At 36.1% G+C, this 72,089-nt stretch overlaps 2 protein-coding genes across 3 annotated transcripts; both read right to left on the reverse strand.

Moving 5' to 3' along the window:
• Positions 1-13,462: 13,462 nt before the first annotated feature.
• Positions 13,463-35,688, reverse strand: LOC127804778 (uncharacterized). The gene is made up of 6 exons (XM_052341783.1): positions 35,384-35,688; positions 34,395-34,443; positions 30,732-31,525; positions 30,489-30,542; positions 30,199-30,383; positions 13,463-13,735 (listed from the first exon to the last, which is right to left on the reverse strand). Exons 3-6 carry the CDS (start codon positions 31,513-31,515, stop codon positions 13,646-13,648), a joined length of 1,113 nt encoding a protein of 370 aa, XP_052197743.1. The 5' UTR covers positions 31,516-31,525; positions 34,395-34,443; positions 35,384-35,688; the 3' UTR covers positions 13,463-13,645.
• An 8,192-nt stretch (positions 35,689-43,880) lies between these two features.
• On the reverse strand, positions 43,881-46,589 carry LOC127805002 (uncharacterized). Of its 2 annotated transcripts, XM_052342157.1 has the most exons (3): positions 46,316-46,589; positions 44,268-45,852; positions 43,881-44,146 (listed from the first exon to the last, which is right to left on the reverse strand). In XM_052342157.1, exon 2 carries the CDS (start codon positions 45,840-45,842, stop codon positions 44,307-44,309), a length of 1,536 nt encoding a protein of 511 aa, XP_052198117.1. In that variant the 5' UTR covers positions 45,843-45,852; positions 46,316-46,589; the 3' UTR covers positions 43,881-44,146; positions 44,268-44,306. The 2 variants fall into 2 exon arrangements, with proteins under 2 accessions (XP_052198117.1, XP_052198116.1); XM_052342156.1 differs by having other exon boundaries at positions 43,881-45,852.
• Between the last annotated feature and the right edge of the window lie 25,500 nt (positions 46,590-72,089).

Below are 72,089 nucleotides of genomic sequence, written 5' to 3' on the forward strand. Positions count from 1 at the left end.
GGCAAAGGTCAATTTATAAAATCCTACTCTTAATAAAATTCTTTGATTATGATCCTTAATTTATTTCATCTCATGACAAAAATTATTATCTTGCCCTTAAAACAAGATTGACGTCTAGCAACATATTATGACCCCCATATCATAATAAAATGCAAATGGCACTTCTAATGAACATTTCTATTGCGAGTTTCAGTGTTATTCGATCCCTCTATCATAATGCCTCGTATACTCTAGAAGTATGGTAAAATGTCAAACTTCTAATAACTAACACTATGTGTACGAATGTTAAGTCCGCAACTCTTAGTCGAATTAATAACTCTTATTAATTCTCAACTATCCATGTTGGTCAACGACTCCTCGAGTTGTGACTTCATCATTCATATAGGGCATATACTTTTTAAATCTTACTAAGGTCGATAGATTCAGTTTTACATACTCATCTACCTTCGTATAATTCGGATCATACTCAATAACCACCCTATTAAGGACTCATCTTACTGGACCTCGTACAGTGGCATCAAAGTATGACACTCCTCATACAAGATAACTGTGGTACCTCAGGAAAAGAGATTACTAGCACCTGTCTCCACATAGAACTCCCAATTGACATTTAGTAAGAATTATCATTTGGGTGTTCTCAAGTTAGGTCATTCAGTGAACTCATTCACCAATAAGCACCTACACACTTGTATTAGTGTCACCACATATAGTCAATGAGATCAACTACCTCTCCTTATGAGCATGCATAGTGTGTACTAGTCTTGACGGTACTATAAAGGCCCTACTCTATAGTTCTATGACTAGGAATAGCTTAAGAATGAAGCATCTGTCATTCGATCTCATTAATATGATCTCATCATAACTCGATTAACATTGCTACTGTAATACCCGAGAAATTATAAAGGACTCAAGGGTAATTTATCTTGGGGCAAAAATGGAATTTAAGGATAAATTAAGGATATAACGGTAATTTATTACCGTATGGATGACTAAATCGACTGCCGGGAGTGCCCTGGAGCTGAGATGCCAAAAGAAAATAATGTGGCATTAACGAGCACCCCGAGATAGGATTTATGGTGCCAAAAGAAATCGGATTGGGAACAATTTTCGGTATAGCTAAAATACAGCTGTCAATTAGGCTGCAATACCGAATTGTTATAGACGACTTCCTAAAAGTCAACGGAAGCTTGAGGGGGCTTCGGTTTTTCATGAGGAACAACCCTTTAGAGGTTTCAGGAAGAAACAAATGGGTTTAGGACCCAAACGAAGATTTGGGTCTAAGTGCAGTTTTTTGAAATTGCTAGAAGGAGGCTGAAACGATATTTTTTCGAAATCTTCAGGGATCAAATGGATGTTTTAGGACTTGAGGGACTTAAAGGCAATTATCAAAAGTCGAGGGGCTTGGTGAGATGGGCCAAAGTGAGAAAGCCAAAGTTTGAGGGGCCAAAGTGCAATTTTAAGAAAACCTCCAAACAACCATAACCGACCAACCCATCAAATCGCTAAAATCGACCACAAGGATGGCACGAGGGTTTCTCAGGGAGCATCTTTTGTAAAGGGCTTGGCCAACAACGGCCAATGGGTTGGCCAGAAAAGCAAAAGAAAGCGGCCGAAAGTTGGCCGGATTTTTCGTGCACCTGCAACTCTTTTTTTGTGGTCGGGTGTTGGTGATTTTGCTCGAGCTGAGGAAGGGTTATTCTCTAAGGCTCTTGGTCTAACCGATCTGAGGCATTTTAGGCATTGAGGATGCCTATAAATAGGGATTTCGTGATGACTGAAAGTTAGGGTTTTTGAGCTTCAAATCGACCCACTTATTGAACGAATTGGCATTCCATTTTAAGAGGCTTTTGTTTCCCATAGTGAGAGGAGAATTTATGGTAAGCTTGGAGAATTTTAGAGCAAGTTTCAGAGGGTTTCGAGGCCTCACCGGAGTCGGGAGGCGGTCCGCCTGGCCGAACATTCGAGGCCCCGATGGGACGTTTTCCGGTGGGCTTTTCAAGCCTCAAGAGGGCCCATTTGGATCGACTGGAGAAGGGGGAGAAGATGGCATCGAAAACCAGTTTTTCCGACACGGCCATTGCCGGAAAAGATGACCAGAGCATGCCGGTCACGCGCGATCATCCACGCCCCGCCACTTGCCCTAGCACGTGCAGGCGCGTGGTCAGTCCAAAAAGTCTGCAAAAAAATGTTAGAAAATCCAGAAAATTATTTTATGGAGGTTTGTGCAAAAAGATTGGGGTTTTGGGATTCCCAATGTCTCGGTTTCTGCACCAAAGAACCTCATGTTGATGAAAACGCACCATCCAGATAAGTCCAATATTTTTCCTTTGAAGTTAATAGCCTATAATGAATTGTTGTGAAATTAGATTTGAGAAAATAGTCCCGAGGTATTAATTAGAATTTTCGAAAAGGAAAAATGAAATAAAATGAAATAAATGGAATATTGAGGATATTTAGTGATTAAATATTATTTTATGATTAAGGTGATCGAGATAATGTGATTGGTGCAACTTTTGAGAGTTGGCACGAGAATCGAGGTCGAGCACGCATATCGAGGTGACGCATGCTTTTCAAGATGTCTTGATCTTTAGGGCAAATGTGAGTTATCCTATCCTATATGATATCTTTGAGATGATTGTTTATATGCATGCTATTTATGAATGCAATATTAATTTTGTCATATTGCATGGAAAGTCGTGATATTTGCATGGCACGATATTATTGTCATATTGATATTTGTGCATGGGAATGGGATGTCGCCCCCAGAGTGTACCCGTAATTCCCCCAAGGGCGTTGAGGGAATAACGTTAGGCTTATCCTGCAGAGGTTCGGGATTTGCCTAGGATTCCTAGCCGGGCTTACGGGCCAGGGAAGTTACATTAAGGGCAAATGTTGTTCATGTTATTGCATTATGCATTCGTATATATGTTTTGGACCCTCACTAGAAGTTTCATCTTCTAATGGGTTATGCCCCTAGAATATTCAACGTTCGAGTTTAGACTTACAACTTAGGCAAGAAACAAGTTGAGATATGACGGCACGTGATGGCACGGTCAATGGATTCAGCGAGCTGACTCGGATATATTTTAGCTGATGCTTTATTGATGATTAGTCTTGTTAGAATATTATGGAATCTCCATGTATTTACGTATTTCAATATTGAGGATATGATGTTAACTATGATACGGATTCTTATGTTATAAATAAAGTGAATTGATTATGTACCATATCAGGTTTTGATTATCGCTTCCGCATTTTTAATGATTTGCTGGGGGTTTTGTTTGTAATTCGGTACTTAAGATTAAGTTATGTATCGAGAAAGAAAAAAAAATAATTTATGTATATTTTGGGCCCCAGCATAGTGACACGCTCGGTAAGAGAAAAACGAAGTGTTACAGCTACACTATTTGGGATTCATCTAAATAGTAAAATACAAAGATTAACATATTGCCACATATTAAAAGAGAATACTAATATTAATCAAAATATGTCCAAGATTAATTAGAAATGCAGCCAACTCACAACTCTTATGATTGGCTCGAAGGTTACAACTCTATCATATTCAACATTCCAAGTATGTCAGACGTGCCAGGTACTCCGAGAGCAAGCAAAGGAAAGGAAAAAGAAGAGGAAGTGGTCGGAGTTAGATTACTTCTTTATCTTATACATGCAAGAAATTGTACTACAAATAGGGGGATTTTTTGCAATCTTTGAGTTTAACTGAAATTTGTATTACTTGTTGCTTCTATTGCTGGTTGCCATGCTATAATTGTACTACAAATAAAGGATATATTTATATAGTGGAAATCCCAAGTGTATTGCAGGTTTCAATCCTTAGTTTAGTTGGTAGGGATTTCCTTAACGCCTATGGATTGTATTTGTAATCATTTCATACCATTTGATTTATTTTGGGACAGGGAGTTACACCCATCCTTTTCAGAGTCAAGAGATACAGCAAGTTGACTGAGCTTCCTTGGTCGATGAGAACCTTTTTTACTAGGAAATTGGCGGTGACGACCGAGACTACCATGGGGTCGTCAAGGTTCTGATCAATCACCTCGAAGTCCTTGTCAATGAATGAGACTACTAGATGTCAGGCCATCATTTTTGGCTTTCCTTCAGCATTACTTATTGACATTATTGCTCGGAGGTGTTGATTTCTCGTAGAGCTCTAGTCTTCCCTGCCTACGAACCTTCCAGAAATGGTGTCGATGACCCCGACTATCTGATCATTCGGGGGCGGTCTAGCATTCCTTATTTCATCCACCCGCGGTCACTTCTAAGGGTTACGGCTAATTCGCCTCTCCAGATTACCTTGCGGGGACCGTCTTCAATTTGCCTTATAAGTGTACTGGCGAAGATGGCCTTCCCTGACCTAGCGCTTGATCTGGTCTTTCAAGGAAGCACATTCTTATGTTGTGTGTTCAAACATACAATGATAATCACACCATTTGCTGGTATCAGTGTTGCCACGAGGAGATCGTTGCTCCATAGTGTTTGGGAGTGGGATAACCTTTGAGTTGTAGACCTCATGGAGAATCCGATCTTAGCTGGTTGTGAGGGGAGTGTATGTATCGTAATGCAACTAGGGTGGCTCAAGGATGTGGGCTGGTTCCCTTCGTCCTCTATTGCGATCTCTGTTTTTCTACCTTCGACTGGAGTCTCTTTCAAGATTGCGCTAGTGTCCGATAGAAGGCCCTAGTTGTGGCCGAGCTTGTGGCTGGGCGTTATTGTGTCGGGCAACTGAAGCATCTTCGATGTTTATGTAACATGTATCCTGAGATCGTCTAGACTAGCGGGGGGCTTCCGAGCTAGCAAGTCGGCAAAGGAGCCTGGTTTCAGCTCAGCCATAATAACATGCAAAGAAACCACCGTGTTGAGATCTCTGATTTGAATGGCCTCCTGATTGAATCTGTTCAGGAACCCCCGAAGTGGCTCGTGCTCTCCTTGCTTCAAGTTGATGAGTGATTAGTGGTTAATTTTATAAAAAATTTTGTTATAATTATACCCTTCTTTTGATCTTAAAAATAGTTTAAATTATATATTAATATATATTTTATGGTTATATGCAAGTTTAAATTGAAAAATGAATGAAATGAAATTTTAAAGTAAAATTTAATAATAATAATAATAATAATATATAAAATTATATATAATACATATACATCATTATGTGCATGCATGTAATATATATATAATATAATATAATATATATGTGCCATGTGTAATACATATATATAATATATAATTTATTAATAACATTAAATTATTTTTATTTTTATTTTTTAGGCATGAAGAATTAAATCCCATGAAGACTTAAAGTCCATGAAGAATTCAAGTCCATGAAGAAATCAAGCACATGAAAAATTAAAGTCCATGAAGAATTTAAGCCCATGAAGAATTAAGGCCCAATTTGAGCAACCCATGGAAGATATTATTTGGAGAAGGCCCAAGGATTATTTTTAATCCTAATGAAGATTAAAAATCAATTTATAGAAATCTATTTTTATTTTTTATGTGAGAGCTTTATTAGGTGTGTTTTTTAGCTAAAATCCACTTAACTATTAGGTGGATATTATAGCTAAAATCCATTTAACTTTATGAATGCTTTATTAGATATGTATTTTAGCTAAAATCCATTTAATATTAGGTGTGTATTATAGCTAAAATCCATTTAACTTTAAGTGTGTGAGTGCCCATTAGATATAATTATGTCTAATTGAATAATTGAAATTGTGTGGTTTGTATTGCATCTTGTGGCCTATAAATAGCTCACTTGATTGCATTTGTAAGTGTGATTATTATTCTTGAATCAAAGTTTAGTTGTTTCCTTATAATTCTCTCTTTGAGAATTGTTCTTGTTCTTTCCCCTTTTCTTTAGTATTCTCTCTTGTGATCTTACTTCCTTCCTTTCTTCTTTTAAATTCTTATGTCATTTATTATTACTTTATTATTCACCGCCTAAATGGCCGGTTAATTTGTGCCTTTAAATTTCTGCAATTTTCATTCTTGTCATTTAATTGTTCACCGCCTAAATGGACGGTTAGTTTCTTGCCTTTAAATTCTTGCAATTTTAATTCTTGTATTTTAATTATCTACCGCCTAAATGGCCGGTTAGTTTCTTCTATTTTAATTCCTGTCATTTAAATTCTGTTATTTAAATTATGTCATTTAAATTGATGTCAATTAATTTAATAGAGATGAGTAGCTAAATCTAATCTTGGGTTAAGGCAAGGATAGTGTCTAACGCCAATGATTCCCAAAGAAAGCTACGCTTTAAATGAGTAACATTGGTTTAAACTTCAATATGAGTGTGTTTTGATTATTGAAAAATCACTAGGTTTGGATTGGAGCGTAAGCCTAACTTAGAGCTTTCATGTCACGCATGAGAGTTACTAGAACTGGAAACGCTATCATACCCAAACCCGGATGATTAATTTAGTTGTTTTGTGTATTAATTGTAATTGAATTTATGGTAGTTTCTTAAATTAGAATCCCGCATATCATGTATGGGGATTGCTTAAACTAGAGCTATCATTATCTTTAATTGCATTTAATAACAAATCTTCATATCTGAAATTAAATTAATGTTGCTAATCTTTTATGCTAATATTTGGGAATCAACGGGTTGGCACTGAAATTGTCTTAACTCAAGTACTTTCCAATCTCATATTCTCACGTTTAGTATTTATTTCAACTTCTGTCTTGCTTTATTTTCTAGTATTTGTTATCTAAAAAAATCATAAAAAATCATGTTATCAATCCATCTAAATGCGTGTGCGTGTGTGTGACATTCTTTTTTTTCTTTTGCCATAAATAAATCTCTCAGTGGACGACCTGGACTTATCCAGAAAGTATAAATTTAAATTTGAACTACAACTGCACTCGTACACTGACGAGTATAAACCTCTCGCCTAAATAAATAAATAAAATATAAAATTTTTATTGTGTTTTGTTTTGTGTTTTAATTGCAGGGTGAGAGTGCAGCCAATGAGGCTGGCCAACATCTTGTGGTGAGCTCAGCTTGTAGAAAAACGAGTGAGGAAGCGGATGGCCAGCTCAAATAAGTCATGGATGGAGTTTGGCTCCAGGAAGGAAAACCACAACATGGTTGACTTCTTCAATGTGCTGGGAAATGATCGGCACATGATCAAGTCCGTACTTCCACTCAGTAGCACCGCGACATTAAACATGGTGAGATACTTCTAAGGGTTGGTGGTGCCATCATATTTCTCCAAGGTGTTAGGAAGGCGGAAACCATCTGGAAAGGGACAACCATAATGAACTTTGAGAAGGGATGGCTCGAAGAGTACAAGGATGTAGAAGGTGAGGGAACAGGGGTATGAATAGCTTGATGGTGTTGGTGGCAACTACCATCTGCATTGTTGTCAACCCGTTCGCTGTGTTGGTCACGCTGCTAATTTTGGATTAACTTAACAACTTGATTTTGAAGTTGTTGGATGATCTAGAGAGGACCTCCATGGTTGTTGGGCTTTCTAGAGGTAGTTAGTGTTTGGGTTTTCTATGTTAGGGACATTTCTAGTTTTGGCCATAGGAAAGTAGTTGAGATGTATATGGAACGTTTTGGTGAGACTTATGGGGTAGGTAAGTTTTACCGGGCCCCAAGGTAGGTGCCAAATGTTCTTTCCTGGCCAAAGGGATGGTCGGACGCGAGTTTGCAACTACAAAAAGTGGACTTCGACAATCAATCCTTCAAGAGGTGGCTAACACCTGCAAGCACTTCGATGCTCAAGTAAGTAAAGGAGTAAACTGGCAGAGTATCGGTAGGTTAGAAAAGAGCATACATTTACTCTAGAGAGAGCTGGTGTAACATCCCGCATCGAGCGATAGGAAGGACCGGATCAACTTACCCTGATGGGCCTATGCGAACTTCGCAGGGGTCACCCATCCTTGAGCTACCCTAGTTCAAACACGCTTAACCCGAGAGTTCTTTATCCATATTCAACTAAAAAGATATCCAACCGGTATTATTTCCATCCTTACTATCCTCGATATATATATATATATACTAGCTTCTCCAAAGTCCTTTCTTGGACCTGACCTTAGGCCTCGAGGTATTACATTCCCTCCTTGAGCAAATAACGTCCTTGTCATGTGATCTTATAACTGGTCCTAGATCTTCTCCCTTTTGGGGACTGTCATCCTAGAAACCTATCAGGAACCACTCCTTGTTTAAGACCTCGAACCTTGGCACCACTCCCCGCCCTTATCGGACTGCCTTCTCTAACAGTCAGCTCTGATACCACCTGTAACATCCTCAATCGAGCAATAAGGAGTACCAAATCAACTTACCCTGATGGGTCCACGCAAACTTCATAGGGGTCACTCATCTTTTAGCTACTCTAGCTCAAGCACGCTTAACCCGAGAATTCGTTATCCACATTCAACCCAAAAGGTATCCAACCAATGTTGTTTTCTTCCTTACTATCATTGATATATATACTAGTTTCTTTAGAATCTATTCTTGGACCTGACCTTAGGCTCTCGGGGTATTATAATTGGTCTATATAGAATGAGGAGAGGTCCTCTTGTATGCATGAATGTATCGTGCGTTGCAAGGTGATAAAACTGGATATCCAGTGCCGATGGGACTCCTTCACTGTGGTATGGTGCCGATGGGACCTTCATTAAATGCTGACGGAATCTATCATTAATGAGGATAGGATCTGGAGCGAGTTCGAGAATACCTAGCATGCAACGGTAATGATGTTGTTGCAGACTAGCATAAAGCCAAGATTGGGTCAAGGCCGAGGGTTGAGATTGGGCTGGGGGTCAAGGATCAAGATTGGGGCGTTGGCCGAGGATCGAGATTGGGCCGATACAGTCCAGGTTCATAGAAAAAAAAGATAGGAATTTCATCATCGACTAGAAAGAAAAAAGATAGAGAAACAAAGAGCAAAAGACAGAGAAATCTACCTTTAATATCGCCATAAATGAAAATCAATACTACTACTAAAGTTTATTTTTCTCTCGCTTCTAATAAGAGGGGTTACCCCATTTGATGGGATTCTACAACCCTACGGAGAAAGAAGAAAGAGGGAAAGGGGTTAAAAATAGGACAAAATGATTAATTTGAACTATAAGCTAATGATAATGGAGGTTCTTGTCATTTTCTAATAAGTTGGTTATGTTTGTGCCATTTAGTAAACTTGAAGGATATGTAGTGTAACTCCTCAATATAGAAATAGATTTTGGTAACTCATATTACTATTAATTGATTAATCTTTGAATTATACAATTTTTTAAGTTAAAAATTTAATTTTTAACAGATCGTACTTATGGACAACCTTTTTGAGAAAAAAAAAAAAACAATATTCAATCAATAGTCGTCGTCTTGTGAGTTGTGACCCCACATGGTTCATATCCATCCTAGTTCCACCATTGCTGTCTTGCTTAATCAATCTTCATCATTATTATGATTTAAGTCTGCAATCGCACAGAAATATATACCTCAAACTTAAAATAATTCTGATGATGATGCAAGGATGATCACTGATATTCGCATTGTATTGATCACTTGAAATTAAGAATGGTGGCACTATCTTGTAAAAGGTAAGTCTAAAAAGATTCTCTTTAAGACTTTAAGTCGTCAACAATATAAAATGATGAGAGAAAATCACCAAAGAAAATGAGAGAAAATAATGTTATATTGGATGATTTGAGTTACTAATACCTTCCCAATGTAACCCTTTTTGTGTGAATGCGTGTCTTCAACAATATTAGGTTCTTCAGATTTACCTTGAGCCAAGTTAATTTGGTTACACACAATGGCAGATGTGGTGGGCTTTGATGCACGAAAACAGTTCGGAGATATCGTTTCGATGTTTTTAAGACGTTTCCCATTTTAAGAATGTCAAAGAGGCTTGAAATATTTTTTTGGGTCATTTCTGTAATTTGCGAAACGTTTTAGGAATATTTCGCAAATTATAGAACGTTTTGAAAACGTTTTGGTGACCGATTATTAGAGACAGAATTGCTTTCGTCTCTAACCATAGACTCTATATATTACATTCTCTTCTTCATTCTTCTTCACGTCTCTTATTTTTTAGTTCTAAATCTTATTTTCATTTCCGAATCTTAAAGATCGTTGTTTTTCCCTCATCGATTACTTCTTGCTCGTTCAATGTTCGTGTCGCCGTCAATCAAGCCTTGGTCTTGCAATCGTCGTTCCCTCTCTCTGTCAGTCGCGCCCTCTCGTCGTCTTTCCCTCTCGCACTCGTCATTGATTGCTTCTTCCTAGTATGTGTTTGTGTCGTCGATTGCTTCTTACTTCTTATTTATATTAGGTTTGAACTGTTTTTTATAATTAAAAATAATATTTATAAAAAAAATCTATATATATTTTTTAATTTACACTCTATCTCGTATTCTCATTTTTTATTTTTAAAAAAAATTATCATTTCTCTATTTTCACTTTCCGTTTCTGTACAAGGTAAGTGGTGGGGTTGAGATTAATTTTATTATTATGGGTTTTTAGTAAGGAGAAATGAGTCTTCGTTTAGATGCATGCATCCAACTGTTGTGAAAAGACTGGACTTGGTTTGTCATGGCCAACTGACGTGGTGCTATAATGGGACTGATGGGGCATTAGCGGTGGTTATGTGGCGAGTTGTCACATTAGAACTCCCCAACTATCCTTTAAATTAAGCAAGCAAATTTTGGCTTTCCATATCGAATGCACCATTCATGTTGACATTTAATTGCCCACTTAGTGAAGACGAAAGGACGCTGCCGTGTGTTGTCTCTTCGTATTTTGCACCATGCATGGTTGGCTGGCGGCCGACGCCATTAGTAATGATATGTTCAATCTGCCAAAGGTTGTGTCAAAGCTTCAAGCGCTTGGGCTGAGTGTCCTTGTTTGGGTTGAGATGGGAAGAAGAGTTGAGCTAATGGCTAAGGTGTTGTCTGTCATGGTCCGAGCAAGCTAGGCGACCACCCCCTATTCCTATTCCCACAAGGGTTCTTGTCAAGCCAAGACTATGAGGTCGACATTGTTTACTGTTAAGCATCTGTTGAACCAAAACAAATCAAATGATACGTCGTGAATAATGCACCCTCACGAGACCTAAATGAAGCTGTGATGCAGTGATAAAACACTTAAAAAACTTAAAAATTTTAAAGTTTTGGATTAAGTTCAATCCCACAAAAGACAAGATAAGATTAAAAAAGAAAGGGACTGAAGATTGAACCCACCTTCCAAAGTCATTATCCGAAAGCACCTTGTGCCCACTTAATATTCCCTTGGCATGCAGTTGAGGGAACTTAAATTATTAATTATTATGCATCAAAAGATGGTTGTGATGATCCATACATATACAACGACCTTCCTCATGATCGTCCATCGGGATTACAATATTTTTGGTCTAAGTCTACGCATAAATTTATATGTTTATAGTTTAAAAAGGGTGTTAGCATATAAGGAGCTTTACTGTTTAACTATAATCAGGATTAAAATTTATATACTTAATTCCTTGTGAGTACTGTAAGTCTTGTACACAATCATGCATGTCGATAAATTAAATATATATATATATATATACATGGTATCTTTGAATTTTAAGATAATTGTAATAATTATTTTTTATATTTAAAAAAATACGATTGTCCATAATATTTAATATTATGTTATAATTTTTTCTTATCAATTAATCCTAGTTAAACGTTATAAAATGATTAAGATATCTTTATATTTAAAAATTTTATCCTTATTTTTCACTTTTTTTCATCTCTTTTTAAACCTTTTTTTTTTTTTTCTGATCTACCCTCTGTTTCTCTCTCTTTCTCTTGGTACACCATGGATCTTCACTGTTGTATTGCTGCCGACTTCATAGCGACAATAAGGATTGTTCACAATGACAACATACGCTCCTTCTTTCTCTTTTTCTTTTAACTTTTTCTAAAATGATCATAATAGTAGTAAATTAAATTAAATTAAATAGAATTAGAGATAACTTTAACATAAATTAGTTTAATTAATATTATTTCTTTCGGAATGAGTGTTTTGACCATTTGGAGAAAATTGATACGCTGATTTGACAAAAAGCAAAATTCAAGAGGTGTTTGATCCAAAAAAACACTCAAAAGTTTGGTGTCGTGGCTAATTTAGAAAAATTAAATGATCTATTTATTTGATGAAATATAAACTTTTTAAGAGATGTACGTGTATGAGTCAAAAGCTTAAAAAGTAAAAGATGTATTATTAATTTATCTAAAGAATTAAAACTATTAACTGCTTATACGTGTCAACAAGGCTGCCTGCAGCAATGCATAGGATGGGAGTTGAAGATAAGACCATCCCCACCATATATATATATATATATATATATATATTATTATTAACAATTATTGACTAATTCATGTCAACTGCCAATTCTTTTTTATTTATTTATTTCTAAAACCCTATCACTAGCCTCCGATCATTATTATTATTTAAATCTTCATTCATAGATGTAAATCCTCAGCCATCCGATCCAATCCGTTGACATTGGCAATCCACAAGTGGTAATGTGCTACGTTCATAGGTATAGGGATAGGATAGGATAGGATAGGATGATATAATAATTCCATGTTTCCTCTGGTAATGCGCAGGAAGGACGGTCTCATCTTCCTGTTTATAATAATATGGTTTGAGCTTTAATCAATGCTAAATACAGTATTAATATGTGTGTGTCTGTGGCTTCAGTTCAAACACATGAGTGCAATCTAACATGGAAGCTATATTAGGTCAAGTCAATAGGCCTCCAATTAAAACCACTAAACCAAAGATTGAAAAGCCAATTAATTTTAAAAAAAATACTATTGGTAAATTCATTTTGTACATCTTGGACTAGATAAGAGGGTATTATGACAAAAAAACCTCTCATGAGATGCATAAAGGTGCGTGAGGCGCAGGATATTTTAGTCATAATATCCCCTTATATAGCCTAAGATGTACAAAATAAGTATACATCTAACATGGTTCTAATTTCAAAACCCATTTTAGTTTTAGAAAATCATCAAGTCTTTTAAAAGGTAACAAAATAAAAAAAAAGACTTGTTTAGTTGTACATAACATTTTTTATTTTTATTTTTAATCTCAATTTTAATTAAAAGAAAAAATTTAATTTTCTAGTTTTGGTATTTTCTGAAAAAATAAATACTATTAATTTTTAAAATATAAAATATTGAGATCTGTCTAGTTGTAAAATTAAAATTGAAAAAATTAGAAACTACCCAGAAAAACGAACTAAATCTGAATCCAACAACAAACATTACTTGATTGACAATTTTAAACAATTAAACAATAAGCCAACGAGAAGAATTTGAGAAATTTCAGCCAGAGCGAGCGACCTGTAAGTCATTTCAAAACATCAAAAAATTATGCATGACTTGGACTGGACACAAATGGAAAGAGGAAGGAAGGAAGCTCCTTAAGAACATCATCCACAAACAAATTACTGGGTGAGAGAAACAATCTTATTTCAAAGCAAACGAATTTTTCAATCATCAGCAACAACAGCAGCATTCAATACTAGGGAACAATTATAAACTTCTTGATATTTCATACTAACATGCTGCAACATTTGTACTGAGGAGGAGACTTGACTTTTTAACAATCTTAAAAAGGTACAAGCATTGGAAGCAACTATTGTTTCTCCAGAGGTATTCCGTTCATCTTCTCCAGTTCTATCTTGCGTCTCTCTCTCAAATCTTTAAGTGCGAGCAAACTCGCTTCCTGCCACATAAAATTTTGGAATTATTTATTAGATCTGACAATAAAAAAGTGTCACAATCCGTAATCAAGAAAAAAAATTATAATAATATTGTTTATCACAAGGGATTATTAAGCCAACAAGGCAATTTTTATAACACTAGCTTGAACAAAATGGCAGATGCATGTGACGTCTCTAAACCTTGTCCATACCATGTACCAAGTTAAGCCTGCTCTGTATTTCAATTTTCAAAGCAAGTTTTACATTGCATCCAGCATTCTTCAACATATAAATTAAGAGAATAAATTGAAATGTTAAAAACAGATTAGAACATATGTGAAAATTAAATACAAAATTTTCCGATGTTCCCATCATAAAAAATCCTTGACTATTAGATCAATTACAAGATTGTGTCTAATGTGTAATTGGACAAGCCCCCAAGGACCCCAACAAATGCCAAAATAGAAGTTGAATTATTAATCATGAATTCTAAGTCTCCAATCCTTTTTATCTATGGTCATATCTTTTGTAAAAACATTATATCCCAAATCATGTTTAAAAGTGTCCCACAAAATTTACTTTGGTATCTTCATCTACCTCTTGTTATATACTTCCATTCTATCTACTTAACTCACAGGTGTTTCTGTTGTTTTTTTCTCACATCTTCAAACTATCTTAATTGCATCTCAAGTATCTTATATCACTCCAACCTTATTTAATTATAATTATCACAACATCCCCATCCCAATTAATGCTGAATACTTTGCAAATATTGGCAAAGAATCTAACATTTTAATCCATACAATAAAGTCTTCGAACAATATAATAACACTTTTATTTTATCTTTAAATGGATTATGGTCCCATTAATGTTAAGACATACTTCTCCATTTTACCCATCCTTCCTCAATGTAGTAGGGTAACATTCTCAATAATCTCTTCTTTTTAACAATTGATCCAATATATCTCAACTATTCTTTTCTAAGATTAACTTTATCTTCAAACCTCACCACTACCATCATCCCTACTTCTATTTTTATAACTTACATCATATATTTGATTTTTTATTTGTTCAACCTGAAAATTTTAGATTCTAAAATTTTCTTTCATAATTTATGTTTAATATTTACATCTTCTATCTCATCTACTAAGATTCATTCAAAGGCTCATCTTGTTGGATGTGCTTAATGAGTTCATTCATTATAAGGGCAACGAAAGTAAGGGCTCACTATAGATCATTGGAGTAATCCAGTTGTAATTAAAAAAGCTTCAATATATCCTCCACAAATCTTGACACACATTTCTAATTAATGATACATGTCCTTGATAATCTATATACAAGTAATCCCAGACTATATTCTTCTCTAAAACCCTCCACAAAACTTCTTTCGAGACTATCATGAGCTCTCTCTTTTCTTCTTCTTCTTCTTCTTATGTCATAGGCTTTTTTCAGGTCTATAAATTCCATGTACACATCCTTCTATTTATCTTTGGACCTTGTTGTTAGATAACTCAATAAGTAGACAAGTTTCAGTGTTTACCACTTGACCTACCAAGCATAAAACCAAATTGGTTTTCAAAGACCTTGACTATTCTCCTTAACCTTCCCCTCAGTTACCTATTCCAAAATTTTATAGTATTACTAAATCTGAATATTTCCTCTATTCTTGTAAATAAACACTAAATTGTTCTTTCACACACTCATCAACATTCAAACATCCCCTTTAATGCAAAGTATCATGTTAAATAATTTTGTTAACCACAATATTGTCAGAACTCAATTATGACAAGGGAATTTTCTCGCAATTAATAGAATTGAGCAGGAATTGATGAACCGAGAGAGAAGGGAGGTTAGGAAGACATAGAGAAAATTGAGAGAGAGAGAGAGAGAGTAAGAGAATGAGAAGGAATGTGAATTCAATCATATTCGAGGCTACCCGCTATGGCCGCGGATGCTGGCTTATATACCCATCCTCTGTGGGTTGGCGCCAACATTTGAATTTCAAGTTGCCTAAGTGCCTTTTCTTCTACAATCTTCTACCCATAACTACCCATCTTTTATTACTAGAATACCCCTTGTCACATGACAATTTCCCCTCCCCTTAAAATTCTTCTTGTCCTCAAGAAGGATCAAAGTAGTCCCACCACCTTAGGGAACTGTTTAAGTAAGTCGAGCAAGTACTCTCATGTGTTGTTTTCAGAAGGGAGAGTAGACCAACGCACGAGCACCTGCATAATGGGTAGCTTTTGCTTGTAGATAACTCCTTTGCCCACAATGGCTATAGGCTCAGCCACCTATTGAACTTCTTGGGCTGCTGGGGATAGGGTAGTATTCACAAGGTTGCTGCTTGGGGATGGATTGAGAAGCGACATATGAAACATAGGGTGGATGTAGGAGCCTTTAGGTAACTGTAGTTTATACACAGCTTTGCCCACCCGAGCTAACACCTTATAAGGGCAATAAAACTTTGGATTGAGCTTGGTGACTGCCTAGGGAGATAGAGTCTTCAATTGAGCTTTTCCTCAGCTTCAAATACACCATGTCCTCTACTGAGAATGACCATTCACTCCTCTTATTATCCGCATACTATTTTTTCTGATTTTGGGCACTAGCCAACTCATTCTTTAAAGTCTACACTTCGTGCTATCTCTAAACCAAGTAGTTGTCAACGGTGGCCACCAAATTAGGACTCCCACTGATGGGTATCAATGGTGGCTTATACTTGAAAAGTACCTCAAAAGGGGTCATTTTTAAAGTAGAATGGTGGTTGGTGTTGTACCACCATTGTGCCAAGAGCAGCTATTTGTGCCACCCAGTTAAATGTATTAAGCACACACACCTAAAGTAAGTTTCTAAACATTGGTTGATATGTTCTGTTTGCCCATCTGTTTCTGGGTGGTAGGCAGAAGACGTGTAGTTGAGTTCCCAATGACTTCATTAGCTTCTTCCAAAGTAAGCTTGTAAATATTTTGTCTCGATCAAATACAATGACCTGAGGCAACCCATGTAGTTTCCCCACTTGGTCCAAAAACACCCTCGCTACCTCTTGGGCAATGAAGGGATGTGCTAGACTCAGAAAATGGGCATATTTTGTTAATTTGTCCACTATTACCAGTATGCAATCTTTGTCCTCTGATTTGGGCAATCCTTCCACAAAGTCCATGCTTATGCTAAACCATGCCTTCTACGGGATGGGCAATGGTTGTAGCATCCCTGGGGGATGAATGTTTTCATGCTTACACTGGCTGCAAATGTCACAACTCTTCACATACTCTTGCACTGCTTTCTTTAATCGAGGACAATAAAACAATTGTTGGATCCTACTATATGTATTATGGACCCCTGAATGTCCCCCAACAGGGGAATCATGGAGGACTGTCAATACCTTCTTCCTTAGTGACTCATCATCTCCAATCACTAATCTCTCCTTGTACCTTAGTAGTCCATTCCTCAATGAATAGCCTGGCATGCTAGCTGAATCTAGGGTCAATTGCTCCATGAGCTCTTTAGTCCATTCCCCTTTCACATAACTAGATGCCACTTCTAGGTACCACTCAGGTGTAATGGAAGTCATAGTAGCTGAGGTTCCTTCTTCCATACATCTAGAGAGGGCATCGGCTACTTTGTTCTCGTATCCCTTCCTGTATTGGATAATATAGTCAAGACTTATTAGCTTGGACATACCTTTCCTCTGGAGGTGTGTATGGAGTTTCTGCTACAATATGAACTTGAGGTTTTCATGGCCAGTTCTAATAATGAATTTACCCCCCCTCCTAAGAGTGTCTCCACTTCTCTACTGCTACCAGGACAGCTAGTAGTTCCTTCTCATACACTCTGAGGCCCAAGTGTTTAGGGACTAGTGCTTGACTGATGAAAGCTAGGGGTCTACCCCCTTGCATGAACACTGCCCCCACCCCATAATTGTTGGCATCGATCTCCAATACAAATGGCTAATCGAAATTCGAGAGGCTTAACATGGGAACCTCACTCGTGGCCCTTTTTAGTCTTTCAAAAGCTACTTCAGCCTCCTTACCCCAATGAAACCCCTCCTTCAACAATTCAGGTAAGGGTCTGTTGAGGATGCCATAGTCCTTAACAAACTGCATATAATAGCTTGTAAGGCCCAAGAATCCCCTTAGGGCTTTCACATTCATCGATTGTGGCTAAGCAGTCATAGCTGCCACCTTCTAGGGGTTCGTGCTCACTCTTGCTCCTAATATAACATGGCCAAAGTACTCCACTTGGGTTTGTGCAAAAGCACATTTAGACTTCTTGATGAACAACTTATTGAATCTGAGGACTTGCAGAGTTGTCCTTAAGTGCTCTAGATGTTTGGAAAAATTAGGGTTGTAGACTAGGATATCGTCAAAGAATACCAAAATAAATTGGCATATGTAGGGTTCAAATATCTAATTCATTAGGGCTTGAAAGGTTGTTGGGGTATTAGTCAATCCAAATGGCATTACCAAGAATTCATAGTGCCCTTGGTGGGTTCTAAAGGCTATTTTATGGATGTCTTGGGGGTGCATGTGAATTTGATGATATCCCAAGAGACGATCAACTTTAGAGAAAACTTTGGCCCCATGTAGGTCATCTAACAGGTCCTCAATGATAGGGATAGGAAACTTGTTTTTAATGGTAAGGGAATTGAGTTAGCAATAATCAATACAAAACCGCCAATCGCCAATTGCCATCTTTCTTTTTTATTAAGAGCAAAGGGGAAGCATATGGGGCTGATGCTGGGTCTGATAATAGACATGTGTAGCATTTCTTTTATCATGCGTTCTATTTCAGCTTTTCGTCTTAGGGGGTACCGATAAGAACAGATGTTGACTAGTTCAAAATTAGGCTTAAGGTTGATAGTATGGTCTAAGGGTCTAGATGGTGGTAGAGCCTTAGGCTCCTCAAACAAGTCCTCAAATTCAGCTAAGAGTGAATCAAGTAAGTCTAATTGGTTTACCTCCCAAGGAGTCGAGACAGAGCCCCTTAGAATCCAGTATTAACTTCCCTCCATAATCTGGTTCTTCCTCTTCTTCCTGCTCCACAGCTTGTACAAAAAATCATTGGGCCACCTGTGTCCATTTGTTTTTGAATAGCTTATGCAACCTCTTTCCCGTGATAAGCTTGCAAGTGCCCACCTTTGCATTGCCTGTGATGGTTATTCTCCTCCCCCTTTTTCAAATGTGACTTCCATCTTGTTAAAATCAAAGCAAATGGGACTTACTTCTCTCATCCAATCCACTCCCAAGACCATATCACAGCCTCCCAACTTAAGGAGTCATAAGTCAGCCTCAAAATTTTCCCCATGCATCTACTAACAAAACCCCATGCATGTTGACTTGCAGATTACCTTCTACCCATTAGCAATCGTGACTAAAAACAAAATAGTCCCCGTTAAGCTACATTGGAGCCTCTTAGCTCCTCCTCCATCTAGGAAGCTATGGATGCTTCCAATGTCAATAAGTATTGACAGATTATTCTCCTTGGCTTTTCCATCCACCTTAATGATCTTGCTGGTAGACACCCCTCATAAGGCATGGAGGGAGATCTCCACCTTTTCTTCTCCTTCCTCCTAATTGCCAGCTTCTTCAATCTCTTCTTCATCCTCTTCAGTTCCCTCTAGTAGCAATAGTTGGCATTTGCATTGATGGCCTGGGGTATACTTGTCCCTGCATCTAAAACAGAGGCCAACAAACGTTCTTTGCTCTCTCAAATTCCTAGCGAGTGATTGAGAAGGTATTAGTAAGGCCAACCCCTTATTGCCCTGTCCCCATGTTCCACCATCCTTATTCCACTCTTGGTTGCTTTGTTGCAAGGGCATCACCTGCCATCCCTTAGTTACCCCCTTCTGCTTCTTCACTAAAGCTTCTACCGTTAGTTCTTGCAGCTTGGCACACTCTGTGGCTTGTTGGACCTGTCAATAAGTATTGACAGGTTATTCTCCTTGGCTTTTCCATCCACCTTAATGATCTTGCTAATAGACACCCCTCATAAGGCATGGAGGGAGATCTCCGCCTTTTCTTCACCCTCCTCCTAATTGCCAGCTTCTTCAATCTCTTATTCATCCTCTTCAATTCCCTCTAGTAGCAATAGTTGGCATTTACATTGATGGTCTGGGGTATACTTGTCCCTACATCTAAATAAGAGGCCTACAAACGTCCTTTGCTCTCTCAAATTCCTAGTGAGTGATTGAGAAGGTATTAGTAGGGCCAACCCCTTATTACCCTGTCCCCATGTTCCACCATCCTTATTCCACTCCTGGCTGCTTTGTTGCAAGGACATCACCTGCCATCCCTTAGTTACCCCCTTCTGCTTCTTCACTAAAGCTTCTACCGTTAGTTCCCGCAACTTGGCACACTCAGTGGCTTGTTGGACCGTTTTTGGTTGGAACATCTTGACGATGGGGCGTATCTCTTCGTTCAAGCCACTAATGAAGCTTGACACAAAGTATCCCTCTATAAGAATGGGATTAGAGATCAACATGAGGGCCTTTAACTCCTTAAATCTCTGTTGATAAGCTTGTACAGATCACCCCTACCTAAGCTTATTAAATTCTTCCACAACATCTAGCATTCCTTTTTCCCAAAACCGCTCACACAGGCCCTCCACGAATCCCCCCCCCCCCCCCCGGGGGCACTCCTCCTTCACTCCCATCCAACCCTAGTACCATGCATCTCCCACATCGTTCAAATAAGCCACTATTAGCATCACCTTCTGCTTTTCGGCCACATTGTAAAGGCCGAACAACCTCTCACAGCGCCTCACCCACCACCTTGGGTTTTGGCCATCGAATAAAAGGGATCTCCATCTAAGGCATAGGCAAACTAATCTGATTCGATCCGATTGCAGTGCCCTACCTCCTTACTCCTACATTCTCTTCCATCACCGGTTGTTCTGTCTCTTACTCCACAAATCCCTCCGATCTGAAGTTTCCTCCCTAGACATATAGGATTTAGCTCAGATCTCTCCCTCGGAGGAAATTCCAATGAGATTCGTACCTGATTTTGGTGCTGAAGCATCAACATGAACTGATGCATATGATTCCTAAAAGCCTAACCCTGCTCTCTCATTTGATCCTCCAACCGAGCAGTTTATGCTCTACTCTCTTTGAGCTACAAATTTACAACACCGTCGATCCTCCTCTCCACCAAATTCTCGAATGCCTCCATTATGTTCTGCATATCCGACACCATCGTCGTCACCTATTAGAGTTGCGCCTCCATCTGCTTCATCCTTGTTTTGTCTGCCATAGCCTAACTTGATCGCTCAGAACCTTGCTCTGAAACTAAATTGTTAGAACTCAATTCTGACAAGGGAATTCTCTCGCAATTCAGTGAGGAATTGAGTGGGAATTGATGAATCGAGAGAGTGGGGAGGATAAGAAGACAGAGAGAAAATTGAGAGAAAGGGAGAGTAAGAGAATGAGAGAGAAATGTGAATTCAATCGTATTCAAGCCTGTCCACTATAGCCGTTGATGTTGGCTTATATACCCCTCCTCTGTGGGTTGGCACCAACATTTGAATTACAAGTTGCTTAACTTCCTTTTCTTCTACAACCTTCTACCCATAACTACCCATCCTCTTTTATTACAAGAATACCCCTTGTCACATGACAAATATGTTCTCTTTCTTCCTTGCATTTTAGTGTTTTTATCAAAATATTATTTGATCCAACTATTTACCAGTATAGCTTGCTTTACTTCATTTTAGGCAAATAAATCTACAAAGTATGCAATGCTTATCTTTTTCGCAGTTACCAAGCCCCAACATACTCTATGCTTTTTCACATTCACTAAATAACCTCAATAAATATTCCTTCCATCTCTACTTAGTTGCTCCCTCATTTATTATTACTTGTGATTTCTGTCTCTTTGCTCAAATCTTTCATTTTTCTTTCTCTTGCTTTAGCCAGAATACATACATACATATATATCCTTCATCATTTTTGTATCAAGTCTATGGTATAAATTTTCATATATGTTTGAACATGCTTGATAAACTACCTTCTTCGCTTCCTTATTTGGGCAATATATACATCTTCAAGTTTTCTTCATTGTGCATGTAAAGTTTTGTATTAAACTCTTTTGATTGCTTTTTTTCCTCTTGTACCTTCTCATCCCACCACAAAAACTCATTTTGGTTCAAGGCTTTTATCCTTTCACGCTCATAGAAACAGCTTTTCCATGTTTCTGTCACATTCCTAGAGATAGGGTAGTAATTGTGTTTTTTCTCTTATGCTTATTGAGGGTACTTAGTTGTTATGGTGGTTGTGCTTTACAAGATTGTACATTCTAGATAGATGTGTTGCTAGGCTATATATAAGCCATAGCGGAGAAGGGAAGGCATGTTGAGAAATGAATTGAATCCTTTTCTGTTATCTTTCTCTCCTTGCAATTTCCCTCCCTTTACCCCCTTGTCAGATTCGAAGTTCTGACAGTTTCAACCAAAATTAGCTATCTCAATCCACATTAGATTAACCCCACTTTCTATGGTCCAATCCACATTAGATTATTTTTCTTGAAAAAAATGTATTTTTTTCATCTTATAAATCCCACCATTCGATTCTTGGAATTCATTTTTTTTTTATAATTTTTCCTCCATTTTTTATATGAACACAAGTGACAATAGGCCTTTGTTGAATGCTTTTAGGTACTCACATATAATTTTACAACCCTTATAACATAGGCAATCCTTTTTCTCACTAAAAAGTAGTCTATTTAAATCATTGACAACCCATTTTTATATCTGATCAAATGTGCATCCCACTTCTTGACTATGGTATTTGCTACAAGGAGATCACATACAACAAATAACAATCACAAGCCTTAATTTCCAATAATCTTTATACATGACAATACCTCTACAAGGACATCATATCTTATGATGATATAACGTGGCAAAATCCAAAATAATTCTTTCCTCTTATTTCCACTGCAAAATCCATAACTTCCATGCACATCTCTATACTCATTTACTTCTTTAGCCATATGACCATTTAAGTCACCTCCTATAATGATCATTTCTCTATGTTTTCCTTGCAACAACCTCTCTAAATCCTCCCAAAAGTTTTCTTTATCCCTTTTCCTACACAACTTTTGGTGCATATATACTAATAATATTCAAAGTCCCTTTTCTTAAAACAATTTTAATTGTGATAATCCCATCACTCAATCTATTTACATTCAATCATCCACTACCCCATATTGTCCATGATAATTCCTACTTCCCCTCATGGTATGATCCTTCCTAGAGTATCAATTTTGCCATCAATCTCCCATTCCATGCATAAAAATGAAAATTGTAAAATAATATTAATAATAAAAAACTACATGTTAGTTTCTAAATATCATTTTGACCTAAATAAATAAGCACAGGAAAAATATGAATTTCAGCATCTTGAATTAAAAACAGGTTGGTTCTCAATCTGCTGAAATCCATTTTGTAACAATAGTAGCAAGGAAAGACATCTTACCCCTTTAGTTTATTCTCTATTTATAACCTCATAAATTACAACTTAGGAATTTTAAACAAAAAGAAAGAATACAAAAGTCATCAATTACAACTCATATACAAAAGTCATCCTAATTAATACAAAAGTCATCCTTGATTGCCTCTATAGAATCTGCCATTTACAGCTGTAACAGTTGCCTGCTACCTTATCCCTTTATTTTCCAGCCATTAGATTAGGAGATAAATCCAACTATTACTTGAATTATCCTTTGAGTAAATTGTGAAATTTCCAACACTCTCCCTCAAGCTGGTGAGTGGATATTTTTCATTCCCAACTTACATGTAATTTCTTCAAATCTAATTGTAGGAAGACCTTTTGTAAAGACATATGCCCATTGATTATTTAAAGAGACATAAGGTATCGTGATGAGGCTATTGTCTAGTTTCTCTTTGATGAAAGGTCAGTCAATCTCTATATGTTTAGTTCGATCATGTTGCACTGGGTTATGTGCTATGCTTATTGCTAACTTGTTGTCACAATATAGGCTCATAGGTTCTACACCTTTTAATCCCAAATCATTGAGAATAATTCTCAGCCATAACAGCTCACAAATTCCATAAGCCATTGCTCTTAGTTCTACCTCAGCACTAGATCTGAATGCCACTAGTTTTTTACTCCTCCATGAAATAATATTTCCTTCAAAAAAATATACAATAACCTGTAGTAGATCTTATACCTTTCAAAAATCCAGCATAGTCAGCATCTGTATAAGCTTCCATAATCAATTTTCCTCTTCTTTTAAACAAAATTCCTCTCTCTGGTGTGGCTTTCAAATATTGTAAGATTTTGTGGACAGGTTGCATATGTTTTTCTCTAGGATCATGCATAAATCTACTAACAAGCCCTACTGAGTAGGCAACATCAAGTCGTGTATGAGATAGGTAAATTAACCTTCCTACTAGTCTTTCATATTGACCTCTATTGTAACAATTCTCACCGACACACACTCAAATCTCCCTCAAGAAAAATACAATCCCTCACTCATGAATAGAACAGAAATAGGAATACAAGAAAACAACACAAAATCAAAGCACTCACACACAAGACGAGATTTATCCTAGTTCGGAACTCCTAGATGAAGAACTTACATCCAGACTGAGATGGTCACGTTCTTTACTATCTTGAAAATGAAAACAAAGATTACATGCACTGATTTCTCTCCTAGCCCTATTACCAAGCTGCCTTACCTGGAGATTACAAAGTAATACCACTTTTCTCTCCCACAAACACACAGCACATACTCTTTTCACAAGACAGAATGAAACAAAATGTATTGAGAGTGAAAATAAGACTCTTGAACCCTCTATTTATAAACTACAATGGGCGGGATATACAAGGGCTCCAATAACTGCCTGCAGTTACAAATATAACCCTAACTACCAAACTTCTAGAAGCTTTAATCTAATACCCCTTCTATTCATCCTTCCTCTCCCATGACCATATGTCTAATCCTCAGGCAAATATTTCAACAACCTCTATCAATAGTACCTCCGTCTTCTTGTCCTCCTAGTTTGTGATTTTGCTCAATTGGAGTACTGGAAGCTTGACACCCTAGCTTCCCTATTTCTTTGAGCAAATCAAGAACGTATTTCCTTTGGGAAATAAATATACCTTGTTTAAAGTAGGCAACTTCAATTCCTAAGAAATATCTTAACCTTCCCAAATCTTTAATTTCAAACTCTTTAGCCAGCTGAATCTTCAATTTTTCTTTTTCAATATCACAATTCCCAATTACAATTATATCCTCAACATATACTAGGAGGATAGTGAGTTTACCATCCTTTGAGTATTTGATGAAGAGGGTATGATCTCCTTGGCTTTGTCGATATCCCATTCTTAGCATAGCTTCAATAAATCTGCCAAACCATACTCTAGGGGACTGCTTTAGTCCATACAGAGCTTTTCTCAGCTTGCAGACTTTGTTTGGCCCAAATTTATCATCAAAACCTAGTGATAATTCCATAAAAACTTCTTCTTTTAAATCTCCATGTAGGCAGGCGTTTTTAACATCAAACTGTTGTAAATTCCAGTCAAAGCAAGCTGCAAGAGATAATAGAATTCTAACAGTATTCATTTTAGCCACAGGTGCAAAAGTTTCTTGGTAGTCTATCCCATAGGTTTGAGTATAGTCTTTTGCAACTAAGCGAGCTTTATACCTTTCCAATGACCCATCAACTTTGTGTTTGAGCATATAAAGCCATTTACAACCTACTACCCTTTTTTCTTTTGGTTGATCAATCACCTCCCAAGTCTTGTTTTTTTCTAGGGCATAAGGGAGGACCAATAGCTAGTCATAGAAAGGTCATTGTCATGATCAACAGCTATAAGCAAAGGCAAAGGCTGGTCTTGGTCAGTAGTTGTAGGCGCAGGCTGGTCTTGGCCAATTGGTGAAGGTTGCAAGAGCTTATTACGGTCAATTGTTGCAAACAAAGGATGGAGAAAAGCTTCATCTTCTGAATTCGAATAGCGCTCCCCCTGAAGATGAAAGTTGGGAGAAGGGGAAAATGGTTGATCTTCACAAAAGGAGACATCAAGAGATATAAAGAACTTCCGAGAAGAGGGCTATAACACTTGTATCCTTTTTGAGTGTTAGAATAACCAAGAAATAGGCATTTAAGTGCTCTAGGGTCAAGTTTAGTGTAGTTGATTTTCTGGATATGGACAAAAGCGATGCAACCAAAGACCTTGAGAGGTAAATCAATCAAATATGGTAGGTGAGGGTAGGAAATAGAGTTTTTGAAGGGGACTTTGTCGGTCAAGGATCCGAGATGGGGCTCAATTGATAAGTTGTGTAGTAGTTAAGACTACTTCCCCCAAAAAATAAGATGGAACATGAGTGTCAAAGAGAAGGGCTCAAGTCACATTTAAAATGTGACAGTTATTCCGCTCTGCAACTCCATTTTGCTAAGGAGTGTCAACACAAAAGGACTCGTGAATGACCCCATGGGATTGAAAAAAATGATATAGAGTATGATTAAAATATTGTTTCCCATTGTCTATCCAGATACGCTTTATTTAAACCCCAAATTGAGTATGGATGAGTTGAAATAAGCATTGAAGGATCTTTGGAACTTCAAATTTTTCTTTCAGCAACAATAGCCAAGAGACCCGAGTGTAGTCATCAATAAAAGTAATGAACCACTTAGCCCCATTTAGATTAGAGACTTTAGAAAAACCCCATACATCGAAATGAATTAGATCAAAAGGAGATGAAGTTTTTATTGATGAAGGTGGAAAAGATAACACAACGGTGTTTGGCAAGTTCACTCACTTCACAATGAAAATCAGTACTAGAGACATGCAGGAATAAAGAAGGAAACATAGCTTTAAGAGAACCAAAACTAAGATGACCTAAACGTCTTTTGTGAAGCCAAATATCGGACTATTTAGGTGATTTGAGTTGTGTTCTAGCAAGATGTTTCTTAGAAGCAACAAGAGCCTGCACATGATACAACCCATTTTGGACTTTAGCATCTCCAATCTTCCTCCACGATATCCAATTCTGAAATACACAATGGTTGTCAAAAAAGTTAATAATACAGTCTAGGTCTTTGGTTAGTTTAGAAATAAAGATGAGATTAGTAGTGAGTTTTGGTACATGAAGGACATTAGTTAAATAAAGAGAATGTGCTAAAGTAATGCGGCCTTCACCGACAACAATGAGAGAGGATCCATTGGCAACAGTGATTTTGTGATGCCCTGAACTTGGTGTATAGGAAACAATGAAGTAGAATCATGGGTCATATGGTCAGTAGCACCAAAATCAAGTACCCAACAATTAGGTGGAGATGTTCTAGAAGCATTAAAAGAAGAATAAATAAATAACACACTTACCATTCCAGGCAAATGAACAAGAGCTAGAGGACTTGGAGAGTGTATCAAGGAGACTTTTCAATCATTCAATCTCTTCTTTGATATCAATACCTGATGAGGAAGTTTGCATTAACTGAGAGTTGTCTTGATTAGTTAGATTGGCCTGGCCATTGGGAATTCCTTTAAAACCTCCCAATCTGCTAAGTACTTGTTCTTTTCCATGAAGTTTGAAACAATTTTTTTTTATGTGTCTTGGTTTTTTGCAATAGCTACACCATAAATCATCCTTGTTAAATTTAAATCTTGCTTTTGCTGCAACTGATGTGGATTTGTTTACTGCCATAGCAGATCCAACAGATGGTGGATCAAGCATGGCAGAGCGTCATGTCTCTTCTCCTCGAACAAAAGAGAATACTTTTGAAATAAAAGGCATAGGATCCTTTCCTAAAATCTGCACTCTTACTTGGTCATACTCTAGGTTAAGACTAACAAGAAAATCAAATATTCAATCTCTCTCCACAAATGCAAAGTGAGTTTGAGTATCTTCCGAGAAGATCATTGTCTTATTTTGGTAATGATCGATCTTAGACCAAATACTAGTAAGAGTGTTATAATAATCAATCATTGTCATCCTTCCTTGTTTCATAGTAGCAGCCTTGGTCTGCAACTCATAGATAACTGTTGCATCTTGCTTCATTGAATAACTTTTGTAAAGAGTCTCCCAAATATCGTGAGCAGAAGATAGAAACATGCAGTTTCTACTTATTTCTGGTAACGTGGAGTTCCAAAGCCATGACATAATCATAGCATTTTCTTCATCCCATGCCCCAAATCTTGGATCGGTAGAGCTAGGGCCCTTGCCAGTTAGGTGAGATAGTTTTCCACACCCCTTTAGATAAGTAGAGACGACTTGAGACCATTGTAGTAATTCTTTCCATGGAGTCGATAAGCTGAATTGATAAGATGGAGATCACTATGAGAGCTAGGTGTATTTTTAGTAGGCTGAGAATTACCCAAGAAATCAGTGGGTTGATCCTCTATTGGAAGATCAAAAGGATTTGGAGTGACTGCATCAGAAATTGTAGGCATGGCAGTGGCAATATCTGCTAAATAGATGCAATGATGAAGACTGGAAAACCAAAAAAAAGATTGAAGGATCAAAGGTAGTAGTGGTTTGAACAACAATGAAGGTTGTAACAATACCAAAAAAGACTTAAGGATGGCGGTGGGAAAAATTAGGGTTCCAAGAAAGAAGGCTCTGATACCACATAACAATAGTAGCAAGTAGAGACATCTTGCCCCTTTGGTTTATTCTCTATTTATAACCTCATAAATTACCGCTTAGGAATCTTAAACAAAAAGAAAGAATACAAGTCATCAATTACAACTCATATACCAAAGTCATCCTAATTAATACAAAAGTCATCCTCGATTGTAACAGTTGTCTGCTACCTTATCCCTTTATTTTCCAGCCATAAGATTAGGAGATAAATCCAGCTGTTACTTGAATTATCCTTTGAGTAAATTGTGATATTTCCAACACATTTCAATTGACAAAAGAAGACCAACTCAATTAGCAACCCCACAGTCACCTTCTTGAGAATCTGCCTCACAATCTCATGGATTTAGGGGGTGAGGATCCTTGACGCTTCTAGTCCAAAACTTGTAGGGCTAGTTGAGAATAGGTCCTACTGTCTTTATGAATTGATTTGGCAGGTGTCAAGATAATTTCCTTACTCTTGCCATTAAAAACACATGTACTTTTTCTTTCGTAATGTACCACATCCAAATCATAAAGGTATGGACAACCTTAAAGAATGTGGCCAACATCCACTGGCAACACATCACAGTAAATTTCATCTTTAAAGTAACTGAATTGGATTGGAACAAGACAGCTCTCATACCCTGATAAGGTTGTGTCATTTACTCAGCTTACCCAAAATGATCCAGGAGGTTGCTCTACCTTATGGTTCATCCTAGTAATGGTGGACATAAAAACAACATTCTTGGTATTGCTCCATCAATGACCAATTTACAAGTCCCTCTTTCCACTCCTAATGCATGTTTGAAAAATGCTAGTCCACTCCCATTCATCAAATATCTATGATCACAATCAGTACACAACACACCTTCATATATGGACATGTTGAGCATCTCCCTCAAAATATTCACCTTCTTCTCTTGGAGTACTCCAATGAGTCAACAATTTGATCCTTACTCTCGAGTAGATTACTAGACTCAGTTAAATTACCTTCAACAATCTATATACCTAACAGTATATGTACCTCAAACTCTCAAATCCCTTAGATTTATGGTGTCCATCACAGTTTAACCCATTACAACTCTTCAACACAACACAATCTGTTTCGTTAAGTTTATGATCTAGGAGACTAAATGATTTTGTCAATGTGATTGAATGATAGATGTGGAATGCCATTGGTACACAATTTTTATGCCACACTGTATATTGTAAAATACATGAGGTAGATGAATAGATCAAAAAGGCAGGTCACTGAGAACATAAATGTAGTGCAAACATGAAACCTTAAGCCAGATATCACCAATGGCATCACAAAAATCACTGCTAGAAGATGCATTCATTAATAATTGAATGCCTTAAGAGCAATGCTTAAGTACAAATAATATAATGTCAAGACCCAAGGGATTTACTAGGACTAAAACAGTAATTAGCCTATTTTACATTTTACTTGTATTTTCCGCTAGTTGTATTTTTCTGCTAGTTTGTTATTTTCTGTAGAGTAGCTATATAAAGCTACTGAAGTCTGTTGGTAGGAGATGTTTTTGAATGATAATTGAATTCAGCTTTCCCTCTCATCAATTCTCTCTCAAAATTTCTCCCATTTCCCTCTGCTTTCTCTCTAATCTCCCCCTTTCTCTGTTCTGTCTGCAACTCTCCCTCATTTATGTCTATTATCTTCCCCATTTCTGTCCAATTCTCCCTCCAATCCTTCTGTTCTTGGTCCTAATTCCCTCAGATTCTTCCGATTTCCAATCCAAACCCTAGGCTAAACCCTAGGTACATGACATATAACTATAAGAAAGATAGAACATTTTGTTGCATTAAATTGTTAATATATTTCAAAAGGTATAACTTTCAACCACAAACCAGTACAAACTAAACGGATGAAGAGTTAGACTTACAAGCTGGCTGCCTTCACGAACAAATATATCCTCCATATGAAGAAACAATGACCTCCATTGACTAGTGAGATCAGATTCTAACTTTGAGAATTTATAGCAATTTCCTTGACCACGTTTATCAATTCCCTTGTCCTTGCAACTTCTGTCAACCATAATGCTTGCTTCTTTCTGACTCTTCTTTAGTGCTATTAAGAATAACATATTTTTGCTTGAAGAAAATAGTATCTTATCTAAAACTAATATCAAATAACTACTAAATTATTAACTTCAAATATCTTGCTAGGGCATACCAGCTATACGACCCCTGACATCCTGGTAGTGAAGATCTGACCAAATGTAAGCAGCTGAACATTAGAAAAAGAAAAAAACATAGGTTAATATCACATTATGGTCATTATCTGTTAACCAGTAAAGTTCTATCAGGGGAATAGTAATTAACAATCTCAAAATAGACAATTGAACTGCTCATCTGACCAACAAAAACCAAGAACTTCCATGACAATTCAACAAGTGTAGGAGGTAGAAACAAGTACCTTTCATGCAAAAAGAACAAGAGCAAGATTTAATCAAGTCAACGCTTCCACTTGAATAAGAGCTTCCATTGTCTTTTAATCCCATGCATTTCTCTAGTTTAAAAGATGCAGAACCCTGTGGCTTAGGCAATCTTGAGCAATCAGTGGACCCACATTTGCCTGAGGTGAGACCATCAGCACAAATGTCCTTGCTATGCTTTTTGCAAACATGAGCAACTAATCCCTCACCCAAGGGATCACTTTGTGCAACTTCAGTAGCATCTATTTCTTTGTCCTTGTCATGGCTCCCTTCAACACCAACACATGATTCAGAAGCCATGGGCATCGAAATGCCAGAAAAACAGCTGCCTCCCAAGGTATCAGCAATTTTCTCAACATGACCAAAAACATCACTTCTACCAAGATGAAGGCTGCTACCAAGTGTATTCAACTCCTCAACTTTGTTAGGTATTCTTGAGATGCCAGATATAATATTTCCCTCAAGTGAATTAGTTCTGCTGCAAGCCCACGGCGAAACACAAGCCCTCTTATGTTTATCATTGTCATTTACAGCAGGTCTGATCTCACTTTTCTCCTTGACCATATTCTCCACGTCTTGGCACACCTTCTGAGTAAAATGTGAATGCCCCTCTTTGTTTTCACCATATTTACCATTCCCGTCTCCAGATTTACTCCCCAAATTTCCCGAAATCATCAGTAGTCCCCTCTTTTCCACTTGATTCGTCAAATCACCCAAAACAGGACGCTTTCTGGGAAACCCATCAGAAGAATTGTCCCCAGCCATTTTCACTTCCCTTGCATGAAACAAAAGGAATCAATTTAATCCTTAGTCTAGCAATAAACCTTAGCATACATGTATAATTGCTTCCATTCAAAGAGAACTTCTTCTAAACCACACACAAAAACCAGCTCAACATCCGATTAGCAAACACCTAGTGAAATGTAATCAAATTGTTTCAAAAAGATCTAGGAAAAAACGAACAAGTTTCCAAATAAACCAAGAAAAATGGAAAGAACAATCACAGGAAGATCACACTTTAAGGAAGTAGAAAGCAATACAAAGATCCTGATGCCTGTAGCATGAAAATCTACGGGTGTACCGAAGAATACAAACCTTTCTGCAGAGAATTAAGAGATCTGGAAAATCTTTGGAGGTGTTTGGGGCAAAAAAACACAACCTTTCGAGGTTAAATTGTTTAGGAGGACAATTGATTAGGTCATCTTGGAAATTGGCCCGCCATCCAGATTTGAAAATCAATAAAGGATGATTCCTCTTTATTCCTTATATGTATTATTTATATTTAAAAATTCAAATAAATTCATATATTTTAAATTAATATAAAATAAAATTTATTAATCTTAGTAATTTTTGTATTTGTATACTAATCTAACTACTTACCAAATATATACACTAATTTAAGTAGTAAAATATTTAAATCATAAAGAGATTTGTCTACAAGGTTGGCTCATGTGGTGTCCGCCCCTCATGGTAAGCATGAGGTTTGTTTACCTTTACTTTCATATCACAAGTTTATGTACTTGCAAATTTTAACTATGTAAGTTTCAGTTTTTTTATAATTTGTATGGGAATGGATTCCTACATAGTCATATATAGATCGTTGGATATTGGGTTGTAAAACAACTTGTTATGAAGGTTTGGAATGAGAAATCGGAATACTCATACATTCAACAACGCTTATTGTATTTGCTTAAACGGAGTTACTAGTTTGTGGTTATGTCCTAAACTATATCTTTATCATAAACCATGATGTGTTGTTGAACTTTCAGCATAAGAATCATTGAAAAATGGTTTTCTTGGATCTAGTTAAGAATTTTCTTGTTAAACCTATCTGAATGGTTTAAAATGAAACACTACCGTGAACCAGTCCATTTTGATGGTTTTTTGGGAACATTATTACAAGAAAATTTCAAGCAATGTTTAAGGAAGTCTAGTTTTTAGAAAACTTGATTTCACATCCATTCAATTTCTTTGGAAAAATATATGTCCGATTTGGTAGTTTGTTCGGTCAGATCAACTGACTTTGAGTCAAATTGAAGAAGGTCAAATCTTAATAAAATCAAATGAATTTTATTTGAGTGAGCTTTCCAACAAAGTATGGCTTGCACGAAAAAGGTAGAGATTTGGTCAATCAAAAACCCAAGATACAAAGGTGTGTCAAAACAGGGGTGAAACTGTAAACAATCAACTTTATATAATCTTTGAAGGATCAAACGATATCCTCTAAAATTGATATTTTCACACAAAGTTGTTTTATGAGTGTTCTAGTTGTGAAATATTCACAAATTTTGATGATGGTTTGGGTATTTGACTCTGATGGGATACTCAAGAATAACCATCTCAAAGAAGACTCAGGGAGTCTCTTAAGCTTAAGCATGGGCTAAAGATGACTCAAACCAGTATAAAATAAAAATGTCACAGAGATTTGATCTAAACTCTAATTATCACCATTAATCATGATTTTAGAATAAATAGTTGCACTACCCGAATTTCGACGGGTTCGAGACTAGCATGAATCCCAAGGAATCTACGACAAAATATGTCATATGTATACAATTAGTAAGTCACAAATACAGAAATTAAACTGAAAAACATCCTTTACTAAGGAATCTACGACAAAAAATGTGATACATATACAATAGAAATGCGGTGGGAAACCCATCCACCAATACAAATTTATATTAAAAATGAGGTGGGAAACTCATCCACCAAAACAGATTACATCAGAAATAAGGTGGGAAGCCCATCGGCCCAAATAGAAATCAAAAAATTAGTATATAAACCAAGATCCTTAATAACAATATAGACTCAAAAATCAATGTACGCCAACAAATTCCCAAATAAGGGAGGCAACTATACCATACACAACAAAGGAATCAATGTGTGTGCCCCTACAGAGCATGATCCAACAGCAAACTGGAGACAGGATTACCAGAGATCATTACTGAATGACCACCTATATCAATAGCAACTCCTTGAAAACTGTTAGGAGGTGAGTCTTGTGGACTCACGACTATAAGGTATGTCATGCCCACTAGGAGAGAATGCAAACAGACATGCTACAAGGAAAGTGTGTACATTTTAAGTAAACATAAATATTATATTATTTGCATAGATTAGAAAAATTGGGACACAAAGAAGAAGATACAGTTAGCAGTACGATAACCTCAACTGCCTCCGAGTCTACTCCACTATCCCTCTCCACCAAACCCTGTTTTTTAAGCAGTTCAGTTCAATGATGCAGTGGTAAAAGAAGTACAATAATAAAGCAGATAAACACAAGTAATGCAACAAAGTGTGGGATAGGTTAACAAAACTAAACAGTCTATACTATATATAACAGGTGGCAACATATAGCACCCAGGTCTCCAAAGAAAGTTGAGCAGAGCCCTGGACGCTAGTGTTCTATTCAACCTAGTCCGACTATGTCAAAATGATACCAAGTGACAGAATGCTACAACGAATAACACATAAGCAGGTATCATGAACAGTCAAACAGAATGCAATACATCTATCCCAATAGGATGAAAATATTTCATGAATTTTAAAGCAATAAAATTTTGCAGTTAAATAATCATGACAACAGATAACAGATTTGCAACATAAAATGCAATATACAGTTAAGATAACATAGCATGTCTAACCAGAAGATACGAGTCTGACTGGGCCCTCCTTCCGCTAAATCCAAGAATCCTACACAGATACATAAAACAGAACTACATGTCAACATAGATAACGGATAGTCAAAATAAACTTAACGTCTTTGGCTTATATCATTTATCTAGTTCAAACAACGATACTGGTAAGTTGGACTCTCCTGAAATCGACGGGTATACGGGCCAATTTATCGTTCAGAAACTTACGGGCCATTTGATGGTTTCAAAAACTCTATGGGCCCTTTTTTAATTCAAAAACTTTAAAGACCACTTTGCAATTTTAGAAACTTTATGGGCCATTTTATAATTTTCACAGCTCAAGCGCAGTTCTAAAATAACTAAAAGATCAAATTCATATTTTTATAATCTTAAGGGTCAATACATATTTTATATAACTTTGTGGCGCCAAAAATTTCTCAAATCGCCTCACCAAAAAAGCAAAGGAAAAGAACCCAACTGGCCGGCAGCCACTGTCTGCCGACGTCGACCGCCGCCAGGTCGGTGTCCCGGTGTTCAGAACCAATCATCGGACTCCCCCGATCGGGGTGATTAACATATCCAAAAATTAAAGCGATCCAACAGTCTGATTTGAGTAGATCTAAAGATTAATTTTCTAACTTCTTCTCGCCGTCGGCCACTGCCGGTCGGTTATTCCGCTGATCGGACCCCGTGAACGAATTCTCTCAACCGCGGTGATTCACATACCCAAAAATCAGATCGATCCAACGCTTTTAACAGATCTAAAAAATAATCTTTTTGGTCAAAAATCCTCGTTTTGGGGGCAACATCGCCGGTCACCGTCGATGGCAGATTCCCTTGACTGGAACAGACCATCGGACTCGCCTTGGCCTTGTGACTCTCATGCCCAAAAATCAGAAAGATCTAACGGTTCGATCTTTGTAAATCTACGTTCTAATAAAAATCCTTTTGTGTATATGTATATATATAACAAAAACTAAGATCGCCGGAGACCTTACCAGTCGTCAGACGGCGACTGTGAGGTGCCGAAATACAGGTAATGCAGTGGTTGGCGAGGTGGTGGTCGGTGGTCCGAAGGCGCAGGGAAGGCGGAGACACTGGCGGAGCTGGTAGTGGTGGCTGTCCCCGGAGAAGACGAGGATATGGTGGCTGATGGTTGTTGGAGAACGAAGATGGACAGAAGAAGAGATGGTGAACAAGGCAATGGTGGTGGTGGAGAAGAGGTGGTCGGGAGAAGCAGTTGCCGCTGGTGGCGATGGCGTACCGGCGGGAAGAGAGAGAGTGGGGAGCAGCAAGGGCTTTGGGGGAGTTGAAGGGTCTCCCCCACCCATTTATCCCGCCCCCGTTGGGTGGAGTCGGGTCGGATCTGGGTCGCCCAGATCCGCTGCTTCTTTTTCCCTCTTTGTTTAATATTTATTTACTTATTTTTTTATTTTTATTTTTTTCGTTTTTACATTCTACCCCTCATTCAAATTCACCATCAAATTTACTAGGCTGAAGCAGATATTCAATATCTCTGAGGAAAAGATCTATGTTTGAGAAAAAATAGGAATAAATTTTTTGTTGGTCATGCTTCAAGTAAAAAGATTTTAAATATAGTCTAAATTAAGATACATTATAAAAATAATATATGATATTATAGGGCACCAAGTATACCGTACACATTTTATTTATAAAAGATGCCATGTGTTGTCCCGAAACATAATTTTGCTAGCAAAGAAAGTACATTATGAGGTATTGCTCTTTAAATTCTTAAGTTTAGTGTTCGAGTCTGGCTAAGAAAAAAACTCAACAGTCAAAACGATCTTAAAAGTTGAAAACAGCTCGTCGCCCTCACGTTTGTAGAGAGGTTAGGGATCGAAATGACCGCTGAGTCATTTGATTTATATCTCCTGCTGATATTATGGAACCGAACAATAGAAGCGCTCGTAAATACAATACATATCCAATAACATCTCCTAATGTATCACATGAATATAAGATCTTTGTTGATGCTAAAAGCAACTCATAAAAGAGTAAGTAGTTTCACGACTATTCTTAACACAACACATTTTTGAAATACAGTATATAGTATGTATAATGTTTACTTGTACTATCAAATCCATAAAGTAGGAAAACAGTGTTAGATTCTATATGTTTTGATATACTCACAAAATAACTAAAATAAGTTATAAGCAAAGTTGGGTATGAATCTTGTCTTAATGAAAGTCAAAACTCATTTAACTAGTATTTGTTAACTAAGATATAGATCGAAAAAGATAAGATATAGAAAATATTTTAGACTTTTATCTTTTTTAATATATTTATTAAACTTATCTAACGATTCTTAAAAAAGAGATCACATGACTTTTTATTTAATATTTTTCAGATATGCTTATCTCACATTCCTTCCCTTTCAGATAAGAATATTTTGAACCTTGTAGATAAAAAAAATATGATGAATATGACATCCAGTGCATTTTTAAAAACTTAACAAATAATTTAATAAAAATTTTAGAATACTTCTCAATTTTATTTTGACCATTCAATATCTTGATCTGAAAAGTATTCAAATATTATCTTAATACAATATTATTTTACTTATTTTAACAAACATTATTTTAGGAGATAACATTATCCATTTTCAAAGTTCAATATGTAGTTCAGTTCAAAATACAGTGATTCATCTCAATCGTCACTCTAGAACCACAAGCTAAGGGATCTTGTCTTTAGAAGGTTAGGCACGTTAGTCACAAATCCATCGTATCACATCTCGTTTCTATTTTAGTTTCAATGAGAGGTGTGTAAAAGTTCGGTCTAATCGAATCAAACTGATTGAAATTGTCAGTTTAGTTTTTATTTTTTTAATTCGATTCAATTTTTTGACTAGAAATAACCAAACCGACTGAATTTTAAGACGACAACATTTTTATGATTATAAAACGACGTCGTTTTGGCTCATTGCATGGTTTAATAGCTTGTTCAATTTTTCAATTTATCTCGTCTATTGATTAGTTCAATTTTCATAATTTTGTTTTTTGTATTTACTCAGTTTATATGATTTATATTTAATTTTTTCAATTATCAGTTAGTTTGGTTTATTGGGTTTAATCGATCGGTTGAGTTCACTTTAGTCTCCAATTCAGTTTATTTAATTTGTTAATTTCAGTTAGATCAATAATTAAACCGACTATTTCTACAAACATAATTTCAATTCATCATCTAACAATCATTCAGTCATGGAAACTCAATCTCTATGGGGCTAATATAATTCTTTTTTTAAATCTATTCATTTCATTTTAACATTAATAAAATACACGCTAAGCTTCACTCCACTGATTAATTAAGACTTTTATGCATAATGCAAAAAAAAAAAAAAAGAAATAACAATAATAACTAAAATTCATCCCTAAATGTAAACTATTAAGCTCTTTTTGAACTAAATGCCCTAAAATCAAAAGAAATATCTAATTATGAATTTGTAATAAGAAAGAGAAAAAAAAAACGACAAATAAAAATGTTCATGAGAAAAAAAGAACAAATGAAATTACATGAATTTAATTAGTAAAATGAATATTATGTAGAATACGACAAATTATATAATATGTTATATCTGTTTTGTAACTAATGTTATAAATCAATAAACATCTCATACTATTTTTGTAATCAATTTTTAGGTTAGTTGATTTAGACATGATGAAAAAATCAAAAGATTGATTTTTCTTTAAATTTTTAGGAATTTTTAAGCTAGTACAATAGGCATTGAGTTCAAGTGGATTTTGAAAATGTATTATTTTTATCTTCTCATTTCCCACCCACCCACCCCCCCCCCCCCCCCCGCCGGTTAGAAAGGCCACTTTATTTCCTTCGCAGATTATAAAGCCTTCAAGTTCAACCTTTGCGTCTGGCATATAAAAATAACATATCCAACATTTATCTCATTACGTGAGGTCGACTACATAAATTTTAGACTTTTATATATTAATGTCTTTTATCATATCTTTAATTAGGCTCATACATTTCATATCAAACTTTAATATCTCTTCCAAAGTGTTTTTGGATCTACCTCTACCTCTTTTTTTGATTAATTGTTTCATTTCATCAATTCTCCTCACAGGAGCATCTCTTGGTCTCATTCTCATATGACCAAACCATTTTAGTCTAGTCTCTCTCATCTTCTCCTCGATTGACATTACTCTTACCTTATTACGAATAATTTCATTTCTAATTTTCATATTTTCTTGTATGGTTGCGCATCCATCTTAACATCTCCATCTCCATTACGTTCGTATTTTGCTCATGCTAGTATTTAACTGTCTAACGTTCTGAGCCATACAACAAGACTGGTCTTATAGCTATTCTATAGAATTTTCTTTTCAGTTTTAATAGGATTTTACCATCACATAACACCCCCGATACATTTCTCCATTTTAGCCAACCTGCCTTAATTCTATGCGTGACATCCTCGTGAATTTCTCCATCCCTTTGAATCACTGATCCCAAATATCGAAAATGGTCTTTTTTTTATAAGATTTGGTCTTCCAATTTTATTATAACATTATCCACTCTTGCATTCTTACTAAATTTACACTCCATATATTTTGTTTTTCTTCTACTTAATTTAAATATCTTAGATTCTAAATTGTTTCTCCACAACTCAATCTTAATGTCCACTCCCTCATTTGTTTCATCCACCTACACTATATCATCATCTACAAATAGCATACACCATGACACCTTTGTCTGAATGTGTTTAGTGATTCCATCCACTTCTAAACACAAATAAATATGGACTTAGTGCAAAACTTTGATGCAGTCCCATTGTAATTTTAAATTATTCAATATCCCCTCCGCATGTTCTAACCCTTGTCACCGTGATACATGTCCTTAAGAACTTGTATATAGGTTATTCGGACTCCTTTCTTCTATAAACACCATAAACAGGTCATTCTGATGATTCCAATACCATTCCATTAGGCGCCTCCATAGGTATATAGCTTCTATTGTTGATCTACCAGGCATGAAACCAAACTAATTTTCTGAAACATATGTTTCTTTTCTGAGCCTTTACTCTATTACTCTCATAGAGTTTCATGGTATGATTCATTAACTTAATTCATCTGTAATTTTCACAGTTTTGAATATCTCATTTGTTTTTGTATATAGGAACCAAAGTACTCTTCCTCCACTCATCTGACATCTTTTTTAATTTAAGGATCGCGTTAAATAATTTCATTAGCTAGGAGATGCCCTCTTCTCCTATGTGTAATACCCGAGATTTTTGTTTCTTTTCTTTCTCAGTTTAGATATGTAATATTCAAGAACTTTAAATTGTGATATGTACCAAGGATCTTTGAGTTCAGATATACGAAGAAATGAAACATTTGCAAGGGGTTATGAAAGTCTTAAGACAAAAATTTAGTTTTTGAACTAGTGGCAAAATCGTAATTACTAAGTCCGGGTAAAAGTGTAATTTTTGAAAAAAAACTCGAGCACATGTGTAATGTTGGTAAGCTAACCAAAAATATCAAGGATTAGCCAATCAACACCCTCAAAGTGTCCTTGTGAGATAAAAGCATCCTATTGGGAGTTTGAGGATAATATTATCGATGACGTAGCACAAATCTATTGGTTCGAATTTCAAATAAGTCTTAAATTCTACTTTGGATCCCAAAGCTTATTTAAATGTAGCTTAAGACACATGTCAATGTTTGATTTGGGCATTATGGTAAGCTTTCATTGGCCTCACATGGGAGTAATGATTATAGGACAGATGGCACCATTTGGAGGAAAACACATGAAAGTAATGATTATGAACGCATGGCATCATTTGAATGGAAGTACATGGATAAGTCTTCTCCAAACCTTTACTTAACCTCCAAGTTTGGGACACATGGCACCACTTGGGTGGTAACACATGGAAGTAATGATGAATCCCAAATAATTAAGGTGACACATGGCATGCTATGATTTGATGGATAATTCTATAAATAGGCTTGAAATCTAACTTCCCAAGCCATTTCAAAATTTGTGAGCCGAATCCATGCCACTTTGAGAGCACCTTTAGAGAAAGATAAGATTTTGATTGTGAAGGGAAAGTTCTGTAAAAAGAAGGAGAGGAAGTTGGTGAAAATCAAGGGAAAAAGCGAAGGAGAGGCAAAGGCTTGACGGAAAACAGACAACCACCAAAGAACTGTTGTGACAGTCACAAAATCAGAAAGGTAAGTCTGATTTCTTTATATAATCATATAGAGGACTGAAATAGGAGTCCGTAAGTTCAAATGGAAGTCGATTCGAAGTTAAAATAAGGGAGATATGACAAAAATACGAAAAAGTGTCGAATCTACCACAAAATACGCGCCACCTCTTCTTGGGCGCGTGCAAACCCCTTTTCCCACGAAATTTTCCAATTTTCCTTCTATTTAATTTCCCTACAACTTTATGTAAAGACAATTTAAGTTTGGCTTATGAAAACCCATGTTTTCTGCAGAGAAACAAACCGATTAAGGTGTGAAGGCCTTAAACCTTAGAAAAATCTTGACCAACCAAGTTGAAGTAAGTACATTATAAACTATTTATGATGTTTAAGCATGCCCATGAATTATGTTATGTGATCTCTCATGTTATGTTATGTTCACGCAAGTTTCGGGACTGGAGCTCAATAGCACCACGCACGAGGGTTCTTACCCCTGCAAGTTGGTGAAACCTCTCGTTAGGGGTGTTCGCAGTGCGATTTGGCCGGTCTGAATCATTTTCAGCACGCCAAACCGCTAGTGCGGTTTTCAACTAAACCAGACCGCGGTCTAGTTTAGGTTCAGCCAAACCACGCCAAACTAGACCGCATTTGCGGTCTGGTTTGGTGCGATTTACTGCGGTTTGAAATGCTACTTAAAATCACTAAAAAAGATATTTAAAAATGGTAAATAAAGACACAAATATTGGTAAATAAAGACAATTAAATGTAAATAAATACGAGTAAAAAATAAAGACAAAATAGTGTAAAAAATAAATAGGATGGACTGCCAATTATTAGATTTTTATAATAATAATTTTTTTATATTTTTTTTATTATTTTCTTGGGCGGTTCGGTTTAAAACCGAACCGCTAATTGTCCAAATCGCAAACCGCACGGTTTGGACAGAATTCAAACAGTTTTCGACCGCAAAAAAAAAAAAAAAAACCAGTCGATTCAGTTCGGTTTGGCCGGTTTCCGCGGTGCACCAGTTTTTTTGAACACCCTTACCTCTCGTGTCTCCATATGATATGTTATGTCATGATTTACTTAAATACATATGATGGTTCTCTTGTACTTGCTGAGACTCCCATGAATCTCATCCCATATTTTTCCCCCTCTCAGGTGATAGCGAATAAGGAGATTAGAGAACGGACGTGGAACATGGTGGCTTCTTTAGAAAATGGACTTTCATAAGTCTAAAATTAGTCTTTCTTTCCTTTATAAAAAAAAAACAGTTTCAAAGTTAAAATCTAGATGATATGAGAAAGCTTGTTTAAAAGACTACTTTTGTGGTTTATGTTACGTTTTTTGTCTTGATAAATTCAGATATCCTTATCGTCCCTTTATGAATGAAAATCCCACTTCTTTTGGCACTAAATTCTAATTTTTGTAATCAATTTAAGCCATGAGATTGTAAGGGTGTTTTTTTTTGGAATTTTCATCTAAGATTCTCAAACAAAGTTATATATGTACTTATACCTCTTATTCCTCAAAAACTATAAGAGTTATTTTCATCACATAAATATGTACATGTATATATATATAAAAAAAATATATATATGAAGAAATATGACCGCTTGCTCTATGTTTTTATGTTCACGCAAGTTAAGGGTGTCACACCATGCATTTCCATGCTTCTATTGATATATTATCTGGTCCCACCGCCTTATAATTTTTCATCTTTTTTAATATTTGCCTTATTTCATTTGAACTTATGCGTCAATAAAATATATAGCTCATGTTCTTTTCATAATTACTAAGATGTCCCAACCTAACTCTTGTGTCCCCACTATCATTGAATAATTTTGTAAAATATTCATTCAATCTCTCCTTAATCACTTCTTCATTTACTAATAAATTTTGGTTTTCATCTTTTATGCATTTCACTTGATTTAAATCCTTTATTTTTCTTTCTCTTGCTTTAGCTAATTTATATATATTCATTTCTCCATCTTTTTTTATCAAATCGCTTATATAAATTCTCATATACTTTTGACATTGTTTCACTAACAACTTTTTTTGCTGTTTTCTTTGCTTCTTTATAATTTTTTATATTTTCTTCATTATTGCACTTATATAAAGCCTTATAGTAAGTTTTTTTATTTTTAATTTTTAATTGTATCTTTTCATTCCACCACCAAAACTACTTAAGATTTGGGGTGATTTAAAGAAAAAAGTCCCAATCAATAAGGAACTGATAGTGAATTAAATTACACGAGTGAATTGATGGTTGAACACCAGGTAAAGAAGAAATAACCTTTGGTATGATTAGCAATAAGGGAAACATCATCATGGCAAGTTGCTTAGCAAATTCTTCCTTGTCTTCGCCCTGTTTGCAAGCCCATGGCCCACTCTGCCTTGGCCCGTTTATTAAGGGCCATAGAGTCATGACGAACCCCCATTTTCCATTGTCCGATCCAACCCGCCTTTCTCGCAGGCCAAATTTGGCCCGGCCCACAAAATGAGTGGGCCAAGCAGGAAGCGGCGCACCCATTTCCAACTCTACTCCTAGAAAAGGCCTTTGCTCAAATTTCCATTGGATTTCACACGGTACCACATGTGCATAACACATCTCATCGTCACCTCAAAAGACTCGATTTTGAGGTTATCCCAAGAGCTCTTGATCCCCAGTTCAAGCACTAGGCTTAGACATTTGTATTCATTAGTGAATCATGATTTCCAATATAATTCCTACTAATTTATATATTATGGCCCGTTTCATCAGCTATCTACATATACACTCACAAGTGGGATTGTAAAGGATAAAGAAGAAAGGGATGAATACAATCTAACAAATCGACCAATATATATATATATACATATATAGCAATAAAAACTATAGAATAATAATATATACTCAGAATAATAATAGAGAGATTATTGTTAAAAACTCAACACAACTATAGAATGAAATATAGCAGCGTCTTAGCAAAAATCATAAATAAAAGAAATCATATGAAATGTTATGGAACAAATCATACACTGGAAAATAATGAACATTGGAAACTAAAGCCACACTACAGAAAAGAGTTAGAAATCGGCTGAACCCAAGCAGCATAATGATGAAAATTGTTGAAAGTGTTTCATAAAGTTACTGGATCTCAAGGAAAAAATTAAGTGGGTCGTCAAAGATTCCTCTAACTGCAAACTCTTCCATTGCCCAATGGCTTAATAAGCTCCAAGAAGAGCTGCAGATACAAGTTCCTATTCAGTAGACGTGGCTCAGCTCAGTATAAAACAACATACATATGTACAACTTATCTAAGAATAGTCCAAGTAACTGTCAAAGGATGATAGAAAGGTTTATTATGAAAGAAACGACTCATTACAAACTACTTATAACTTTAAGAAAAGGCATGATCAGAAAGCATCAAATTGGGGGTTTAAGCCCATCTACAGCAGTATCAAACAAAACTTTTGAAGGACTCCATTTCGAATATTTAGACCTTGTTCATGTCTCCAAATAGTGTTAATGCAGATCGTACCATATACCAAGAATGCCAAAGCCCGGGAGACATCAATATTCCAGTCTGCAATTGCAGGAATCCTGACCAATTACAAGTAAAAAATAAGCCCAACAAGCAATTTTGAACATTATCAGGAGAAAGTTCTTCCAATATCATGGTGCTTTAAAATTTACAAAACCAAAGTCGAGCTAGCAAAAATACCCAAAATCTTGATTCGATGCAGAAAAATAAGGATTCAATTTACTCCCTCATGCTATCCTCCCCATCTTCCTCTTCACTTAGATCAAGATCAGCAAACAACTCGTCTAAAGGCACAGAAGGGAGGTCTTCCCCATCAGTCACTGAAGCCATTTCTGATGGCTGGTATTCTTTGTTCCGGTATAATGACATATTAAACCTCATATCAGGATTCTCTTCTAAGTCTCTCAAGAACTGTTCGTACTCAGAATTTTTCTTATCCTCCTCAACCCTGCCTTTTGCAGTATCATCAACTTCCATGTTGAGAGATTTAAGCTTCCATGAACGAGGCTTCCCACGCCTCCTTTGACGCTTCTCTTCATAGCTCTTTTTAATTAAAATTGCATCTGGAAGGACAAGACCTTTATACTTATCTAGCTCAATATCATTACTGTTAGCTCCATACAGGTCATAACCAAGAGCATAATCACCAGGATTTAGAAGATGGCCCAAATGAGTTCTTATAGAGAAAATTGTGTCATTTTTTCCAAAATCAGATACACGAGCAACTTGGGCATCGGCCAAAGTATACTTTGACCCACCAATATTAACTTCAGAAGAAACAATCTCCAAATCCAATATAATATATTCCACAAGCTGCCTACTAGAAAGTAGAGACTTAAAAGATGCCCTCCAATATTGATCAGCATCCAAGAAACAATGTCTCAGGGTAAAGGGGTCTAGTAAAGCAATGTTGTTACTCACTTTCATGCATATAACAAGCGGACCGAGATTTCCCAAACTCACAGCAACTTTTGGTGGGAGACAGATAAGATCTTCACGGCAAATTGGGCAGATTTCAATAGAGAAAGTATATTTGTAATTGTAATTATTGCTCTTGGAGTCATGTGAGACAAGTTGTTTGTCATGACGACTCCTAACGGGGGCAACCTTGGCCAGAAACTCCACAAACTTAACAGCATGACTGCGATTACCAAAAAAGAAATCAATTCCATGATCCATCTGCTTAATTCTTAAAGCTTGTGCCGCAGCATCATGTCTAAGAATAAGCTGCTCCAAGTAGAAGAATGTTCGCCTGTGAGAAACATGCTGCCGCAGTTGGACAGCAGCCACCCATTGATCAGGGTTCGCTTGAACCCTAGTGCAAGATTCACACATTTGTTCTTGCACAACATACTCAACAGTATAGGCTTGTTCCAGAATAGCTCCATTGAGTACCTCTTTCTGAACTCTCAGCTTGACTTTAATCCTCTTGGAGTGAGGTTCAGTCCAGATAAACTCAGCATGTACCAGCCTAACTTTATTCAAATTCTTCAATCTCTTCACGCAAAATGTCAAAAGCTCCTTCGATTCCAGTTGGGCTTTAATCCATGTTCTTGGGGGCTGCAAGTAGCAATCGCACTCGGGGCAATGGATGACAATGACATGCTTCTGCAAACCTTCTGTGATGTCAACTTCAGAGCGCAAACACTTCACGCACATATTAGCAGAATTTGGGGCCATTGGGATACCACACTTGCAACATAGAACACTCCCCATGGTTTGATGAACCACAAACATACCAGCTTCCTCTGCCATGGCTGTTAAGCTAAGCATCCAAGAAGAAAGTAAGAAAATGAATATGGGTTTTTTTATAATGGAATAAGGAGTAATGTAGGCATTAGCAATATCAAGAAGTTAAAACTTCATTAGTACAAGCTAAATGTCATGTGGCAGAATTGATCAAGATAAGAACATCAAGAACAGGAAAAATAACAAAAATCAGATTCACATTACCCAAAAAATCAGATCGATCCAACGGTTAGATTTTAACAGACCTAAAAATTAATCTTTTTGGTAAAAAATCCTCGTTTTGGGGGCAACATTGCCAGTCACCGTCCATGGCAGATTCCCTTGATTGGAACCGACCATCGGACTCGCCTTGGCCTTGTGACCCTCATACCCCAAAATCAGAAAGATCTAAGATCTTTGTAAATCTACGTTCTAATAAAAAATCCTTTTGTGTGTATATGTATATATATAACAGAAACTGAGATTGCCGGAGACTTTACCAGTCGTCGGACGGCGACTGTGAGGTGCCGGAATACAGGTGAGGCAGTGGTTGGCGAGGTGTTGGTCGGAAGACGCAGGGAAGGGGGAGAAACTGGCGGAGCTGGTGATGGTGGCTGTCCCCGGAGAAGGAAGACGAGGATATGGTGGCTGATGGTTGTCGGAGAACGAAGATGGACAAAAGAAGAGATGTCGAACAAGGCAATGGTGGTGGTGGTGGAAAAGAGGTGGTCGGGGGAGGCAGTTGCCGCTGGTGTACCGGCGGGGAGAGAGGGGGGGGGGGGGAGGAGAAGCTAGGGTTTTGGGGGAGGTGAAGGGTCTCCCCCACCCTTTTATGCCGCCCCAGTTGGGTCACTCGGGTCGGATCTGGGTCGCCCAGACCGCTGCTTCTTTTCCCCTTTTTGTTTAATATTTATTTATTTATTTGTTTATTAGAGGTAATATGTTCGAGCTAAAATAGAAATAAACTTTTTTGCTTCTTCTATTTTAAGTAAGAGAATTCTAGATATATTCAGAGCTAAAATACATTACGGAAACTTGAGATGATACCGGAGCATGGCCATTAAGAATACCAGGTACGTTCCACTTGCAAAAGATGGCAAGGCCAACGGTAGACCATGTTCACGACATGTTCTAATATATTACAAGTTAATCTCTTGAGGGATTTGCTGCCTTCTAACTCTGAATCACACGATTTCTTGTCTTTGGTTGCCACTTAAAACAATCAAAACAAACTTATTTTGTCAATATGTAACTCGTTGTTATAGTGTTCGGTATGCATTTGGGTTAGTAATACATAACTCCATTGTTGTTTTTTGTTTCTCAACGAGGCCCAAGGCCATGATGGAGTTTTGGGTTTATCTTCATATGTTTCTGTTCGGGATTGAAGTACCGTCCATAATTCATACCTCCCATTGACAGCCCATTAAAGAAATCGGGTCATAAGCCATTTATTAAGCCTTTGGAGGAGAAATGGGTCAAGCTCATTTGCTCAAGACTTAAGAAAGCCCGAGCCCGAGCCCAAGCCCAAGCCAAATTGCTCCCCAGCCGTGCCTTAGTTGTGTCATATAAAAGGGCGCTTACCTTTTTTGGTTGCCCTTATTGTCCGCTGATTCTCTCTCTCTCTCTCTCTCTTTGCTCACCCGATAGCTTCCGTGTATGGCAGTTCCGATGTGTTCCCGTTTCTTTCTCGGTCTGATCCTTCTTTCCTTGTGAATGACTTGGACGATCCTTGGATGTCCTCTATTAATCCATCTCGATGGCCTCCCTTAGAGGTAAGCTTTCGGTCACTACTCTTCGTCCCATATCTTAGTAATTGCTCTTGTTCCTTGGTGAATCTTGTTGTGAGCGTAACTTGTGTGGTTTGGGTAAGAGAGTTTGCGTTCTGGCCGAGAGGGTTTGGGGGCTCTCGTGGCTTGGTTCTTGTGTGTTTCCAGGAGGCTTGGTGTCTTTATTCTTTGGAGTTACCTGGGTGGTACACACTGGACAGATCCAGATCTGAGCCTTGAAAAGATATTTTACAGGAAGTTCTCTTTGTTTACTCTTTTGTGATCTTGGTTGTTTCGATATCTCTTTGATTTTGCTTATAATCTATTCTAACCCTCTGTTTTAGTAAGTGATCTTCCGCAACAAATGGTATCAGAGCCTCGTGTGGCTCCTGGGTTGTGCGAAATCAAAATCAAATCGAAAAACCCCTCTGGTTTTCTCGATCGATTGACACGGTAAGTGGTTCTAGGGTTTACGTTGGAGCCCGAATCGTCTAACTCCTATTGTTTTGTGTAGTGAGTGATTCGGGGTAAACCAACCCCAGATCCGTGATCGTTCGTCCGAGTAGCTTCGCTCTGACAGGTGCATGCCAGTTTATTCTCCGGCCGGTGACAGTGGGTGAAGTTGTCAGACTTTGGCCCGTGGAGGCCGGCAGGTTCGCGAAGCCCGACCCGATTTCTTTCTAGATCTCATTCTTGGGATCTAGTTCGGTAAACTTGTATCAACTTGTTTGAGTTGTTTGTCTTGCAGTTACTGTTCTCTGGAAAAAAAAAAATTGGAGCCTATATATATACTTTGCTGTGTACATTCTGATAATTTGCTGTGTGTGATATCTGTTATTTGGCTGTGTGCAAAATAGGTTCAGAATACTGCTTACTTTGTTAATCAATTTTTCTATCCCTATTTAGTCCTGCTCTTGTTCTGGTTATTATCCCTTTGTAAATCTGCTGCCTAAGTTAAATCTTTTAAAACTGTGTGTTTGCATTAATTTAATTAGGCTGCATATTCTCTGTGTAGTTCATATACTTAGTGAATATGACCACATACTTCGAATTGGGGGTTTTCAATGGGAAATGGGATTTTTCTATATGGCAACAAAAAATGAAAGGAATTTTAGTCTAACAGAAAGTATCTAAGGCTATAGATGGTAAATATCCCGAAGGTACTAAAGAAGAACAAAAACTTGAAGCTGATGAATTGGCATACATTTCTATAATCTTACATCTCTCTGATTCAGTGTTAAGAAAAATAGGAAAACTTGACACAACTAAAGAGTTATGGAAAAAACTAAAAAAATTATATGTGAAAAAGTCCACACCAAATAAACTCTATTTGTTAGAGAATTTTTTCAGTTTTAAGATTAACCCTTCTAAGGATCTAGATGACAACTTAGATGTCTTCAAAAAATTAGTTCAAGATATCACTAATTGTGGTGAAACAGTATTTGAAGAATATAAGGCTGTGATTTTATTAAATGTTATTCTTGATATCTATAAAGAGGTTAAAAATGTCATTAAGTATGGTAGAGATACCTTAACACCAGAAATTGTCATAGATTCCTTAAGAAGTAAAGAAATGGAACTTAAACATGGGAAAAGATATGGTGAGGTCCATATGATGAGAGGTAGGTCCCAATCTAAGAATCAAGATGGAGGTGGTAAGAAAAAGGGTAGAAATAGGTCCAAATCCAAAAATCGAGAGAAGGGTAAAAAGTGCTATGGGTGTGGTAAAACTGGGCACTTTATTAAAGATTGCTATGCAGAGAAAAATAAAAATAAATAAAAGGATAAGGATCAAGAAGAAGCTAATGTAGTAACCTCATATGACCCTAGTGAAGTATACATGCTCTTAGATTTTGACTCCACTGAAATAAATGTTGCATCTAGGTCAAACATGCATGAATGGATTTTAGATTCAGGTGCATCATTTCATGTCACATCACAAAAATAATGGTTTGAAAATTTGCATGAATCTGAAGGTGGGCATGCCACAGTGTGTAGCAACATAGCATATAATAAGGTCATTGGGGTAGGAGACATCTCTGTTAAGTTAGACACTGGTTATGTGCTAAAATTAAAAGATGTTAGGTATATACCCAAAATGGCTAGGAATTTAATCTCAATGAGAGAGTTTGAAAAAAGTAGCCTTATTGGAAAAATTGAAAATGGAATGCTAAAGATGTTTAAAGGAGCTATGGTGGTTTGTAAATGGGTAAGAAGAAATGCGATTTATGTATTAAATGTTGAGGTAATTAATAATCTAGGATCCTATATTGCATCAATCAATCCTGATGCCACTATCAAATGGCACAATAGGTTAGCACATGTGAGTGTCAAAGGGTTTAAGTTGCTAAGTGATAAGGGTGCATTTGGTAAAGACTTTGTGTCTAATATCCCCGATCATTATGTCCTTAGAAAACATCATAGGTTATCTTTCTCCTCTAATGTCCATAGAGCCTTCGAATACATTCATTCAGATCTTTGGGGGCCAGCATCAAATCCCACATCAGGTGGTAATAGGTATTTTTTGTCAATAATTGATAATTACTCTAGAAGAGTTTGGGTTATTCTCTTAAAAGATAAGTCAGAAACTTTTAAAAGTTTTAAAAACTGGAAAACTCAAATAGAGAATCAAATGGACAAGAAGATAAAATACCTTAGGACTAACAATGGTTTAGAATTTTGTAATTCTGATTTTGACAATTTGTGCAAGGAATATAGAGTTACTAGGCATAAAACAGTTCCCTACACACCTTAACAAAATGGAGTAGCTGAGAGGATGAATATGACTCTTTTAGACAAGGTTAGGTGTATGATGATTAGTTCAAATATACCTAAGTCATTGTGGAGAGAAGCTGTTATGGCTGTATGTTACCGAATTAATCTAACTCCTTTAGCTGCTTTAAATGGTGATACTCCTTATAAAAAATGGCATGAAAAATGTGCCAATTATTCGATTCTTAGAACTTTTGGTTGTGCTGCCTTCACTCATCAAAGTGAGGGAAAATTAGAGCCTAGAGCTAAGAAATGTGTTTTCTTAAGCTATCCTGAGGGAGTAAAGGGGTATAAGCTGTGTGATAGAAACCAAAAAGGAATAAGGATTATTGTTAGTAAAGATGTCACAGTTAATGAATCTGAAATGTCTTGTACAAAGCCTTGTGGTGACAAAGTTAGTGAGGACAAGAGTCCTCAAGAAGAGTTAAAAAACTCAAGTACCAAGCCCCTATAAACTCAGATGAGGTGGAGAACACTCCTTCAACCTCTAGTGAGGTGGAGAGTCAAAATCAGCCTGAAATAGATGAGGAAAGAGAAACAGTAGAAGAATATCCCAATGACCAACCATCAGTTTCTGATTATCAATTAGCAAGGGATAGAGTAAGAAGGTCTCATAGGTTACCTCAAAGATTAGCATCGGATTTTGAATTAGCCTATGCTAGCTATCAAGAGCTAGCTGAAAATGAGTCTAACACATATGAGGAAGCCATAAGAAACAAATATTCAAAAGAATGGATAGAAGCAATGAAAAAGGAGATGAGTTCCCCCAACAAGAACCAAACTTAGGAATTAGTGCCTAGACCTAAGGACAAGTCCATTGTGGGTTACAAGTGGATTTATAAGGTAAAAGAAGGTACAACTGATAGTGAACCAATAAGGTTTAAAGCTAGGTTAGTAGCCAAGGGATTCACACAAAAGGAAGGGATAGATTATAATGAGATTTTTTCACCGGTTGTTAAATACACCAGCATTCGTGTCATGGTATAAACGTTTTGACTCATTTGTTAAATCAACAGGTTTTAAAAAAAGTAAGTTTGATAATTTCTTATATTTTCAGCATAAAAATAAAAATTACTGTGTTTCTTTTACTTTATGTTGATGATATGCTTCTCATTGGCCATGATGTTAAAAAGATCAATAGCAATTTGACATGAAAGACCTAGGTATGGCTAAGAGGATTCTAGGTATGGAAATTCTAAGAGATAGGTCAAATTTTATGTTATTTTTGCATCAAACAGCATGTGTTAAAAATCCTTAAAAGATTTGGCATGCATGATAGTAAATCAGTATCTTTACCTTTAGGGAACCATTTTATATTATCTAAAGATAAATCTCCTGATAATGAGAAAGAAAAGGAATATATGAATAGAATTCCTTACCCAAATGCAATAGGTTCAGTCATGTATCTTATGGTGTGCACTAGGCCAGACCTAGCTTATGTTGTCAGTACTCTTAGTAGATTTATGACAAACCCAGGTCCCTATCATTGGGAAGCAATGAAATGGTTATTAAAGTATTTGAGGGGTACCTACAATGTAGGATTAATATATAAGCATAAGTCTAATAGTGTGAGATTAAAAGGGTTTACTGATTCAGACTATGTTGGTGATAGAGATAATAGGAAGTCCACATCATCATATGTATTTACTTTGTATGAATCATGCATTAGTTGGAAGTCTCAGCTTCAACATATTGTTGCCCTCTCTACCACCAAGTTTGAATACATTGCTACTACAAAGGCTATTAAGGAAGTTCTGTGGTTTAAATGATTGCTAAATGAACTGTGTGTTCTTAATGAAAATGTGACTGTTTTCTTTGATAGTCAATCTGCAATTCACTTATGTAAAAATTCTGTTTTTCACGAACGCACTAAACATATAGATGTGAGACTGCATTTTATTTGTGATATTGTGTCTCAAAACATTATTAGACTGGAAAAAGTGCTTTCTGAATATAATCCTGCTGATGTGAGGACTAAAATTTTGCCTGTGGCTAAATTTAGAACTTGTCTCGATCTTCTTAACATCGGTAAGGTTACTTGATAATTGTTTATGTATTTGTTGCATGTTTTGCTTTCTGTTACATGTGCCTGCTGCTTGCTATTTGTGTTTGCTGGCCTTATTGGGAAACATGTGGAGATTTGTTATTTTTTGTTTCCCAATGAGGCTCAAGGCCATGATCACCCTAAAATATACCGCAAGTGTACGGGTTAAACAAGTAATATAATAATAAGTAAGAATATCGTTCCCACGAGGAAAGATTTCAAATACCAAATTTATAAACTTTCTTTATTATTTAGATAATAAAAATTTCAGATTTAATAAAGAACAGAAAAAAATAAATTAATTAGATTAATAAAATAAAATTAATTTGGAAGACAACTTGAATAAAAGAAATAAGTGGATTTTAGTAACTAAGGCACATGTATGAACCTAACTATACAATGCAAATCATAGATTTTTATGCGAATGAATTGGTTAATTGAGTATGTGACGGCGAAATCTCCTAACGCATTCGTTACCCTATTTCTATGTTATAACGAGTCTATTCTCATTTAATAACTTCCTATATTTCTATGAAAGTTTAATCAAATGAAAACGCAATACAATTTGTGAAATTCCTAGCGTATCGCTAAAAACTACATAAAGAAATCGAATTCTATTTCTAGTCGATTTTACTTTATGGTGTATGGTACCTACGATGCAATCTCTAAACTATCTCCTTTCGGTCTCAAGATTAGGCATCAAATCATGTAAATAGTGGTCAATTATTCACAAGCATTAAATCCAATACCACACAACTCAACATAACTCAATTTATTTAATCACGTAAAATTATAAAAAATGCATCATCATAGTTTTGGCCAATACATGACCTTAGTTCAACAAATTAGTTCATGAAAGATTCAATTAAAATCCAAAGAAACAGTAAAAGCATAGAAAAATTATTTAATTAAAGAAGAAGAAGGAAGAAGCTCAGTTGGCGAATCTGCGTTGCCCGCGTCCCCGCTGCGTTTGCTTGAGCCTGCCTCAATCTCCAATCTTCAATTTCTGCTTCATCCCCTGCTCGTTTTATGCGCTGCTCTTTCTTACTTTTCTTATTCCTTTAATGGCCGCCGCCGCCACAAGTCCTCTGCCAAATCAATCCAAGTCCACCCATTAATATTATATATATATATATATATATATAGGGCATGGAGTTCCAATTGCAATGCAATTGGACTCCATTTATTATATTAAATAATTATTATATACACACACAGACTCACCCACGCCACTTCACACACACACATATAGATAATATAATATATATAAATAATATAATAGATAATATAATATTTAATATACTTTTAATTATATTAATTTTAATTATTTATAATATTTATTTTTTATTTATATTATAATATTAATTTATAGTATTAACTTTATAATATTTTTTTATTTTTTTATTTTTTTTTCAACCCAAACACAAAGTAACATTAATGTAAAATAACAAAAAATATTAAAAATTAAATATATATAAAAGAAACTCAAAATACTAGACAATTATATGTAAAACACATATAAAATACTTAAAATACTATTCAATTATGACCAATAAATGTGTGAATAAATTCTCACATCAGGTCACGACGAAGTTTCGGGTTTATCTTCATAGGCTTCGGCCCGAGATTGAAGTACCGTCCATAGTTCATACCTCTTATTGGCAGCCTATTAAAGAAATCGGGCTATAAGCCCTTTATTAAGCCTTTGGAGGAGAAATAGGCCGAGCCCATTTGCTCAAGGCTTAAGGAAGCCCGAGCTCAAGCCTAAGCCAAATTGCTCCCCAACCGTGCCCTAGCTGTGTCATATAAAAGAGTGCTTACCTTTTTTGGTTGCCCTTATTGTCGACTGATTCTCTCTCTCTCTTTGCTCACCTAATAGCTTCCATGTATGGCAGATCCGATGTGTTCCCGTTTCTTTCTCGATCTGATCCTTCTTTCCTTGTTGATGTTCGCGTCTTTCCTTGTGAATGACTTGAACGATCCTCGGATGTCCTCTATTAATCCATCTCGATGGTTTCCCTTAGAGGTAAGCTTTCAATCAGTACTGCTCTTTGTCCCATATCTTAGTGATTGCTCTTGTTCCTTGGTGGATCTTGCTGTGAGTGTAACCTGAGTGGTTTGGGTAAGAGAGTTTGTGTTATGGCCGAGAGGGTTTGGGGGTCCGATTTGGGGGTTCTCGTGGCTTGGTTCTTGTGTGTTTCTGTGAGGCTTGGTGTCCCTATTCCTTGGAGTTACCTGGGTGGTACACACTGGACAGATCCAGATCTGAGCCTTGAAAAGATATTTTACAGGGAGTTCTTTTTGTTTACTCTTTTGTGATCTTGGTTGTTTCGATATCTCTTTGGTTTTGCTTATAATCTATTCTAACCCTCTGTTTTGGTAAGTGATCTTCCGCAACATCCATAACCTAATTATTGGTGTTGTGCTTATTGTTCTACTTTTGTATACTTAGTTTTGATGATAAAAAATAATATTTTATTTAATCCCTAAGTCATGAATCAAGGTTGTGGTTTTCAACATAAATCAATTTCAATATCAAGTATTACTTTGTGATAATGAAAACCAAAAAGATTTATGATTTTCTATATTAGTTGGAGATTTGCAAAGTCAAGTATTTAGTCTTAAAAGAATCTCCTAAAATATTTTTTAAATTAGCTTTGAAGTCGTTGGTCAATATAGAGCTAAAATTGTTCTAAGGCAAAAGACCAACTTGAACATAAATGTGTTTGATGAAAATCCAATCTTAAATATGAAAAATCATTTATGTTAATCTCATACTTGAGAATAAGCTTTCATATTTTGAAGAGTGCATGAAAAGTTTTGGCTTGAAACTTAAACGTATGAAAAATCCTTTAGTTCATGCATCATGTCTTGAAATTCGTTTTGATAACGTTTTAATATTTTTCTAAGTCTGGAAGACTAGCTCCTTATAAGGAGACATATATGAAAATGTTTCCTTTTTAGAAAACTAACTCCCGGTAATTCAATAGCTAACATTCATTAGTAATAAAATGATTTTTAACGAATTTTTCAAGAAACAGAAAGTGTATATCTTGGAAGTGGTAAAATCGCAAAATTCTAACTTCCTACTAAAACCCAAATTCTACTTTTTTATTCTTATGGATTTTGATTTTTTAAATATTTTTTTTGAATCCAAATGGGGGATACTTTCTTATTTACATTTATGTATTAAAGTAAATGAAAGGTAAAATATAAATTAAACAAAATGAGGACATTTACTTCATCTGTTGTAATGTTGACCATCATGTAAGGATAGTCAACATCTGTCACTATTTATGCATAAAGTAAATATGTTGTAATGTTGTCAAGCTTCATTTTGTTGAAAATTTTCTTCATCTATTGACTGTGTGATTCAATCTATCGACTATGCCCATAAATAGTCAACTATATGCATAAGGATAGTCGACTATGATTGTTTAGTCTATCGACTATATCTTGTATCTGTCAACTATTTTTGGATTTGTCGACTATCATGTAAGGATAGTCGACTATGGCTTTTCATCTGTAGACTATTTTTGTTCATGAATTTCAAAATTTTCCTTGTATTTTTGATCTGTCGACTATGTAAAAGCATCTGTCGACTATGAGAAGTTTTGGTTGAGGAATAGTCGACTACTAGGTTGCACGGAAACGGGAGACGTTTCTAATAGGAAACGGAAACGTGGAAACGCCATTTTTCTAAAAAGGTAGGAAACAAAAATGCGGGGTAAACTGTAAATTTAAAAAATATAGGGGTTCTTTTATAAATATAATTTTTAATATAAAAAAATAAAAAAATATTCAAACATAAACAATACACATAAGTTTCATAATGTATTTAAATTTCAAACAAACATAAACATAAAATCCACAATAGATTCAGAAAAGCTCAAACATAAACATTTCAACAATGTCACAATTTCTTTTTGTAAAAGATCAACTCAATAAATAGAAGTTATTTAAACATTTTTAGTAATAGACATTTAAAGTTAAAAGACTTAAACAAAAAAAATTGCAAGCCAGGTTTAAACTTGTTCATGACGTCCTTCCACTGAACATCAATTAATTGTTATTTAATTTTTGATAATTTATTAATAATTTTGACATTCTTTAACAACTTATAGCTAATTGGAATATAAAAAATTCAAAATTGCCAAAATGCTCAGATCGACTGATTGTAACTTACAATCTGGGATGAAAGGTCCAGATTGTAACTGCTCAAAACTTTGCATAAAAAGCAAGAAATATATATATATAAAGAGAGAGAGAGAGAGAGAGAGAGAGAGATGGGGGCTTACAAAAGGGAATCGACATTGACAACGAGAGGCCAGAGAAGGAACTACCGAAGCAATGGAAGCAAACAACGGAGCGGCAAGGGCGATCGACGCATTGGAAGTAGATGGCGGCGAGGACGATCGATGCACTAGAAGCAGACGGCAATCACTAAGAAAAAGCAATCGCACTGAAAGAAGAAAATGAAAAAGAAGAAGAAGAAGAAGAAGAAGAAGAAGAAGAAGAGAGGGAAACGAAAGAAGGTCCAAAATTTTGAAGGGATTCAAGTTGGCAGCACTTGCTGGCAGCACTCTGGGCATGGTAGCACTTGCTGGAAACGCGTTTCCGGCTGGAAATGCGTTTCTGGTCAAGTATTTTAAATTATGAAACGGCCCAAAATTTTGCAAAAATTACACAAACGGCCCGAAAAACATTTCGGGCCATTTTTTCCGTTTCCAAAACGGGAAACGGTTCAGAAACGCCGAAACGGCATCTCTGAGCCGTTTCCATGCTTCACAGGTCTACTATGCCTTCTTATCTGTCGACTATGCCTAGTTTTATTTGAAGAAATAGTCGACTAACCCATTTGATTTGTTGACTATGTGTTTCATAGAAACTTACAACGGCTAGTTTTTCAATCTTCAACGGCTAGTTTCTCATTCTCCAATGGCTCAATAACGGCTAGTTTTGTGCAAGACTCTTGGGATGCTTATATATACGTATTAAGGAGATCAAGAAAATGCTAATGGACGGGAATGAAATAATTTGAGCTTACTGTTACTCTCGTTTGTATTTACAGTGATTGTGCTTCATTTTTTTTTCTCTCTTCAAGGCTTTGATTTTAACTTGTATTAATTCATTCAAGCCTTGTTTTCATTGTGAGAAAACTTGTAACTAAGAGTGTCAACTCTTAGCATCTCGTTTACATTTGTATCACTCTTATTTTCCTAGCTTTGTGCTAGAGGACTTGCTCGTTGAAGCAAGGGGTTATAATTCCTAGCTTGTGTAGCTAGAGGGCTTGCTTGTATAAGCAAGAGGTTGTAATTCCTAGTCTTGGACTAGAGGACCTACTTGGTTTAAGTAGGGGGTTTTAGTGGATTGTTTGCAAAATCCTTAGTGAGGAGCTAAGGTAGTGGATTAAGCTTGGGTTAAGCCGAACCACTATAAATCCTTGTGTTTCTTGTGCTTGTGCTATTTGATTTATTTATCTTTCCAAGCATTTTATTATTCTTCACTTGGTTCACATTTTTATCTTTGTAAACTTACATTTGTCATTTTTATATATTTCACGTTTTAAATCCTAAAACCTCAATTTGTGTTAAAAAGCTTTTCAAGTTCAATTAAGTTTTTAAAATAACCAATTCACCCCCCTCTTGGTGTGTGCCATAGCACCTCCCGTTTTAACAGTGCTGAAGTTCGATTAGGCCGAATTGAACTGACCAGTTTGATTTGGTTATTCAATTGTCAGTTAGCGGTTCGGTTAATTTTGGCAAAAATTTCGATTATTTTTCATTGGTTCGATTTTCGTTGTCAGTTTAATTGAACTAACCAAACCGATCGAAATTACAAAACGATATCATTTTGTGTGTAGTATAAAAGAAAAAGTGAAAAACAGGCTACCCCATAAATGGTAGAAGCTTTTGACTCGGCCTTCTCCCTTCTGGCCTTCCCCATCTTCTTCGATTCTCCAGCCCTATCGCCTCATCTGATGTTGACATCAACGAAGACGCCTTCGCGACATGACATTTCTTCTCTACCTTTGATGTAGGTGGTTGCTATTTCTGTCAAAGCAACCACCTACAAGAAGGCAAAAGGTTCTCCAATGTCGATGTCAACTTTGGTGCCAACCCTTCTTCTCTACCTCAGACACTGACGACAATGCCGACGACAGTCGCATCTCTCTCGCCCTCCGATTTGCACCACTGTGCTTGCTTGTCAACACCGATGGCCCATTCGGTAAGTTTTTTTGACAACTTTTATTTTACATTAAAACCTATATTTACCAAAATTCAACTATCAAATGCTTTTAATTTTTGGATATGTTGGTCATTGAGCCAAAGCAAATATAATGGTAGATTCCAATTGTAGGAATCCACCATGGATGGTGGTCGGCGACGTTTTTTCAGAAATGTGTTTTGAGTTTTTAACCATAAAATCATTTTTTAGATTTACAAAAAATCAATCGTTGGATCAAATTCATTTTAGGATATATGAACCATCACAGTTGGGGGAATCCGATGATTGGTTCCGATCATTGGAATCATCGGCCGACTAAGTGGCCAGGGGCAACAGTAAGGTCGAACTAATATTTGGTATATTCGGTTAGTTTGATTTTTGGTTTGATTTGGTTATCACGGTTTAGGCTTCAAATAATTCAATTTTAGTTACTTCGGTTAGTTAATTGGTTCGATTCGATTATTTCAGTTAATAATTTTCTGTAAGTTCGGTTGCACACCCCTATTAATTATATTGGTAGTGTTTTACTATGCACGTCTAATAACACCTCCTAATGCATTGTACGAATTTGGGATCACCGTTGCTACTAAAAGCATCTCATATGAGGGTGAGTAGTATCCTGACTATTTTTAATGCATAACATGTGTTTGAAACACAATATAAGGTACCTATAGTGATCATATATGTTATGATACACCCACAAAACATCTAATATATTATAAGCACAATTGGGCTTATATCCCATAATAATGAAAGTCAAAACTCACCTAAGATGTAAGATTATCCGTCAGTAGACTCCAAAGTCAAGTATGTAATTTAGTTACCTCACGGTATATGTCAGATGATAAAAAGACGAACCATATGTCGGTATAGTCTGGTGAGTCATGAGTTTGATTCTTTCCCTACACAAAGATCAAAAACTTAATTTGCGATTTATCTCCCCCGCATATACAAAAACATTTATCCCAATTACGTAGTTTAGTTCAAAGTATAATACTTCACTTCAATCATCATTTCACGATCGCGCCTCAGAAGACCTTGCCTTTAGAAGGTTAGGCATGTTAGCCATAAATCCTTCATATCATGCCTCATTTCTATTTCGATTCTAGTCCATCTCCTAACAATCATTCGGTCACATAGGAACTCAACCTCTATGGGCTAATATAATTCTTTTTTAGATCTATTTATTTTATTTTAATATTAATAAAATACATGTTAAGCTACACTTTACTATTTAAAAGGTGTTTGAGTTACCCATTTTAACTGCTTATAAGTTATTCATTCAGCTTATAAGTTATCAAGCTTATTTTGTTAAGTATTTGTCAAACTCTCATGAGTTTAAACACTTTTAAGCTTAAAAGCTTCTCCACCAGCATTTTGAAAAAACTCTTACCCCCTAGCTTTTCCAAAAATACTGTGGAGAGTTTATTGCGTTGACTAATTTATTTTAGAGATGAAGAAAAACCAAAAGATTAATTTATTTTTCAAGAAAAAGAATTTTGAAGCTAGTACATCTACTCCATTGATTTCAAGTGAGTCTTCTATGTTAAAAGTGATCTACTCGCCGCTACAGTGAACAGTTGTCAGTTGTTCGCTATACCGAGGGATTGCCTTAAGCAACCCCCTTGCACAAAAAGTGCAATGGCTTCTGATTTATCTCTTATTGACTCTTCCCTTTTTCTCTATCTCTCATGTACGTGTGCGAGTGCATTTCAAAAAAAAGTTTCAACAAATAAAAATCTCTCAAGTTAATTGATTTCCTAATAAACAAATTAGAGTAAAATTTGGGAGTATTATAAAATGGGAGATTAGAGGAATGGTCTTCCACTTGAGGGAGTTGAAGTGTGAGAAATGATATAAAATAAAGAAGAAAAAAAAGAAGATAAAAATCTAGTGAAGGAGAAGTCGAAGCTTCCTTTAAGGTTAGAAAATAGAGGTCGGAAAGTTAGGAAAAATAAGCAAAAATTTTCTCTAACAACAGCCCAAGGTGAGATTCTCCCACCTACAAAACCCCTACTTCATGGCCTTTTCATATTACATGAAAAAATTAGTTTTGAAAATGTATTATATTTGCCTTTTCATTTGCATCCACAATCATGTATTGACTATGTTATTTTATTCTACATTGCTTTGGCTTGAGGCAATATGGTTAAGGACCTTCCTAAAAGAGCTTGGGGTGTTAGTAGAGAAAACTATTGGAAGCATGACAATACTGTCACAACTCACAAGTGATATTGTATAGTAGAAACTTGTATCATTTTTAATGCACATAGTTTATATAAATTTCTTTTAGAGGATTTTTCACTTAAAAGGTTTATCTTTTGATTTGGACTTATCCCCATAAATATTTAAACATTCTAAGTGAGGTAAGTTCCAAAGGAAATAAAGTTTTCAAAACATAGTTTTTAAGAGGTTTAATTATTACTATTTTGTGGCATTTCATGTTATTAGACAGGAGTGTCCAAATAAACCCACTATAAGAAAAATAGTTTTTAGTGACGAAATTATTTCGTCGCTAATATTTTTAAATATTTTTTTAATTTAGAGACGAAATTAGCGACGAAAATCTCGTCGCTAAAAAATAAAAAAATAAATAAAAAATTGAAATTTAGCAATGGGTCATATCCGTTGTTAAAAAATAAAAAATATAAAATTTAGTGATGGGGTCACACATGTTGCTAAAAAATAAAAAAATTAAATAAAAAAATTAAATAAAAAATTAAAATTCAGTGACGGGTTGACACTCGTTGCTAAAAAATAAAAAATATAAAATTTAGCAACGGGAACACCCCGTCGCTAAAAAATAAAAAATATAAATAAAAAATTAAAATTTAGTGATGGGGTCACACTTGTTGCTAAAAAATAAAAATAAATTAAATAAAAATAAAAATTTAGCCACAAGATCAAACCCGCTGCTAAAAAATAAAAATAAATTAAATAAGAAATTAAAATTTAGCGACAGAGTCACACCCTTTAAACTTTTAAAATCAAACTAAACTTTTACAAATTAAAATAAAAATAAAAACATAATTTTTCACCGCTAATATAATAATTTATAAACTTTTATTTGAATTAATAATGAAATAAAATTAAAATTAATATTCATTTCCCTTTACTAACATTAATATTAAAATTAATATCATTAAATAAGTTTGAGAAATTTTGGAGTGTAAATATAATTCTGAAAAGTTTTGAAGAGAATACTATAAATATATTTTATATAAATCAATAAACAAAGAGGCTTCTAGATCAGCTAACTCGCTCGCGAAATTTGGTCATGAGAGGTTGGGGGTTCGAATTCGATAGAGAGCTTGAGATAATAGTTGTGAGTAATATCCCAGCGCTGCCACGTGGCCAGCAGAGGCGCTACCACGTGGCTCGCATGAGAGGAGGGCGGGGGCTGGCGCATACGTTGAATTTAGCGACGGATCGGACCGAACCAGCTGGTTTTTTAGAATTGGTTGTTCGGTTCGGTTTGGAGAACTTCCAAACCGTGCGGTTCGCAGTTTGGAAGACCAGAGGTTCGGTTCAAAATCGAACCACTTGCATATATTTTATAAAATTAAAAAAATAAAAATATAATATAAAGTATAAAAGGAAAACGCCCCCAGAAACCCTAAAATTTGTCGTTTTGCACCCAGAGCCCTTCGCCGCACCCTCTTGCCCTCCACTTTGCCATTTCTATGGGACCATCGTTGAGCGCGCCCAACCACCGATGGCCCTACTCTGTTGCAACCAGCCATACCTTTTCTGATCCCCGACTCCAACGTTGATCAGCCCCAGTCCCACCCTAGTCCCCCGTCGTCGCAGGCTTGAGCGTCCTCTCAACTCTCCCATTCTGATCTCCTGTTGCCCCATTTTCTTCCTTCTCCCATTCGCATCGCCGGTCGTGTTGCTGTTTGAATTGAGGCATAATCGCAATAGGTGTGCTCTCTCTCTCTCTCTCTCTTTTACTTTCCGTTGATTATGCCATGTTTGGAACACGTGGCGTGCTTTGGCCTTTGGGTGAGTTGTAGTGCGAGTCTTCAACATCACAAATCTGCTAAGTTAAGTAAGTTGTGTTGCAGGAAATTGTGGAAACCGAACCACACCGAACCACAAAATGCAGTTCGATTCAGTGAGGTTTTTTCGCACCAAATCAAATCGCTCGGTTTGATTATGAAGAAAATCGAGCTTACGATTTGGCGCATTAAATCGGCTCAAAATCAGCCAGACCGAACCGCGAACACCCCTAGTAGATACTATGCATGTTTTTTGTAATAAATTAAAGGCTGAATAAACTGTTGTATTCTGAACTTAGGGTTAATTTTCAGTTTTATCAAGTTTTGACTTTTGCTTCTGTAATGCCTTCCAGAATAATCAAAAAAATAATAAAATAAAATAAATGCCACGTGGCAGCCCTAAGAGTTGCCACGTGGCAGGCCACCACATGGAAAGCCTGGCTGCTTGAAGCAGTTAGGAGGAGGGACCCCCCTAGGCTGCATGAAGCAGCCACATATGGTTGCTTCCTCCCTTTTTGCTGCCACGCAACAGCGCGGGGGGGGGGGGGGGGCAGGCAGCATGAAGCGGTCAGACAAGGCCGCGTGGAAGCAGCCATGGTTGTTTCCCCCCTCCTACTACCATGCAGCAGCATGGGGGGCGCCTTCACCCTCAACAGATGTCTCTCGGGGGTACTTTCACACCCCCGAAAGACCTCTCTCGGGGGTATTGCACACCCTTGCGCCTGCGCTAGTGTACTTGCACCCATGCACACTTGCGCTGATAACCCCGCAAGACTTAGTCAAAACAGCCTCCGAGAGGCTCGCCTAGAAAGTAAGATCACTCGACACATGGATGTCCCTCCCATCGCTATAAATAAGGAATTTTTTTTCCCTCATTCGGTATGCAATCTCTCACTCTCGTACTTACTTTTTGCCTTCAAGCATTTCACTTCTACGAGGGACTGACTTAAGCATCGGAGGGTCCACGCGAGGATTCTCACCCATGCCCTTAACCGATTTTTTTTCCAGCAAGTCATCCATCGCTCTCAACCTAGCCAAGGGACTCATCCATCACTACCGGGACCCCCCGAAAGACTCATCCATCGCTCTCAACCTAGCCAAGGGACTCATCCATCGCTATCGTGACCCCTCGAAAGACTCATCCATCACTTTCAACCTAGCCAAGGGATTCATCCATCGCTGTTGTGACCTCCCGAGATACTCATCCATCGCTCTCAACCTAGCCAAGGGACTCATCCATCGCTGTCGTGACCCCCCGAGAGACTCATCCATCACTCTCAACCTAGCCAAGGGACTCATCCATCGCTATCGTGACCCCCCGAAAGACTCATCCATCTCTCTCAACCTGGCCAAGGGACTCGTCCATCATTATCATGACCCCCCGAGAGACTCATCCATCGCTTTTAACCTAGCTAAGGGACTCATCCATCACTGTCGTGACCCCTCGGGGGACTCATCCATCGCTGTTGTGACCCATGAAAGACTTATCCATCGTTGTCACTCCATTCCGGGAGACTCACCTATCTCTCCTAATAATTACTCATCGTTTGGATGATCCATACGTCACCCATATCGTTTGGACAATCCACACGTCACCCATTGCCTGAATGAGTCATCCCCAAGTGAGTCATCCATTGCTTAGATACACCCCACGAGAGTCATCCATCGTTCGGATCAGCCATACGAGGGTGATCCATCAACAATTTTCCCTTTTACAAATTTATTGTTGTAACCATGTAATAACAGCTTCAATTTGGTCATCGAACTTTAACTTTTGTTTCAATTTCATCCTCAATAGGCCAGGCATGTTCCCCAACTTACGTGGCGACTGATGTGGCCATTATTGGATAGATCAGCAAAACAACTTCATTTTTCTGTGATATTACTGCAATGCACAAGGCAAAACCATTGTTTTGTGTATTTTGAAATCCAAGTAATGGGTCAGGTTGACCCTGATCCATATTTGACCTAGTGGGACAACCCAACACTTAATGGGTTAAAACCTATCTTTTTTCCCAAATCACCTTGGGTTTCTACCTTCCGCCTTGCTTTGTCGCCATTTCTGCCTTTATCATCGTCGATCGCCTCATTCTTCCTTCTTCTTCATCGCCGTCGGCTTGCTTCCATTAAAGGTAGCCATAAAAGTAGCCGATCGAAAAAAGAAAAGAGAGGGGAGAAGACCAGAGGTCGAGGGGAAAAAACGGCCATGGCGAGACCCACGTCAAGAAGACGGCAAGACCCATGGGTCTATTGTCGTCTATCGATTGGCCTATGCCTTGCTTCCATTATCATCGACGATCGAATGTTCTCCAAAATTAAGGGTTGTCATGATTGCCATGGTCGATAGTTCATGTTCCCTTTTGGTTGTTGGCTCTTTGTCTCATTTTGAGCGATGGCTCGCCGATGTGGGTCATCGTTTTAGCTAATTGATTAAGGCGAGTCTTTTCAACCATGGGTCAAATCTTAGCATTGCAATGGCCATCAACACCATGGCCGATGACCTCTGGTCATTACCATGGATGAAGAGCTTCGTGCTCGACATGGCTAGCATGACCGGAGGGTTGAGGCCTTGGGTGATAGGTAATAAAAAAAGAAAGAGTAGGCTGACAACAATAAATGGAGAATAAGAGGCTGGCGATGAAGGAAAGCGGCGACAATTGTTTAATATGAAAAACCCAAGTGGCCTGAGGTTGAAGATGAGAGGTTTGTTTTGCTTACATGTCTATTATTGGATACATCAGCACGCCACCTCAGTGCCTCAGTGTCATGTATACTGGGCACACGCCTAGCCAATTAAGGATAAAATTAAAACAAAAGTTAAAATTCAATAACCAAATTGAATCAAATGTCAAAATTGGATAAAATTGAAAATTAACTCTAACTTCAGGATATAACAGTCTATTCAATCTAAATTAAAACCATGTAAAGTTTTATTTTGGTGATATTAAAATGTACCAAGTATGTTAAACCTGTAATATGAATTAAGTTTTAATTGAAGCCATGTCATTTTTGTTTTGGTGGAAATAAACAACCTTTACATTCATATTTTGGATTGTAATAATTTAAAAATTTATTTTAAGAGTTTTTAAATGATTAAATTTGATATTTTAAAATAAATTAAAAATTTGGACTCCTTAATACGAGTTACAAATTAAATTAGATTTGATCCGTGAGTATGAGTACACACACAAAAACCCCCATCTTGATGAGTTAAACCAAACACATGAGTTTTGGTGAAAAGATAAGGTCACTATTAAGTGTTATTTAAGAAAATAATCTCTAGTGAATTTAAAAAAAATAAATAATGAAAATATAAGATAAAGTGAATGAAAGTTTTAAAAATAAGATGAAATTTGTAAAGGTTGGGGAAGTGCCTTTACAAGAAAAGTTTTTGAAACAAAATAATTCCCAAAATATGATAAGAAAACAAGCTCTAAATATAAGGCTCTTTCACATTTCCTCTCTTTCAACCTAACCTTTCTTTTTCTCATTCTCTTGCTTACTCTATGTGTATGTGTAACCTTAAGGGAATAGTCACTAATTTTTTATTATAACAAAATTGATTATTAACTGAACTTTGCACATCTAAACTCATATCTAAAGTGAAAATTAATTAAAATTCATTAAAATCTTTGGAAGAATTGAATCAACAAACATAAATATTTTTTTGCCTTAATATGATTGTGAAATTTTTAAAACAATAACTTGTAATTTTTTAACAATCTGATGAAGTTTAGTCAACCAAGTGTTGCTCTAGTCACCACAGACTTCCAACAACTGTCTTTCAATGAATGTAATAGGTTTGGTTGACTATAGTGGAAGTTTGGTTGACTAAAGCTCTAAAAATAGCATACCAAAGATAGACAATGTGTCCTTTATTTTTAGTTCATTAATATGGTTGACCAAATGTCATAGAACACTTAACTAAAGTTAGGTGATACAATTTTCAAAATTTTAAGTTACGTTCTTTTTGTTATTTTCAAGTCATTTTTAATTCTTTTTGTTGTTTTTAAGTCATTTTTAGTTTTCAATTTTCTACAATAATGAAAATGCGTTCTCTTTACTATTTTTTTTAAAAAAAAATTATAAAAAAAACTCAAAATTACAAAAAATTATTTTGAGTGTTTTCATCCAAAACAAACTCTAAACTCAAAACACATTTATTTATTTATTTATTCATATTTTATTATTGTAATGGGAAAAATATTACAAAATTCATTAACTTTAAAATGTATGTATATTTTTAAAAATATATTAATATTAAATATTTCTAATTTACTAAATAATCAAATTTATTGAATAAAATATTATTAAATAATAATTTTTAAGATTTTAAAGAGAACGCATTTTCTAATTTTCTGTTTTGAGAAATAATTTTTTAAAATGACAAAGAGAACTCATTTTCAATTTTCTAAAAACAGACTAGCAAAATAGAAAATTAAAAATAAATTCAAAATTTAAAATTAAAAATTAAAAAGTGAAGAGAACACAACCTTAGTATTTCAGTTTGATTGATCAAAGATAAAATTTGATTGACTAAAGTTTTCCAGTATAGTCTAGAACAATTTTTTAAAATCAGTTTGGTCAACCACAGCCCAAATCTAGTTGACCAAAGTTTTCTAAGATTGAGTATAATTATTCTAATAAGGTAGGTTAGTAGACCAAAGCTTAAAATTAGTCAACCAAAAGTTGTCAAAATCAAATTTTAATATTCAAATAGTATGATTCTTGCTATGTTTGCCAAACACATTATTCACTTTTTATCTCACACATACTCAAATCATTTAAGTTGATAAACTTGATTAGATTTTTGCAAAGTAAACAAATACTTTCTTATTTGGTTTAGAAGATAAGTCAAAAAATCAACCAAAGGCATTAATCTCTTTTGCTAAAACTACCATAAATAATATGTATCTCTATTTTGCCTCCATAATTAGTTTTCTCCTCTATGTTGCAAAATAAAAATTATTACATAATTGATCCCTTTCTATTTTGATAAAAGTTATTAATTGTTGTTGTTTTACTTATTTTTTTCTCAAATTATTTCAACTCTAATATTAAAAAATTATATTTGGAAACCTATAGAGGTTTTTACATACCACCAATGTGAAATTTCTTCTTTATTGTTTAGCATTGATTTCGTTTGATCGTTATTAACTCATTTTTATTTAAGCTGAGATTAACTTGTAAGACATTTTTTCTCTATAAAGCCGAAAAAATCATAGGATTGATAGAAATTTTCTATGAAATTCAATTTGCTCATTTCTCTTGATGCCTTTAATGGCTATAAGCTATTGTAAGGGTTACAAAACAACTTCACTTACCAACATTGAGACTACTTATTCAACTCTCAAGCTGTACATTTAAAGCTAAAGGTGCCCAAGCATTCAATTGAGTTGTACTTCTATTGTTTTTTCCTTTATCTTTGGGATGACTGCCCTTGCATGGCCCCTGGTGCTCGTGCCCTCGATTATGTCAAGGAAGGTAAATCGCAAGTTGAGCCTTTGGCCCTTATACAGGGCGAGGATCGAACTTGCAACCTACTGGATTGATATTGACATATTGCTCATCCGACCACTCGACCTATACCTTAGGGGCTTTTTTTTATCTTCGATCATTGTAATGTGTTGTAAGTTATTTATTGTGTTTTAACTTATTGGTGTGTGAAGAGTGAAAAATGCACTTACACTAAACAAGTATCACAAGAGATTCATTTGTTTTTCGAAAACATTTATCAAAAACATGTAAATGCAGTGAAAATGGAACAAAAAATCCCTTACTAACTTAGTATTTCAGCCATGTGCATATTTTTAATTCGAAATGAAAGACATAATAGTAACTTTTTTCCTTATGGGGAAATGTCGATGCCGATTATTCCTTTATGCTTGTCCCAAACCCTTCAATTTTCCTCCTTGAGCTCCCTTATGCCTTTTTCATGAACAACTCTTTACCTTGGCTAACCATGCCTCTTTCACAAATGTGAAAGACTAAATTAATCCACACCAAAGCAACTACTAAGACCTTTTACTGATCACTTGTGCTAGACAAGATTGAGCAAAGGTGATAAGAAGATAGCTATAGTTCTTATCAGAAGGAGAAGCTCATCTCATGAGCATGGGTCAAAGAAGGAGAATGAGAAGAAAAAGACATCAAGAAGGAGAGTAAGCCAACAGAAGACTGGAGCAAGAAGAGAATAAGACAATAAACAGAATGTTCTTTAAACTGCCAAGAGAATGTCTCATTTTAAAATTTGTCTTTTGCTTGCTTATGGAGACATTCTGTCCCATTTTAAAATCTATTGATGGACAAGATGGAAGAATGACCTTGTTTTCGAAATCCTGTCAAACAAAACTGTCAACTACTTCTTAGGGTTGGTCGACAGTTTCTCAAACTTATTTGACTAGTAGACCGATTTGAATAATTGATTGATAGTTTTGTGTCTTCTATTAAAAATTTCGTCCAATTGCACTTAGACCCGCTATTAACTCTTAATTGAACTTAGACTCTCGTTAGCTCCTTAATGACATGCTTGTTAATTCTTAATCATGTTCTGGTTAACTCTTAACAGTACTTTAACCTCTTATTAACTTTTAACTATATTCAACATCATTAACTCTTAATGATAATTAAGAACTCATTGCTAGCTAAGTATCACTAATTTAATGTTTTGTTTTTTGTGTGACCTTTTAGGTTCACTTCCAAATACTAATAAGGAAACATCAATCTATTTGATGTCGATCAAACTCTTTGACCTATTTCAAGAATCTCTCAATCTTCTCAAAATACCCTAAAAGGTCTTAAGTGATAACTAGTATTATATCAACAATCCTATATGCTAATGAAGTCAAACTTCACATGATCTTATTTCGACTAACAATTACCGTGTAATACAATCATTCTATTAATTAACATCTCGATCGAGTGAGATCCATGGATTGATTAAACTCACGTAACTCGATAACTATGCTAAGATCTAATTTGGTGTGCTTGAAATGATATATTGGAAACTCATTTCCAATCATTCATACTCTAGCTAAGGGTTTTACCAATCAACCATCAATAAAAATCGCATAGGATGTTCACCTCATAACAAAGGTTAGTGGATTCTATCCAGCAATCACCTGCCTCCATACACCAATAGATGAAAGACCACATAGAGGGCATTTCCATCCCCAGTTAGATAGGTTCGTTTAACTATAAATTCCCGACATTAATATATAAAACAACTGTGTTGCCTCAAGTCTGAGGATCAGCTACACAATCACAACTAATAACAGATCATTAATCCTCTCAGCCATATGATTTGTTATTCACGTCGCGTTTGAAATGTGTTCTCCAACACTCGCCCTCATGTTTATTAATTATTTACATCTCATACGATATATGGCATGTGACTCACCATCTTTTATTAATAATATTTCGTACTAATCAAAGTATATAGTAAACTATAAGCCAACCCATAATCAACTAATCAAAGTATTTGGTAATTGCTCGTGTGAGTGGTTGTTTTTGGTTTTGCTTTTGAAACTTTTGTTTTTGTTTTTGAGTTAGTGTAGTGTTATGTTGATTGGGGTATTTTTTTTTTCTAAAGCAATTTTATTTTTTACTTCTACTTTTGCGTCACATCAAAAGTTTCAAATTTATGCTTATGCTTTATGGTCCAAAAATATTGTCAATTAGAGAGCTTCTAATTTTTAGCCAAACACCATAAAACAACTCACACGAATACTTGTATTAAAAAACACTTAATTTTAGGTTTAAGAATATGTGAATTCTTAATTGCTAAACATCTACACTAACTCTCTCTAAAATTTGAATTATTTATGGAGATTACCTGTAACGACAGGGGTCCACATAGCAACGTATTGTCCGGTTCAGGTTGCAACTAATCCCCGGTTTTATCGCTCTGAGATTTAATCCCAAAACAATAAAATCAGGGATTAGTTGCGACCTGAACCAGACAATACGTTGCTATGTGGACCCCGGCCGTTACATGTGGTATTAGAGTCGACCCTCGAGCCTTTGAGCGCGGTGGTGGGGCAAACCTCAGCGAGGACGTTGAGTCCCTAGGGGGGTGCGTGTAGGCACCTTAGGCGAATCCCACATCGGCCATGTAAAGGGGGGGAACTGGGCATATAAGTGCGGAGGGTGTTCTACATAGTGACGCGCGTTTTGGGATTAAATCCCAGAGCAATAAAATCGGGGATTGGTTGCGATCTAAACTGGACAATACGTTGCTATGTGGACCCCGACCGTTACATTACCTCTCATAATTTAAAAATGATAATAACTACTCTTATGTATGTTTAATAAGAATAACATAAAATTACCATTTTATTCCTACTCTCCATCACGCCCAAATCCAACATTAATTAGGTATATTTCTTGATTCCATGAGCCCATAACTCACCTTTAGGTGGCACTTTGGTGAAGATCTATGGTGTTACAACTAGTATTAAAGCCAACCTAATATTATTGCAGCATGGATACGAGCTAAGAAAGTGTTTTGAGATTCACTTTGGGTCAAATTGAGTTGTAGAATTTCTAACCTAGCGAGGATGCCAAGAATTAAAAAGAATTGAGTTTTGTCAAAATGCAATTACATATTAGTAGTCTACTATGGAGGTCTTAGGTATATTACTTGGTCTTATGAGCCCATAATTAAGTCACCTTATGCTAGCACTTCTAAGTGAGGACCCATGGTGTTACACGTGTACACACACACACTCTCTCTCAACATGATAATGACTCTAGATTTTTTTATCTAAATAGTTGACATAACATTTGATTCTAAATTCCACAACTTGAATTTAGATGGATGTTCTTTGCTTTTATCTAATTTCTAAGACTTTTATGGGATTGGGAATTGGGTTAATGAGAAGAAGAACAACAAAAACAAAGTTAATGTTGTGGTTTCATTGAGTTTGAGGGCTTGAAGTGCTTCTAAGAATCAAAAACTATATAATAATGAAGTTGATAGATTTGTGAACTTTAATTGTGTCAAAATCCCAATTGGATTCACTTATATTTGACTTGGTGTTGGTGATTATAATTGTTAAGATATGGGAACTAAATTTTGGAAGATAAATAAATAAAAGGAAATGGCATTAATGCTAACCTAGCATCTTTAAGTTCCAACAAACCCCTACTTTTTAGTTTAGAGAGTTTGGTTGATAAATTTAGGGCCTTGTAAGAATTTAGATGCAACCTATGAACTCAACTAATTTAGATACAAACTTGTTGATTTCAAGAAGCCTAGTGCTTGAATTGAGGGTTGAGGGCTCTTGGGACAACCTCAAAATTGAGTCCTTTGAGGTGACAATGAGACATCACACGTGGTACCATGTGAAATCCAAGGCAAATTTAGACTCCATTGCTTTGCTTGTTTGGTGTTCACTAGGAGAGAGGCAGAGGACGAATTAGATCAAGAGATGATGTAGGGTTGGGAATTTGTTTCATCTTT

This window comes from Diospyros lotus, chromosome 6, assembly GCF_014633365.1.
Source record: "Diospyros lotus cultivar Yz01 chromosome 6, ASM1463336v1, whole genome shotgun sequence".
Lineage (NCBI taxonomy): Eukaryota > Viridiplantae > Streptophyta > Magnoliopsida > Ericales > Ebenaceae > Diospyros > Diospyros lotus.

What these genes read in the sequence shown, in the direction of transcription:
- LOC127804778 (XM_052341783.1), bottom strand. Translation starts at nt 31,515, where the DNA reads ATGGCTGGGGACAATTCTTCTGATGGGTTTCCCAGAAAGCGTCCTGTT. An exon ending in TTGTTCTTTTTGCATGAAAG is followed by an intron (nt 30,543 to 30,731) that starts GTACTTGTTTCT and finishes TCTAATGTTCAG; the next exon opens with CTGCTTACATTTGGTCAGAT. An exon ending in TTCGTGAAGGCAGCCAGCTT is followed by an intron (nt 13,736 to 30,198) that starts GTAAGTCTAACT and finishes TTTATGTGGCAG; the next exon opens with GAAGCGAGTTTGCTCGCACT.
- LOC127805002 (XM_052342157.1), bottom strand. Translation starts at nt 45,842, where the DNA reads ATGGCAGAGGAAGCTGGTATGTTTGTGGTTCATCAAACCATGGGGAGT.